Genomic DNA, 72089 nt, shown 5'->3' with positions numbered 1-72089 from the left:
CTTCTCCAAATATTTATTAATGCTAAACAATAGCTTGATGTTTTTTGTTTTATTTGATGATTTTTACAGAATGGATCTCCTAATGCACCTTGCTCTTTATCAACTTTTAAAATGATAATTTTCTTCTTCAAAGCACATTTGAATTTTTTTCACTCCCTGGCAAGTCCATCAAACTCAAGTCTTTTAAAGTCTCTTGAAAGCTAGTAGGTTGAATAATGAAAATGCCAAAACTAGCAGAAAATTCCAAATTATAAGACAGGTTCAACTCAGATGAACCAGAACTAAAATCAATGCTTTCTTTGATCAATGGTGCCTGCCAATATGAGGTAGGACTATCATGACGACATTATGTCATTGACGTAGGAGTATCTCTGGGGAAGGCGCAGACCAAAGCTGAAAATGCTCTGTTCTTGGAGGTTCTGGGAGAACTCACCTTTTGATGGAATCAGAAAAGTGCAGTTTAACCATTAAGTAATAGAACATTAGGACAAAAATTTTATATAGATTTTCCTGAAGCTTGAAATTAGAATAAAAAGGATCCTTTTATTGGCAGTCAGCAAATAGTCAGCCATCATAAAAAAACTCTGTTGATTAGAGTACCATTAGAAAACCTCTATTACTGCTTCCTGAACCAATTATGAGCATCACAGAGCTGAACCTAAATTTTCACTTTAAGCACTTGTCATAAGTTACGCTTATAATTTACCCACAAAGGGAATCTATGATTATACTTCAGCCAAAACACATGGAGGTGTAGGAGCAATTTGTGCAACTCATAACCCAGATTAATGAACCCGAATTGAATGAATAAAACACATTGCTAATCCTGTGATTATAGAAATAAATTTGCAAAACTTGCTGAACATGTTCACTATGTAAATAATCCATGAGGCTTCTGCATTGTACCTTGAAATGTTGCGATCCACTCCTGCTGATGATGTCTTGGGTCACGTTCCTCCACAACTTCTTGGTGACCCAACTGACTTACTACTCCACTTGCTGGAGAACAAATATCCAACGGGCAGCCTTCATTAAAGTAGAATGGAGGTTTTGACCTTCCACCTTTTATCATAAGACTTGTTTCTCTCTCCTTCCCATCTCCACTGCTTTAACTTGCATATTTGATGTCACTTTAAACAGTGGAGTCCAAATGACGTCATGTGGATTGACATCATTCCCACTAATGTTAATCAGTCAAGATGCAAATCATCACATGGTAATGCGATAGCTGATTAAAATGGCAGATATCTTAAACTTCTTCTGAAAATTCCTGTATGCTCCTGGACACACATTCCAAATGCATTGTTGAATGAAAGTCTAGTCAATGTTTTTGTCACAGTAAGGATTCGTCAGTCACATTGACTGAAGCATTTTGCTCTTCTGTGCTCCTCACATATTATACATGCTTTTAGCAGGCACAACACTGGATTAGAATAAATCCCTCATCGATCATCTTCATCACCTCCTCAAAAAACTCAATCAAGTTTGTAAGACATTACCTCCTCCACACAAAGCCGTGCTGACTATTCCTCATAAGCCCATGATTTTCCAGATGTGAGCTAATCCTATCCCTAAGAATCTTCTCCAATAATTTCCCCACCACTGATGTAAGGATCACCTGCTTATAATTTCCTGTTTTGACCCGATTGCCCATCTTAAACAGAGGAACAACTTTGGCTATTCCCCAGTCCTCTGGGACCTCGCCTGGGACTAAAGAGGATACAAAGATCTCTGCCAAAGCCCCAGCAATCTCCTCTCTTGCCTCTCTCAGATCCCATCTGGCCCTTGGGACATCCACCTTAATGTTCTTCAGAAGATCCAGCACCTCCTCCTTCTTCATATCAACATGTCTTGGAATATCAGCATACCACTCCCTGATCTCATTATCCTCCATGTCCTTTCCCCTTGGTGAATGTAGAGTACTTATTTAGTACCTCACCCAGTTCCTCTGGTTTCAGACATAAATTCCCTCTTTTGTCCTTGAGTGGTCCTACCCTCTCCCTAGCTACCCCTCTTGTTTTTAATGTCTGTGTAAAATGCCTTGAGATTCTCTTTAACCTTACTGACCAAGGACATTTCATGGCCCCTTTTAGTCCTCCTGATTCATTGTTTAAGTTCTCTCCTGCTTCCTTTATCCTCCTCAAGGGCCCTGTCTGATTTCAGTTGCCTAAGCCTTGTATATGCTTCCTTTTCCTTTTTGAATAAATTTCCAAGATTCCCAAACCTTGCCATCCTTGTCCTTTCTCCTCACAGAATCATGTTGGTCCTGAACTCTGACCTGCTGACCTTTAAGCGACTCCCACATGTCAGATGTGGATTTGCCTGGTAATAGCCACGCCCAATCTACTCTCCCCAGCTCCTGCTTAATAATGTTATAATTAGCCTTCCTCCAATTTAGCATTTTCTCCTGAGATCCAGTCTTATCCTTATCCATAGCCATCTGACAACTTACAGACCTATGATCACTGTTCCCAAAATGCTGTCCCACTGAAACTCCAATCACATGGCCAGGCTCAATTCCTAATACAAGGTCTGGTATGGCCACTTCCCTGGTTGGATTACCTATGTTCTGTGTCAAGAAATCCTCCTGGATGCACCTAACAAGTTCTGCCCCATCTAAGCCTCTGGCACTAAGGAAGTTTCAGTCAATATTGGGGAAGTTAAAGTCACTACAGCAACTATGTTGCTTTTACATCTTTCCATAATTTGCCTACATATCTGTTCCTCTATCTGCTGCGGTCTATAGGGAGGCCTATCGCATAAGCCCGTCATAGTGATTGTACCTTCCTTATTCCTGAGCGCTGCACACATTGCCTCATGGATGAGCCCTCCAGTCTGTCCTCTCAAGGTGCAGCTGTGACATTCTCTCTGATCTTTGCATTTAAATAAATTCATTTCAGCCCATCAATCCCAGTGTGTTGATTAATCTGGGTTTGCCTGTCCTTCTGTTCATACTGTTCATATTTACTTGATGTAACATCTATCTTCCCCTCAATTCTTCCACTTTATGCTCTACTTCTCACCACCAGCTCCCCACCCACCCTATAGCCATGCTAGTTTAAACCTGCCACCTGTGCTGTAAGTAGAGCTCACTTGAGGAAGTTAATCCAGATTGTAAAATCACTTATTTTGTTGCATCTTGTATTTCCATTTTATTTTTTGTGTTTTTCACTCTGCTGCAACAAATTCAGCAATTATTAGGTCAGTGTATTCAGTGCTAATTTATTTAGTCTTCCTGGATTCACAGTTGCTAGGATCTTATGTAAAGCTTTTTTCTCAACAATGTTTTCTTTTAAGTAATGACCTAATATCACTCAGAGGACAAGCTTTTCAGAGGAACAATGAATACACAGCAATGCCATTTGTCCTTACTTTGTAGAAAAAAATGTACTCTGACAACTCCTGACACCTGAATAATTGAACACAGCACTGGTTTGACTGGATGATAAGAAGCACAGTGGAGGGAATGGATAATAAGTCAGTAGCACAGTAACATGCTATTTATATTTTCAGTCCTACTTGTATGAAATGCATACTGCAAATTTACCATTTGAGAAGTCTGTGGTCTGATAAAAGTAAATTCCCACCTAATTTTCACAAGGTAAGAAATTGAAATTTTGGCAGAAAATTGATTTTTTTAAAATGCATTTTTGCCATTCTGAATCACCCATCTCTACTCAATTGAAAAAAAAACACAAATCAATTTTTGGGCAAAAATCCAATTTAATCAGCACTTGATTGGATCATAAATCATGACCAAGCCATAAAAAATTCAAGCCTTGATTTATAAAGGAAACATTTATATTTTAGAATGTCAATATCTCCTTAGGTACCAGAAAAAAAACACATCCTTAAATACATTTTTGTGTCTCTGGTGGCACTTCATTTACCTGAACTCGTGGTTGTTGAATTGGGATTACTGTCAGTAGCAGTGTTGCAGAGAGGCCATCAAATTCTAACTGTGGAGTAATCTCAAACCTGCAGAATGGAGCTGAGTCAAACTACAGGAAAGCACAGTGCATCAGATCTGCTAAGGAACAGGCAATTAGAGCACTGAATCTTGGATCTGTATGGATCAGGTAAAACTGTAGCATCCACTGAAAGTACGTAAAGTCTTTTCAGGTATGTCATTTTGTTATCATAATAGGTGTTCAGCTTCAAGTAAACCAAGACATAATGTTTCAGAATATGATCAAATTAAACATCTCATAGCCTGCCCAGTTCATTAGACTTGTTACTACCCCTTCAACACAAAAAGGTTGCTGGAAATGAGAGCTGATAATAACATAATCAGCATGCCATTGTACCTGGGGCATTGAGTAACAATGGGACAAACTCCTTAATAAATAGAATGCGTGAACTATAGAAGATAAAGTTGAAAGATGGTGAAGATTGATAATCAAAAAAAAAGAGCAAGGAAAATTGAACAATTTTGATATTTTTAACATCTCTAATAATAATTCACCATCTGAAGGAATAAAACCCCTTACTTATAATTTTTCCCTTTCTGAGCAAGTAAATTTTATTGGCAGTTACCAATAACTTCAAATGATTCAAAGGGTACTTAAGCTGTTAGTTACTAGATTTAATTTTCTTTGGCAATGGAAAATTAATATCCATTATACAATGACTTCATTGTTGAAGGAGAGATGCCACTTTAAGAAAGTTAACCACAAAATGGTACACAATCAGCAATTATGGTGTTGAGATTTGCAATTCATGGAGCATTTCTTCCTTACTACATACTGTTTCATCAATAACGCCATGTGTCATTCAGATGCCAAACTTTAGTCAGCAAATTCTCAGCAAAATATCCTGATATTAATTTTACAACTGATTACTGGTCCTGCAAAGAAGCTTGTGCAAACAAGTGATTGGAAATTACTTCATATGAACAAAAGGAATATGTTAAAAGTGATAAATTGCCTTTATTGTGTTTTTACTAATTATATCTAATTAATGTGACATGCAATTTGTTGCACTTCAATTATAAGAAATATGCACATTATATTCCAATCAGTTAAACATGAACACATTCATAATGACCGATATACAACAATAACATATTATTATGAAGTTTATTAGCCACACATGTGTCACAATATAATTAGTGACCTTTCCATTAATCAAAGCAAATATGAGAATTACAATGCCCAATTATTATTTATGTACATTTTTAAAATATGTGTGTGATGCATTTTTCATGTCATATTATTATTTCTTTGCAACTTCTGAAGTTTTCATCAAGGTCTTTTCATAAAAGGTTATTAACTTATATTGAATCCTACTTGAACAGTACTAGTTACAAAAACAGTTCATCAAAAGTCAGGTGCCCAATGTGTGATGTTAAAAATGACTGTAGAAATAGTTGTAATTGATGTCTGTATATCAGATAATAGGTATCTGAAACCATTTAGGTATTTAATGAATTTTTCCTACTGAGCACCATCATCTTGTTCCAGATATTTAAAGCTTTATTGAGGTGTAGGTTTCATCTGTTTCTTCCAGCATCATCTGAATGAATCGAGTCAGCAGGAAATGCCCAAACTTCACAAAACAAGCCAAGTAAGCAGCCTATATTTCTTCACTAAAGCTTTCAAGAATCATTACTTCCACTGTTTCTACTCTTTCATAATTTGAGGAAAGTGTGTTGACATAAAACAGACAAATGTCTGTTTTTCTATCACTGCCGGTGAGCTGAAGCAAATTGTCAATACCGTTCTGTCTCTGAATTAAGTCCTTAACATAACTGCTGTAGCTGTAATTCTGCACATGGAAATTAATCAGTTAATTTCAATACCTATTAGGTGCTATTTCTGAAGCAGCTGTTCATTTGCTTCAGATCCACTAAACTTATTTGTCACTTATCTCAGTTTGCAATTGCTTTTAAGTGATGGTTTTATTTCAAGCTGTCTTGAAAGTTCCACAGGGATTGACTGATGCCGAGCAGAGGCTGTTAGTCTGTAGATTTTTGGCTGACCACAATGTATGTCTGTTCTATCATTTGTCTTTATATTGTCATTGTGGATATTAGTGTATCAACGTATATCTGCAAAAATTACTTTTGGCTGGATCGTGGACTTCCAAGTGAGAGCAATGCCACCGTGCTTGTACTTTTTCTGTTACTTTAAATAAAATAAATGTAAATTAGTAAATTAAGTAACCCTTTGAAGTTGGAATACATTTACTGTTATGTTTTACCTTAACTTTCACTGTGTGTCAGACAAAAAACTGAGTACTGTGAAGGAAACTCATGGTATTATGATGTTAAAAAAAAACTGCATGGCATGGAAATGATAAACTGGAATTGTATTTAGTGGCAAACTGAGAGGACAAGAACAAAAGGTCTCAACCTGATATCAAGAAGTTCTTTACAGAGGGGGTCATTAATATGTGGTAAAGTCCTCTGGGTAACATATTTGAGGGAGATTCCTTGGAATTGCTCAAGAAAACTCTGATGGGATTTCTTTCAGTTTAGGCCTGTGTTTTAATATTCTAACGTAAAATTAATTTGGAATTTAAAATACTACATTGAATTTATGTAAATATCTTATAGCGGTGTTCTGACTTTCCTTGCATCTTATCATTGAACTATCTATATGGGCTACTAAAATAAAAAATTATTTTGAGGGTAAGGAACAATAGTTGGCATCATCTAAACAATTCAAAGTCATTCTGACATCCCTGGTCAGCACATCCACTGATGGACTAGCCTGGGCTTTAGAGAGCATATATTTGTATACCATAAATCACAAATCTGAAGGATGATCCCAACAGGCAAACTCCAGAGAATAAATGAAAATCAATAAACTGCAGATGCTTTATTCCAGAGTGTAAGTATTAGTGCACTTGGAAAACAACAGACATTTCTGGCTGGATTTGACCCAATTTTTCTTTTCCCTTTTGATCACAAAGGATCAGATATATTTTCATCACTAAACTGTTAAAGGTTTGATGGACAAATTCCTCTAGATGTTGGGGTAACAAGAATGCCCAGCCTTCACGACAAGCTTGTCATGTCCAGTCACATCATATCCTCCACTAAATCAATAGCACTCTCTCGGTTTCTCCAGCCAGCAGTAATTACTCATACCGCGAGGTCACTATGGATATATTGCCTGAGGACCCACCAGGAATCTGAATCATGTGAATTCCCTTTGGATTGCCACTAATTAAAGGATAACCCCATAACCACCTGTTCAGGGATCAAACTTATCCCCATATTTCCACTCACAAGGATTATATTTGTCATTGCCATTAAGCTACAATAAAACAGATGTGGAGACATTCTATTTGATCCCCTGTGCAATCACAAATCTCTTGTTCCACTGAGTGTACAGCGCACTGAAGAATCCTGTGCACTCACACATGTAAACAAGCCTTGAATTGATGAGAGGCACACAGGATCAAAAAATAAACAATCAGTAGAATCTATTATAAATTACACTCATTTGATTAAATGGATACTGTTCTGATGTAGATTTTCCACCAACATTTTGCAGAACTGTAACATTAAATAAATCCCATCAGTGTGCCCCATTGTCATTAGTGCATGATTTTTGAATGCAGGCATCATGCACTCAAAACTCATAGAGCTACCAAGCTAATGTTTTCCCCGTTTGTGCATGTTAACCAGAAGTCTTTTCCTGATTCTGACAGGCTAGTTGAAATGAACGTGACTAATTCACATCATGCTTGTATCTCGGAAAAGAAAGGGAAGGGGAGAGAATTATCCAAACACTACACTTGGGGATTACTGATAACAATGGCAGCTCAGGTGCAGGAGTGAGCAACCTCATTTCACTAATGTGGACCTTGACATCCTAAACAAACTAGAGGGGTGGGGAGATAGTGAGAAGTCTGCATGCTCAGGATGCCACTAAAAATTGGAAGGAAGCAATAATGGGCAGAGGTGGCAAGAGATCTCAAGTCTAACTGTACTGCAAAGAAGTTTAATGACCTCAGATAACGTATCTGGTGAAAAGCATCGACCTGAAACGTTAACGCCATTTCTCTGTCCAGACTGACCTGCTGAATGCTTCCAGTATCCTATGTTTTTATGTCAGATTTCCAACACCTGCATTTTTTTTGGTTTTTATGATGATCAAGATTAGTAGAACAGCACCAAAAGCCTTTTGCTGAAAGTTGCGCTCTTTCATCTACATACCTACAACTTCTGCAACACACCCCATTGTATCACACATCTTACACACACTTCTGTCTGCTCAGCCACTGGATGCAAATCATGCTAATTAGGAGAGGTGATAGCCAAGACCTGGTCCCTCAAAGTAAATGCCATTTCAGGAGGAAAGGGAAGGGGACTAACCTGGTGCTACAAACCCAACTCCCTCGAGCAACAGCATGCCCCTGATGGCAATGAACATGTGCATCTAGAATTGGGTTTCTCATTCATTTGGCCTGACAGATGTCATGCTTGATTCTGAGGGAATACTGCTATCATTGTTGATGACATATCATAAAACAAACATTGAGACACACTCAGTAACACAGCTAACCCTCTGTTGCAGGAGACATTTGCACAAACTTTTAGTGTGCATCAACATGGCTGCGATCTTGTCCATGCCTACAGATTCAGCTGTCTGAAGAACATGGGATCTGGTGACAATGGGCTCATTCAGCATAGAAACAGTGACTAGTGGACAATTGAAAATCATTGGTGATAATGGTATGTTTATTATCTAATCCTCCTCTTTAGATCTCATTTTCCCCTCATTCCACTGTCTTCTCTGTCTCATAAGAGATGGATGCTTTAAATGTGTCCCTCTTCTCTGCTTTCTACTCTCCGTGACCACACTGTTGTGCCTTTTTTATGCCAATGCCTGCAGACCCTGCCATGGGAAAGGTCATTGTCCCAGCGCAGCACAGGCAGAACCTACTCAATGTATGAATTCTGAATTCCCTCATGCAATATCAGGCTGCTACCATCAAAGCTCTGGATACTAATGTTCAAACAGGCTTTGAGATAGCGCTCCAGTGGTTCGTCTTCCAGAAGACTGTCTGGCCAGCTGATGACTTGTACCATGAGGAGCAGAAGTGGCTTTGTAGAGTAGAAGTATCATGATGGCAGTATTCAGCCTCAGGAAAGATTCAGTGGCCTGAAGGGTTTATGATGTTTATGAGTGTGCGATGGAGTTCTGCCTGAAGAAGGTGTTAGATAAAGGTCTTCACTGCCTTTGAAAATTAACCTCCGGATGCTTTGATCCTTGGACATGTGAAGCCTGACGGATGTCATCCTTGATTCATCCCCAGAAAGCTTTCCTGACCAGCGTCCTTCTCATCTTCATCAATGGGTCAGAGTGGCCTTGCCTTGGGCTTCTGTATCCCTGCACTAAGTTGTGCTGGAGGCTCAGCATGGTCATGACAACTTTTCCCATTTTTGGGGGGATAAAAAACAGCTTCTCTTCTACAGTATTCAAGGTTCACCCACATTTCTACTGCTCCAAGGTTCTGTGTGGCTGACTCAATGAGCTCACCCCCCACTGACTCCCCAAGATGATTCCCTGTAATTAGTATACCTTTGAATAGTACTGATGTAGGTCTTGTTTCTTTCTGATCAGAGCTGATTTCCTGTGCTTGGCCACAGTGTGACAATTACATATACATAAATCAATTTCACACGGGGGAAAATGATTGTGGATTGTTTGAGGAATGACGTCACCCCACTGCATTCTGCAAGCTTTGTGTATGTGTACAATGGACACTGTTAGATCTTCAACACATCTAATGATAAATTTTATGATACAATTCAATTGCATGGAAATAAATCAGGACCACTATCTCACAGGTTTGCTTTTAAAACATTTTCTTATTTCTTATTGTGACTAAGAAATACTACTGAACTTTTTTTTGGGCTCCTCATGATTCCTTAAATTTCATTGCTAGATCAATTATTAGAATTTAATAACCAGCTGTAGCTCTCACGGGCTAACCCATGGAGCCTACCCACACTCTTCTCCTTGTTTTCACTTATTTTGTTTAATATTTTCACTTAATTTGAACAACTAATCAAACCATCACATCTATTGTCTTCCACAGAAGCAGAAGAACCAAGGGAATCAAGAGGTAATAACTGAGAGTGCACACAGTACCAACACTATGTCAATAATATATTTTAGGCATTCTTCTCTTCACAATTTATTGGATTTCCATTATCTGAAGGTGATAAATTAATAACCTGAAGTCCCCCCATCTGGTCCATCTTTTCCCATATCCCTTGCAGAATAAAGGAATCTTCAGTGAGATTTCAGTGAGAAAACTCTTCACAAACTGAATATTTTAACTTGCTTTTGACAATACTGATTTTATATTCAAATAAAATGTTTTCTCATCTAAATTCCTAATTATTTGCAGCATCTAAGTATAAGCTTGGAATTCCTTCTGCACCACTATACTAAAATTGTTAATCTCCATCAAGCAAATTCATTGATTGTTCTGTTAGAATAGCAGAGAGATGATTTGATGCCAAAATACAATGTTAGCTTATACCTGTTTCCAAATTATAGATTTTATGCATGTGTTGATAAAAAATGTTAATCTAGGCAAATTATTAGTTTCCAGTAGATGTCCAACCATTTAAGAGTGTTTGTTATATTGGAGAATCTTTTCTAATTTGAACACAGGAAAGACAGATTAGTCTTTCTCTTAGTTAGTCCCTTGGGGTCGAGGATGACTGGTTTCCACTCTAGGTCTGTGGGTTCTGAGGTGGTAGGTAGTCTTTGTCTAAGAAACATACAGGACAGTTGAGATCACTGTTGCCCGGTGGACAGAGGGCTTTGGGGTAGATCTGAGATTTTGAACTTTGAACATTGTTTTGTTCAGTGCTGGGGCTCTGGAGGTAGTGGTGAATTTCATCTTCAATATCTGCCTTCATTGAAAGGTAACTCCTGAGGTATGGAGAGTGAATTTAACCTCAAATTACCTTTGAGTGTAATACCAAAACTCAGAATTATCAGAAAGAGATCAACGAAAATTGTAACATAGAATTCCATGGGATTTATAGTATATTTCAGATTTGTATTAGGTGAAGCAATTATATTATTCTGGTAATGACACTTTAAAATTGAATATTCTTTGTAATATATAGCTTTTAATTTCTTAAAACTTTCCTTTTTATTTTCTGATTTATTTATCATTTTATTCTGTAATTCTGTTCCATTCTAATTCTGATCTCTGATTTTACTTCCACAAAACGTTCCCTTTGTTTTATGATTTATTTCCTGTTTGTACTGTAACTATACGGCACAGTCTTGATCACTGAATCACTTTGACACCTATTTCAATTCTGTAGCTAATAACCTGCAGGAGCAATGTTTGATCTGTACACTGAGGTGTTTTAGTGTTTTTACCTGTGATACAAGAGTTTCATTGTCAATTAATTTGGATAATGCCAGTGCACAAAAGTGTCACTACTCAAATTCATCCAAAGATACAAACTGGAAATTTAATATTACAAATCCATAATCATTCTTTTCATCTTTGCTCAAAGCCAATGTGATCTTATTATTCTATCACCCTATTGTTGTCTGTCAGGTTATTTCATTAGCCTTTTCTTGTCTTGAGATTTTAATGCATTGAATGTTGCCATTGTTTTCCTGGCAGAGCACGATCAATGCTGTTCGGCAACATGTGATGAAGAAGACCACAAGAAAGTTGTCATCTTCCACCATTGTCCACTATGTGTTTTACAGGAAATATCAACAATATGCCCCTAGAAATGGGTTGTCAAATTCCGTACGCAGCTATAGCATTTTGTCTGTTGTTCTTTAAATGCCACACAAAATAAATAAATACAGCAGTGAACAGGTTCTCTTTTCTTTATTCATTTACCAGTTGTTTTCAACCCTATGTTACTGATTATAAAATTTGAACTTCCTAGAATCCATATGGAAAATGTTATGATTTTGTATAGATTTCTAATATTATCACAAATGAAATAAAATAAAATTGTACAAATAACACCATAAACATTATTTTGTAGCATTTTATATTGTAAAATATTATCTGTTGTGTATCTACTGCCAGATTTCCTGTTATTATTATAAACAGAAGGAAAGATCTTCAATAGCCAAGGCACTATCAATTTATGTGCAAAGATTTTTTTTAATATATAATTGAAATAAAATGTACAGGGTCAAGCATGAATTGAATGATTTCAAAAGGAACAAAGCAAAGTTCATCAAAGGCACTAAACCAAATTCTTCAGGCATTGTCAAGACAAGTCATGCTTAGGAAGAATTGCATCTCTACTGTAAATGTGAAAATTTAGAGACATATAGTCATAGAGCACAGAAACAGGCCCATTGCCCACTGAGCCCATGCTGAACATCAAACCCTCATTTCCACTTGTCCGTCACTAATCCCATTTTATTCTCCATACATTTTACCAGCTCTTCCCACCAGAGGTAATTAGCCTATCAACCTGCACATCTTTAGGATATGGGAGGAAACCAGACCACCCAGAGGAAACACATACAGTCAGAGAAAGCGTGTAAACGCCACACAGACAGCACCCAGATTGCTGGAGTGGTGAGGCAGCAGCTTTAGTAGCACTGCCACTATGCTGCCCCAATGATGTTACACATGAGTGGACCAAAATATGTTGCTGGAAGTATCCAGAGGTTCCACAGATTATCATGCACTTAACACATAAAGAGGTAGAAAAAGATTGCATTGCATTTGTTATTTTTTGGTATAAATCTCTGACTGGTCATTCAGGGGAGAATACTTCCTGGTAGCAGGCCTCGTCCATTTTGAAGACCCTACAATAATTGCTGATGGAACTGTACATCCTGAACCAATCTACTGGTTCTGTGCTAAAAGAAAGTAGGATCCTGGGTGGGAGAGAAGAAGATTTGATCTGTCGGTGGGAGAGCTTTCCTACCGGTTCCAGGCCCAGACAACTGAGGAGAATCTCATAGACATTTCAACTGATCCTTCATCCCATGCTGACAGGTATTCAGGGGACATGCTAGGGCAATTACAATCCTGCTAATACCATCCTGATTCATATTTTCAGTAGGTCACCTGATTCTTTCCAGGGTCACTTCTTGCATTCAACCCCAGTAAATGTTACTGCGGCTCTAAAGCAGCAAATCTTAGGAGTCTTAACATGCAGTCTTGACATGTACAGCAACCAGCCACATCTTTCAAGACTTCACAGAACCAAGATGGCTTGCAATTTCCACCCACTGGTACTTGCATTTAGCTGCTCACTTTCTATAGGACACCACAATCTTCATTCTGCCATACAAAAGGGACATGAAGTCAGTCCAATTAGAAGAAAGTGATTAATAATGACTTCATAATTGATTGCATTTTGGCTGTTCTCTCTGTGAAGCTGGCATTGACCATCTTACGTCATTCCTACTGTTCTGATTGCCCTTTGGATACCGCCATGCACTTCCAAATGATGCCACTTTCTTCTGTCTGATTTCAATAAGAGGGAAATTTCATTGCCTCTTCAGTGAACTAGAGGACTCTCATTCAATCTGACAACCTTTCAAATAATTTAATGCTGAAGATGCTTGATCACTGTTGTAATATCATTCTTTGAAATGTTGGCCCTTAAAGTTACTGCAGCATGAATTATACTCTGCTTATAAATTACAGGTAAATGTTATCTCAAGTGTGTTTGATAATATAACAAAAGCTCAAGCTTATTGATATTCAGTTCTGATACACTGATATCTCTGCTATATACACATTTTCCCCTGTACTGACTCCTTTATTTTGGGCTCAATGCAAATTTGTCCGTTTGCAATGTAACAAACAAATTTGTATTTGTCTGTTATATTGCACATGTATTGTACATATCTCACAAGTTGGGAAACAGTTTCTTCGATTTGATCATGTCTGTAAGTCTTGACAAATCATGTTTCTTAATTTTCAGTTATTAAGCTGCACTGGTCAGGTTGTATTTACAGCCAAGTTTACAATATAAATTGCATTTGTGCGAGTCCTTAGGGCATTGAAGTGTTGGGGATGGGGGGAAGCTGGGGTTGTACCTCTGTCTTCAGTAAGTCCTAACCCATGGCTAACATATTGAAGAGGCGGCTAACATATTGAAGAGGCAGGTTGGGATGTTCTTAGTCTACAACCTTAATTTCTTGTTGCTATATCCACGGACAGGAAACATCAAGATCATGGCAGAGAGTCTGAGAAGGTCCCAGCAGCAAACTAAAGACCCCGTCCCGCCAAAAAAGTAAGTGAGTCAAAGAGACCCAACAGGTTATGAGGCTTGCTGGGAGGACAGGTCTCTATAGATTGAAGGCAGTGACTATGCCTGAACTTTTGTTTCTTTGTTTCTAACACCAAACATCCCAAGCAGTGGGCCAGTGTGAGGAGTGGTCTAGGGCATATTAATGACTTGGAGCACTAAAGCTAGCCACAGTTTTACCAGAGCAAGTGATAGATACCTAGTGTGCTATATTTGTCTAATGTTAGTGAGAGAAGGTGTTTCTGCATGTTTATCAGTCACCTTTTAGTTTGTTTATTGACATTGTCCTGAAGTGCCAAATCTTAAAAGAATACTGTTAAAGGAATGCTTGCGTCAACAGCACACCCTTCCAACAGCAGTTCTGTAATGCAAGTAATGTGGAAGAACTTCCTCCAAAGGTACTGAGGTGTTCTTTTTTTGTCAATATCTGCACCAGAGCCCTAGCAACATAGATAAATCCTGCTGCTGGAAGGAGAGGCTCCTGTCTTTTCTGAATGCCTAAGGGGCATAGCCTTAGCTTCTGTACTTCCATGACTTGTTTTTATCCATTTGTGACAGCTGCCAAAAAATAGTTGCAAGTGTTAACTTCCATGCAATTGTACTTCTCTGAAATACACCTGCACATAAGATGAAGGGTTTCCACAGCAACGGTAGCCTTAGCCTACATTAAAGGTGACAACCGTCACCTTAATCATCATCCATGTGGCTATTAATTGTGAACAATGATCAATCTGTAGATGTACCTTGAGGATAGATCTTCTCTGCACTTTGGATGTGCTGAAATAATAAATCTTTTCATAGAGAGCATTTTCTTCCAGTTTTCCAATCAACGTCCCTGAATAGAACATTCTTGTATACATATTACCAAAGCAATCTACTTCATCTTAAGCTTGCTGCAGTGTTAAATAATATTCTGTTCTACTCATGAGGTAATTACAAAAAAAATCCAATTTGTCTGTATCACTGCCATAGTACATGAAAAATTCACAGTAAATAAAATGTGCACCTCTAAATAAGACAGGCTATTTTAAATGATAAAAAATAACATCATGAGCTTAAGAGCCTTTATTCTCTACACCTTGAATTATGGCCATCAAATGAAATGGTGATGTGCTGGGAAATGTCAGCTCATAATGTGCTTTCCCTGTCCTCAAATGCTGCCTGACCTGCTGAGTATTTCCAGCATTCCATTTTATTTCAGATTTGCCAACTTTTATGTGTAATATCTCGCTGCTCCAGTATTGTTTTCCTCTACTTCTTTCTAGTTGTCTGTTTTCACTCATCTCCTTCTGTTTGTATCTCCTTCAGCAGATCAGTTGTGGTTAATGGGCCCTCATCACCCTTCCTCTGCCACCTGTGTTACATGGACTCTCTTGTTCCCTCTGTTCTTCCATCCCTCTCCCTTCTTTGCAACTTAAAACATGTTTAGTTCTAAATGAGTTCTCAAGGAAAGTCATTCACCTGAAACAATAACTCTGCTCCTCCCTCCACACAGACTGTCTGGCCAAAAGAGTACTTCCAGAATTCTCTGCTTTTACCCTCAAACCTTCATTTCTCTGCCTTCCGTGCAGTGTTTGGTCACAGGGACCTGGCTCTACAAAAACCTTCCTTAATTTGCCACTTCCCCCATTTTCTTTATGACCCTCCTTTAAATGCATGTCTTGGACACTTTTCTAAATTAAGAGTGCTATGTAAAGCCATTCTGTGTTTAGAATCCACTGTAACTGTGCATCCTAAAGATCCAGAAATGACTAATGCTAGAAAAGTGTGTTGTCCCATATTAGAAACTATTTAGCATCTGACTTGCCTGCTTTTCCATTGTTATAGAGTGTTCATGTCGTAGAATCATACAGCAAGGAAACAGGCCTTTTGGCCCAACTCATCCATGCCCTCCAATGTGCCCATCCAAGCTAGTCCCATTTGCCTGCATTTTGCTCATATCCCTCCAAACCTTTCCTATACATGTACCTGTCCTATGAATGAATAATATGAGAGAGTCTAACCAACTGACTTTGATGTTACCACCCCTTAATTTCTCACCAACAACAACCTGAGGTCACCATTGATCAGAAATGCAAGAAGCTGGCACATAAATAATGTGGCTGCAGAGTCATAGAGCAATATAGCACGGATACAGGCCCTTTGGCCCAAGGAGTCCATGCTGACCATGGTGCCCACCCAGCTAGTACCAATTTCCTGCATTCAACCCATATCCCTCTAAGCCCTGCCCCTCCATGTACCTAACCAAGTGCTTCTTAAATGATACTATTGTACCTGCCTCAACCACTTCCTCTGGCAGCTCTTTCCATATACTCACCACCCTCTGCATGAAAAAGTTGGCCCTCAGATCCCTTTTAAATTTTTCCCCTCTGTCCCCAAACTACCACAACATAATACTATTCGAATCATGTCCTTGGTCTCCTCATACCTTAATACAAATTTGGTCAGACATCAAGCATTGAGTGATTTTAGGATTGTTTGTGTCAAAAAATAATAACCTTCCTTGTTGAAACATGAGGAATGACTATAAAAAGCTCTGAGCCTTGCAAGAAAGAGAACAGGACTTTTTTCCCCATATTGTGTAACATTTATTTGCTTTTCCCATACGGTTTGAGAAAGTTTGTGAAAATGGCTAGCACTCTATATCCATCCCCTTAGCTCTCCATCTTCACATTACCTTTCTTTCTTTGTAGAGAATCTGTAATTGGTTTTCATTGGGAGTTAAGTTTCCAATGAAGTATGGGAAATGGAACCATTTCATGACTTGTGGAAACTGCACCCTGTCCAAATACTTATTTAGAACAGAAAGCAATTCAAAACCTAGAGGGCTTTTGAATGAGAAACCAAAGAGTAAGGGGCCCCATAATGAACAGTTAACCTGCAAAAAGGGAATTCTTTTGAATATTCTCAAAAATCTATCAATATTAGTAGTGCTCTCAACGATTGGAATATTAAAAAGTTGATTTTTCTACAAAAGAATCTACAAAATATATTACTGGCCAGTAGGTGGAGCCATAGTTTTATAGATAATTTTAATAAAACATTGAAATATATTGAAAAATGCATGGGCTATTTATAACCATTGACAAAGGTTAACGTGCTGACTAAATTCTACACAAAATTTTGCATTAAGACTGTTTAAAAATACATCTAATTTACACTTTGTTCTTTTTTTTCTTTTAGTACAATGAAGGAAAACCTCATAAAGGTTTAATAAAAACAGCTTTTATTTTACTGGGGGAATCTTAAATAAAGAGGCTTTGGGGCAGGATATAACTGAACTTGGTCTTGTATCCTACTTAAGCTGAGAAATGACATTGAAATCCAGCTGCAGTGTGCAGATATTGGTAATACTGTTCATTGTCAATGATGGTTATTTGTTTTTTTCCCCCCATGTACATCCTCCACACATTGTATGTCTGCACATGAAAAATCATTTTCAAAAATAATCATATTTATTTTGCTTTGGAAGGAAACCTATTGGAATGTTCAACTGGCTGAAGATGAAATATACAGTTATTCCTGGAAATCTGATTGCTCTGAGGAGCATTAATCCAGCACTGGGTGGTTAAACCTATTTACCCAACTGCAGTCTGGACATGGTTTTAGATCACAATCTTTGTGAAAATCTGAAGCAGCTGCTGCAATGCCCAAATCTTTCTTATCTGTCAATCTGCAGAGGTCCTGATAATTACTGATTGAATTTTGTGCACCTGTTCTTTCGGCACTTAATTGGTTGCTTGCAAGAATTCTTAATGAATCCACCTGATTGAAATCGGTGAGGTTCCTTACTTAGTGCACACAGTTGGAGAAGTCCTCATAGTGTGCTGTATAATGTTTGTATTAACACTGAGAGCAGAACATCAGCTCTTACTTCAGTCAGTGTGAATTTTTGGCACAAATTAGCTGCTTGAGTCAGATGATACTTTGCAAGGTAATGAAGTTTTACATTCATTCCCTTTTATTTATTATTATATAAGATGCTCTGACCTTCAGCAGAAATGACTTCCAGTCACAGTAAAGCCTTGTGTGAATTTATCACACCTTCTGCAGCTGAGGATGGTTAAGGATTTCAAATGTGTTTGAATGCAGGGTCTATTTTGGATAAAGAGGAAAATGGTAGTGTAGCAGTCATCTCTCATCATGAATCCTTGGCATGTGAATTATGAAAACTATTGCTATGGTGCACCCCTCACTTCAGCATTTAATCTCCCCACTGAGTGCAGAGCCTTTGGGTCTTGAGCCTACTGAATAATTAGGTTGCCTTAGATAGTACATCCCAGAGAAGACCTCCCTTTTGCACCTGTGCCTCCTCTCTCATCCGCTGTGTTTAATCCTCCAGAATTGCCTACTTTGAAATCTTGCTATGATGTGGATTTCTTCAGATTAGACAAGGAAACTGTCACGTGTACCAGGAAGTAATGCAATTTAGCTGATCGGATTGATAAAGGCACACCATGACAGGTTTCTGGAGGCAAACAAAAGACAGAGCTCACTGAAGTGACAAAGACTTGCGTCTGCTGAAGCTGATGTGATCTTGAATGATAGGGCCAGCAGATCAGTGCCCCCCTTCATCTCCTCACTCTGGGTCCCTGAACACATCCTGCAACTGCAACTGCAACTCCAACTTGTGCAACAAATCTTGAGAGGCCACTATAGAACGATCAGTTGCAAGGAGGTTTTCGGTAAAGAAATGACAGGGGGTCTTGCCTTGTATTATGGTGGGCAGGGGGAGAAAGCCGCAAAATTAGGAAGTAGACTTGCATGAATATCCCTTTACGTTGTTCAACAGAATAGAAAGCAGAAGAAAAAAAATGTTGTTCTTTGTGAGTGACCAGTGACTTGTCTAAAGTGGAAAGATGTCAATGTCTCTTGATACTGCTCTAAACAAGTGTTGAGAATTTAATACAGCCTTTTGCATATAATATGTTTAATGCATAGACCACGCAGTTGCACATAATGCAACCTAGGTTCCTGCTTGAACTTCCTATCCACCTTAACTGTCTTAGCAGGTTGAACTTTCAACTGTGCAGAAGCTAGTGTCTGTAGGTGATTTAGTTTTGCTGTTTACCAAGGTAAGTGACAGAAATAGAACCACCAACAAAACCTCCTCTCAACTAACTGGACTGTCTGATATAATGTCTCAAAAGTCTTACCACATGGTACACTCCATTCTTAAATGTTCACTCACACTTACATATGCTACTTAGTCCAATTTCTCGGGGTACACAGAACAAACGAAACAGCAGCTGGAGTGGGCTATGCAGTCCCTTGTGTGCAGTCTTGCATTCAATAAGATCATGGCTGATCCATTTTTGGGCCTCGAGCACTTTCTTGCTTTCTGCCCATACCTTTTGAATTTCCTTATAGTTTAAATGCATGACTTTAGGTTACACTGCTTAGAAGAGGATGGTAATCCATTTGAACATTAAAAGTTGGAGTAGGCCATTGGCCTGATATTCAATGAGATCATGGCTGATCTTTTACTTCAGTGTTACTTTCCTACATTACCTTCTGCCTTTGATTGTCTCAATAGTCAAAAAAAATATTTTGATCTCCCTCTTGAACATGCTCAGCAACTGAACTAAAAATTTACGACTCTTGAAGAAATCTACACTTGTCAGCCCTCACCAGCCAACCACTAAATTGGAGACTGTAATCCGAGTTCAAGGAGCACCAGCCAGAGGAAACATTTTCTCCACATTTACCTTATCCAGCCCCATAATAATTTTGTATGTTTTAATGAGACCACCTCTCATTCTTCTACACCCAGGAGCGTAGACTCAATATGCTTAATCTCTTCTCTTGGGACAGTTCCACCAACCTCCCCTCTGCAAATCCCCCTCCGACAATCCTAAGAATTCTAGAGTTATACAGCACAGGAAAAGGCCTTTTGGCCTGATTGGTCCATGCCAAATAATGTGCCCATCTAAACTAGTCCCATCTGCCTTCATATCCTTTTAAGCCTTTCCTATCCATGTACCTGTCCAACTGTCTTTTAAAAGTTGTTATTGTACCTGCCTTAACCACTTCCTCTGGTAGCTCATTCCATTGTATGCACCACCCTCCGTGTAAATCAAGAGAGCAACAAGTCATTTGATTTGATAAAGCAACTAATTAGATAAAACTTTGTTGCACTCCCCAGCCCCCCAACTTCAAGTATACCATCCCCATGATGGGAGTGGGAGACCAGACTATATGACATTTGGGTACATTTTCACTATATCAGTTAAATAAGATGTCTAGTCTAGCATTCGAGTCCTTTTGCAATAAAGACCAAACTTATTAATTCTAAGCCTTTCTAATTCTTTGCTACCTGCATGTTAACTTGCAGTGACTTGTGTGCGATGATACCAGGCCCCTCTGAATACCAGTGTTTTTTTTAAAATCTCCTATCAGTTTAAAACTTACAAATTATATAATACTTGCTCCAGAAAATAATGCAGAAAAAGGTGCAGAGGAACTACGTTCAGTACTGTTAGCAGAGGAATGTCAGATGTGATAGAATTAACATAATGCATTTCTTTCATGGTGAAGATGGTCAGTGATGTGAAATAAGTGTGCCTTAATATTGTCGTGTTTGAATAAACGAGTTAGATTTGAAATAGACCCATTATACAGCTGGATTTACAATTGCTGCTAATTTTGGTAAGCAGCACTGTATAATTCAGATCATATTAAACAACTTAGTTTGATAAGCAAAATATTCTGATAACAACGACAACAATTTGCATAACATAACCCCCAAGACACTTCACCAAGTCAGCTAAAAATGGAGACCAAGCAAAGAAGAAGATAATTAGGTGGATCATTCTGGCTGTGGCCTCCAGCTTGGGCTGGCTGTCCATATATACTGGTTCTGCACGCAGAGGACTGAATGAGCTGCCCCTCTGTACTTTCCAAGCAAGACACACAGATGCAAACAAATATTGTAATTAGAAACAATTAAAAGTACATTGAAGTACTAACGGATAATTGAAAACATTTTAAATTAAGTGGAACACTTGGTCTTGTTATTTTTGGATCCAAATACATGGTGGTCACTGTTCCTATCTCATTCCTCTTTGATGTAAAGCTAAGGGCCAGATAGCAGTATATCTGAACCCCTCTGCAATGAACCACTCTTCACTGGGATCAATAGCGAGCACAATGATGGAGCAGACACTCCAAATGTGCCGGCATTTGACCTTAGAGACATCAGGGACATCTCGGACATCCACATTTGACCATGCATGGGTGGGAATCTGAGACTGCCCGAGGTGCGAGCGACTGTTAGCCAGTGTTTCAACTATTGGTCAGTAGGAGTTACCATGGTAATGGGGTGACCAAACATTTGGTTAGAAAGAAAGGGATTAGAGCACCAGAAGAAGGTGAAAAGGTGTAGAAAATTCCAGAGCTTTGAGCTCGGATAGCAAAAGGCAGAGCTGCCAAATACAATTAAAAAAAAAACAGAGTAATGAAAAAGCCTTAAGAGAATTGACGTGGTTACATTAATTGGGAATTTGGTGGAGAGGGAGAAGCAGAGCCATGAGCATTTTAAACTTAGAAGTTTTGAGAGGCAAGGAGCCAACTCGAAAAGAATGAATAAAACCTGTTGAAGGTAGAACATGGGAAGTGAACTTCAGATATGATGAAGTCAGGAGAGTTGAAAATGTATATCCAGGAAGAAGAATAGTCAGATATGGAAATAAGAAAGACATATAGGGCATCCTGGTGTCAGATGGCATGAAGCAGGGGAGGAGAGAGCAACATTATGGAAGTTGGCAGTCTTCAACAGAGACGAGATTGGAAATTCAGGTTGAAGTTGAATCAATGCTGAAGATGAGAGCAGGGCGGTACAGTAGTGTAGCGGTTAGCGTAACGCTATTACAGTGCCAGCGACCCGGGTTCAATTCCACCACTGTCTGTAAGGAGTTTGTATGTTTTCCCCATGTCTGTGTGGGCTTCCTCCAGGTGCTCTAGTTTCCTTCCACATTCCAAAGATGTACAGGTTAGGAGTTGTGGGCATGCTATGTTGGTGCCAGAAGTGTGGCGACACTTGTGGGCTGCCCCCAACACATTCTCAGTAGTGCAAAAAGATGCATTTCACTGTATGTTTCGATGTACATGTGATTAATAAATATCTTAATATCCTCTGAGTAGGTCATCTGGCTTCTCAAGCCTGCCTCACCATTCAAAATGATCAGGGGCTTTTGGGAGTTGATCATTTGTGACTAGATTGTTACATTTACCTTTTGAGGTCAATGAAATTTTTTCATGGTCATTTTTCATAAAGGAATTGAGTTCCAGGCATGGGATTCCCATTAAGCAGTTTTGATGGAGAAATGTAGAATGTAGGAAAGGAGAGTGGGAGTGCGGACCAGTGTACAGGCCATTCAAATATTACTCAGTCCTTTTAAGCAATGGAGCTTTGTAATGAAAATGTGCTTCATCGATGAAATAATAGGAAAGATGTGCAGCCAGCTACTTGTAGGTTTTCAACCACGATCCTCCATCCTCTCTCAGCTGGCATCACCATCACTTGTCCTCTCCAGTTCCTTTTGGTTTCCGCGCTGTCAAAGACATTCTCCTCGTTCTCTCCACCACTCCCCCTTCTTAGTAACTTAAAACATTTGATCCCTAACTTTGCTCAGTTTTGGCGAACGGTCACTGTTATTTCTCTTTCCACAAATTCTGCTGACTTGCTGAATAACTTGGTTCATGTTAATCTCGCTAAACCGCCATTTGCTTACCTCCAGAATATCCTTGCAGGTCTTGTTCAGAAAGGTTATCCTTCCTTAATTATAGAGTTGGCATGGGTTTAAAGGAATCTGCCAATCAAGAGGACTTTATAATACTCCCACTGAGGCATTTTGCAGAAACGGTGTGCATTGCACTTGGATTCACCATGTTGTTGCCACACAAGAGGTTTTAATTATGAGTGGGAGCTGGAAAGAATGAAGGAAGTGGGACTTCCATCATTAAAACAAAAAGAAAAGAAAAAGATGAAATCTTAGAGGTTATCAAAATCATAAGTGTCCACTGGTTGGTGAATTGATAACCAAAAGCTTAAGTTGGAGGTCATCACAAAAAATGAGTACAAAATGAACAGTGAGGTCAGAGGGTTTGTTCACTGCACTTTTTCATTCACATTCACAACCACTTATGTTGTATCTTTTAAAATTATTGATGGCGTCTGTAGTCTTTTGATCTTTTTAGGCTGCGTAGGCCTTCAAAGAACAATGCTGCTTCCATATTCTGATTTATCTGGAAGGTGGAATACTGGCACAGCTGCACTACACTGCCATGACTTATGGTGTGATTTTTGTCAAACACTTTGGGTACTGAGACGAGGTCTTAAGCTGAATTGTTGGGTCAACTCCCATTTTGAGTAAAATACCATCTTGGTAAAGAGGTTGAAGTTCTCACTCAAAATCTCTGCCCTTGTGATTGTTAAACACTTAGCAATTAAAATACCAGGCATTAAAGAGGCAACACAACATTTTGATTCTGAGCCCTTTAATTAAAGCACTACTCCAGTAGTGATCAGTTTTGGACTAAACACAGCCTTTATAGGAACATTGAACTGTAGAAATAAAACCTCCAGAATCATGGCTGATATGTGATCTATAGACCTGCCTTTTTGCCGTGTCCTTAAGTTTTCGTAACAAAATTAACAATTCACTGAATCTAAGTTTATTTGCAGAAGGATGTTTAAAATTTTAGCATTTTCTTCATGTACAATATTTCTGAAAGATCTGATTCTAAAACACTGGATGATCCACTGCCTTGTGGTCCTAGGCTCCCTGCTGGCAGAAATTTTCTCTGTCCATCTACTTTATAAGTTCTTCTTAATAGGCAGGCACAGTAGTGTAGCGGTTAACGTAATGCTATTACAGTTCCAGCAACCCGGGTTCAATTCTGGCCACTGTCTATAAGGAGCTTGTACATGTCTGCATGGGTTTCCGCTGGGTGCTCCAGTTTCCTCCCACATTGCAAAGACATACAGGTTAGGAAATTGAAGGCATGCTATGTTGGCACCAGAAGCATGGGGACACTTGTGGGCTGCCTCCAGAACACTCTATGCAAGAGATGCATTTCACTGTGTTTCGATGTACACGTGACTGATAAAGATATCTTAATATCTTGAAAACTGCAATCAAATTTTCACCATTCTAAATCCCTGCAAATATAATCTCTAGTAATTTAGAACTTTAAGAATCCAAGCATTCAGGTAAATCTGTCCTGCTGCTTCTAATATATTTTTCCCAATGAGTGCTATTTACAGTATTCCTGTTGTAACCAGGACTTTGCTAATTTCAATTGCCAAATTAAAGGGATATTCACCACTAAAGGTGAAACTTATAATTTTATGGTTTAGTATGTTTATTTTGTATTGGCTTTTATATTTGAAATCTTAAAAAAAAAAATCAGTACCACAAGTGTGCTGTGGCTGGTAAATGGGGAATTGGGATTGGGTTTAATGAGCTGAGTTCTCCACAAACTAACTGTCTGTGCTATCAGCACTTCAGTTGCTCAGCATTTAGATAGCGGCAAGGGTTGTACTCTCATGACAATGGGATTACACAGCATGAAGTTTATCATGCATGTCTTCTTCAGAAAGTCTAAGCACTAGAAGCAGTGATTCAACACTCCAGTAATCTGCTCAATTGCATTTTGCATGGCCATGTGGCTTTCTTTTTGAGCATGCTGCCTACATTGTATGCAAGTGGTACACTCAACCAATGGCTGAGAAAGCCAATCAGCAATTGGAATTTCCAAACTATCTAGTTTTATTAACATTGTACCAATTCTATTGCAATTTTCACTATTTGTCCAAAATAATCTCCAGTACATTTTGCTTTTATCTACATGCAGTACTTTCTCTTATTTTGGCCTCCTGTAACCTTGGTGCCCAAAGAAAAATGGAGCTGCAAGGAGATGAATATTAAGCTTAAGTGTACTGTTGGAACTGTCATCAAGTACATTTGCTGCATATTTAAGGTGTACACAACTAGACTTCATAATTACTTCACTGTTTCAAAGAAATTTAGTTATGTACATTGTTATACCCATCACTCCTTGATCTCAGTGTATCTAATTCCATTTATGAACAGCCAGTCTGGGACCTCAATCTAAGCATCAATTTCAAAGTGCGCGCACAAACATTCTTAACTGGCAAAAACTAATAGTACGACCTTGTACTATTATGCAAAAATATGGACATTGTTAGTTTCTTTTAACTACTTATTAATTTTCTGATTTCTTCTTGCTCCAAAGATTAGACATACTAGCAGCTTTGATTAAATGTCAAGCCTCAGAGACTAAAGATTTATTAAACAGTTTTGAACTGCATTATTTTCCATGTGAATGTACACATGCTAATGATGCTCTGAGCAAGATGAACTGGAATGATTTATTTACGCCCACATTTTTATCACTGCAGATGCAGTTTGATGGGGTGTTTTTGGCTACATATAGAAACATAAAAAATTGTCTTTTCATGAGGTGAAACTCTTGCTTGGATATTTTGGTACTAGATAAATTATCTAGGCAAATTGAGTAACATCTTAATAAATATATTAATTTTCCACCACTATCTGTTGTCCTGGAATATATCCTGCTAGTAGCGATGAAAGATTTTGTTTCTCATTGGAGAATGTCAGAGTGCCAGAAGAAAAGTATGTCAGAATATTTAGGGTTGGGTATGGCTTAACATTAAAAGGAATAAATATATCATCGCCACATCCAAGCATTATGTAAATGACCAGCTGGAGCACTTTTCCTCTGAGAAAACTCTCTTGCCATGTGTATGGAGGTGAGACATTTTGTTAGTTTTTTAATCTTCTTCTCCTTTTCTTGAAGTTCCTGCCATTTGCTGTTGTATGAACTTGCAGATGCCAGCAATAATATTAAATTACTTCCATTTGTATATCAACTTTCACAAGTGCAGGATGTCCCAAAGAGAATTACAGCCAATAATATATTTATAATGTGAAATCATGATTGTAATGTAGTAGTAACTCATTTAAGTTCAATAAGCCTTTAGAGCAATTATGCATTGATTCAGACCAGATTTCTTTGAGGCATTGTCTGATCTTTTCTTTTTATCATTGGGTACTGATTCTAACTATATCAAATCCAGCTAATGCCCAAATGAAATTAGCAATCTCAGCACACACAAGGGGGTTAATTCAAGCTGAAATAAATTTATACTTTTTCATAAAATATTTACAATCACTTTCTAAATATCTCACCAATATTTGAGTGAATGAAGATGTACGTTAAGTAATCAAAATGGAAGCATTGATTAACAAATACCTCCACTTTTTAATTAATATTATAGCATGATGATTGGGAAGGAGTTTATACATGGTAAAATAACCATGACAGGGAAGGTGTAAAGTAGGAAACTTTCTGTCAGGAGATCACAACAATAGAAGCAAGCATTAATTCCAACCCAAATTCCTGTCAGGGTTCTTATTTACTGTAAATCTTGTAGGCTGTTGAAGGGTTCTGGGCTGAGCTAAGCATTTCTTCCATTACACCCTTGTTAGACTGAAAGCCTAGAAAAATTCCATTGAGGCTTTAGTAAATGCCCATGACTGGCCAAGGCACAGATTATCATTGGTAGATTTTTTTTTAAAAAACTACTCCTTTAGGAACATTTTAAAAGCCTATGGCATTTTATTTATGAGTGTCTTGGGCTCCACTATTTGAACACCAAATATGCTGTTATTTTTTCTTCCATTTATCAAGGCAGGGGTCTTGATGTAAGCTTTCAGTCATGGGCCGCTCACCCTGATTCTGATAATGGCCAGACCTCATCATCCCAATGCAATGTTTGCCCTTCCAACTATGAGTGTTCAGGTGTCTTAGGTCACTGCATCTCCAGCAGCAGACTGCAAAACCTGAAAATTCAGAATGTACAGATTCAGGCACCTGCTACTTTTCAGGCACCACTCAGAGATGGAGTTCACTCGGTCCTCGCCTTTCACCCTACCGACCTTTGCATCCAGCACATCATCCTTTGACATTTCCACCAGCTGCAATAGATCCCACCACCAGTCACATCTTCCCCTCCCCACCGATATCTGCTTTCCTCAGGGACCACTCCCTCTGTGACTCTCTGGTTCACTCATCCCTATCTACCCAACCACCTCTCCTGGTCCCCTGGCACTTTCCCTTGCAACTGTAGGAGGGGCAGCACTTGTTCCTACACCTCCCTTACCACCATCCAGGGACTTAAACAGCCCTTCCAGGTCAGACAAAGATTCACATGTACTACCTCCAACCTTGTCTACTGCAGTTGGTGCTCTCAATGTGGCCTCTTCTGCATTGGTGAGACCAAGTGTAGACCAGGCGGTCATTTTGCAGAACACCTGCACTATTTCCTCAGTGGCCAATTTGAGCTCCCTGTTGCATGCCACTTAAACTCCCCTTCCCAGTCCCACACAGGCCTGGCTGCCTTTGGCCTTTTCCACTACCAGGGTGAGGTCAAACGCAATCTTGAAGAACGGCACCTCATACCAGGCCTGGTTAGTCTCCAACCCAATAGCATGAACATTGAATTTTCCAATTTCAGGTTAACTACACTCCCTGTGCTCCTTTGTCTTGCCTCCTGCCAACTCCCTTCCCCATTTCCCTCCCCCATTTCCCTCCCCCACCTGGTTCCATCTGCCTATCATCCCTCCCTTATCTGCTTCCATATTACCTTCCAACCTTTGTCTCCGCCTTCAACCTCTTTTCTCCCCTACCAGTCACTATTTGCCCCTTTTTCTTATCTGTCTCTACCTATCGCCCACCAACCACTGTCTCCCAACTCTGCCCCTTTTCTTCCCAACCTGGTTCCATCTGTCCATCGCCTCCCTCCTCAGCTGGTCCACCTATCACCTGACTGCCCCTGACTCACCCCTTCCTCTCACCTCTTTATTCTGGCTATCACCCCTCCACTCTCTCAGTCCCAGTGCAGGATCTTGACCCAAAACATTGTCTCCACAGATGCTGCTTGACCCATTGAGTTCCTCTAGCAGTTTGTTTTTTTTACACCACCCATTTTTAGATGCTCAAGAGACAGGGAACTTGAAAGTAAGATGTACAGCAACTTAAACTTGATATGCGTCCAGCCGATCAAAACCTCCCTTGTTTCCCTTCATTCAGTAACCCACACGGGCTCCGAAAATTAGACCATGCAACAGAAGAAAACCTTTTTTAGTCCAGCTCTCTTCAAGCTATGTTTGTTCCCATCTTAACATATCCTTACGCTCAGCCAGAGTAGCATAAAGGCAACCAACTCGTTGCCTTCTCCAAATACTGTGCATCTGGCCTGGAGCTGAAAAAATAACAAGATCAGTGAAGCAATGGAACAATCCTGTTGCAGATTGAATCAGCTATTGCAGTGCTTCATAAAATAATAGGAAGATGGTAATTCATATTGGCTATGCCCAATTGTTTTAATGCAGCAATTTTGCCAAGTTTTTTAGGTCTTTTATTCATTCTGCAAGTGATAAACTGGATACATTCTCTTTTCAATACTAGTGAATCTGTGTGTCCCCACAGCCTATTTAGAAATATTCATGAAGGAAAAAAGCTTAAATTGGTTTGTTTTTCAAATATCATTGCTTTCATTTTCTTTTTGTTTGATATGTCTTTGATTTTGACCAGTTATTACCCAAGAATACCACTGCACATGGCTGGGCTCATGTGAGTGCTGATCTTCTGTCAACTTTAACTGATGTACTAATGCTTCTGATTATCTCAAGAGGATGTGATTCTTCCTCTCCTCCTCCCTCTCCTCTGGGTTGATTGTGTCCATTGTGGTTTTGCCTGTTCTTTTTTCTTTTTACATTGATTGAACTCATTAGTCAGAACATTTGATTGTTAATTGAAAAGCAAAGGAATGCAGATGATGGAAGTCTAAGATTAAAAACAGAAAGAAATATTTCTCAAATAGAAATACGGAAATAGAAACAGAAACATTAAATGTTTTAGATGTTGAGCTGAAACCTGAAATATTAACTCTGTTTAGCTTTTCATGGATTCTGCTTGAGCGGTTGAGTGCATCCATTATTTTCTATTTAGGTTATTATTAGCTGCCTTTTCAGTTTTTCTAAATATATTATCTAAACTTCATTATGTAACTTGAAATGTTGGGTAAGATTCTCCTTTTAATGTTGGTATTAATAGGGAGTTATTTTACTATAGCATTTAAAGCTTCTTCCCTCTTAACAGACCTCCAAAAGGGCCGATTTCTAATGGATAACAGATAATTACTGAAGCACTTACAAGGATTAAATGGACTTGCAATTCTCTGATGCAAACACCAAGTTCACATTGCAATCAGTTTCAAGAAAACAGCTGCCAGGGCACAGGCTAGCAACATCTCACCCCAAAGCTGCATCAGTAATGAGGTTCTGGACAATGTGGTTCACTTCTATCATGTCTCAACTTTTCCAAGCTCATTTAGAAATGATAGTCAACTTCATCCAAAAATCAGCAAAGAATCTTCACCTTTGGCTAGATTGCCTTGTGCCTGGAACATCAAGCTGCTACACAAAGCTGTCTGCTTGTCAGGCTTGTGCCCTCAGTCCTTTTCTTTACGGCGATGAAAGCTGACTCTGCTATTCCATGTAGGAACAGATATTGAGTAAAACCTACTAAGAACTGGCATTTGCACCATTACAAGAATTAAAATGGAACATTGGAATTATTGAACCACAACCTATTTAATAGCACCAGAGCTCTAATTCTGCAGGAATGAGACAAAAAATGTCAAAAACTGCCTCTCTCCCCAAAACATTTATTTGTCTGGTTGACAATACTGTCAGATTAGTGTTTATGTCTGGTTCCAGCATAAACCACTGCTACACTCTTCCCAGTACAGATATAATTGGCATTTTTTTTACACTTAAAAACCTCAGTTTTTACTTGAAATGAGAATTGGGGTTGTGAAGGCTGAAGGGGGGAGTATGCAATTTGTCTACCTCTTATCCACCCCGCAACTCCCACCCGTTCCCACTTTGGTGTGGGTGTCGAAGTAATTTAGTTCCCTGAGATTAAGTTTTCCAGCAGCTCACAGTTGCTGTGAGTGACAGGATGAAGTTAGGATCCTATGGTTTCTCATCTTCTCTTCTTGGGTGTGAAGGAAGCTGCCGTCTCCCCCTCTTTGTTTGGTTATACAGCTCTCCCCAACCTGGAGACTTCTCTGCAGACACAACCTCCATTGTGGTTGCTGGCTGTTGACCTTGTTACACAGGGATATCTCCAGGTTAGGGAGAACCGTGCAGTCAGGTGAAAAGAGAGAGAGGGAACAGCTTGCATCACATCCAGCAGATGGTAATGAAAGAGACTGCAGGTTCCAGATGGTCTGTCAATACATGGAGCAGGTGCTACCAGTCCCTGGCAATGGCTGCACTCACAGTACCAGCCACAGTGCAGCTTAAGCCCCATATCTCAGTGCTGACTGGCTGCACCACTCACCACAGCCTTTCCAACACCAGTCCTCAAAGGCAGCCTCTCCACACAGAGACATGGCTGACTCATTGTTGCAACAGCTCCTGCAGGGTGCCAGCACAACAGCATGTAGACCGAGTGGATGTTTTATAAAAACACAGGAAGGTATGGATCTGTGAGTGTTTAGGCTGGAGGACCAAAAGCGCTGTAATGAATCAGTGTTCTGTGGGATAATGGTAGACAGGGTGCCAGCATAGTGCCTGCATACTTATGGAAAACATCACCACCACTTGAACTCCCTCTTTGAATGAAAGGAGTAACGGAAATTTGCTGGTTTGTGACCTTTGACGTGGGGCATGAACAGAATTGATTTTTGAACAAAATGATATTTTTAAATTAACATTTTATAGAAGTTGAATTGACACTTCCCTAAATTCCCTAATCTCTGTTACGTTGTTTCAGCTTTCATCACTTGGATTACACTGGCAAAGCTGAAGTGAGCAAGGTAGCTGAACTTCTGTTTTCTTTTCAGGTAAGTGGTAAGGAATGTAGGATCATAGTAAGAAACAACAAACTAGAGTAAAAGACCTGTTTTTTTTTAAATGTAGAACATTTTGGTGTATCAATGACATCTTGATAATTAGCAGTACTCCTGTTTTATTAAAATAAATCTTGTGAAATGATTAAGTGACGTGTTCTTTAAACTTTTTAGCTTTTGCCAAGTGCAATTACCCAGAGGTACATTAAGTTATAATAATCATAATGGGAAATATATCAGCACATACTATATTGGTAAAATATAAATGATCTACTCAAGTTCTATTTCATCTAGGTTTGTGTAAATGAAATAGACCTTACCATAGTTAAGCCTGAGTTTCCTCTCTTTGACATTCTGTAATACATGTCAATGTAAAAGCTTTCAATTTTCTTCACTACTGCTTTTGTACAGTTGGTGTCAGCCTTTCCTCAGTGGTAGTATGTTCACCTTCAAGTCAAGTAGTCATAGATTCAAGGACCACGCCACTGCCCTGAGTTGGATCACTGGAGTGTCAGAGGTTGAATCGTGTTAAGATGTTAATTGCGAGTCTATTTGTTCTAATCAGGTAGATGTAGAAACATTTTGTGGTACTATTTTTAAGAAAAGTTGAGGATCATTTCTGGTGTGGAATTTAACTTGTTGGGTCAAAAGTAGAGCTCCTTCAGAATTTATAAAAACTTTTTGATGCCAGTGTGTGTGTGCAACTTCCTGGTTCTTCCTCCTGCCAGTCAGTAACACTGAACTCAGAATGAACTCTACCTGCTCAGCAGTAATCAGCTATCATTTATTTAACCATTAATAATTGCTGGAAAACCTATAGCTAACATTCATTGCACCTGATGAACACAGGGATTGTTGACTGCACTCAACAAATACCATGTAACCAATATTTTATTGCAGTCCTTTGTGTGTATTACTTTTCACTGTGATGACTCTTGGTGACTTTTGACAGTCCTCTACTCATTTGAGCTCACTGATTACCAATCCTAAATTCATTCTGGAGCATCAGCTTAAAGAAAAGGGTCTCTAAGACCAGGGTAATTCTCTTTATCCATCAGCGATCCTGAGATGGGTCTGTGTTAAAATGCACTTCTGGTGCCATCACATGGAGACTTGACCCTGTCTACTTCCTATCATATCTAAAAGAGTTAGAAATGCATTTACCTCCATCCTACGATACCACACCCCCACCCCTACAACTGATCTCGCTATTCCTGGCACAGGATAGACTTAATCAACTAATATCATGTAATTAGTAAATAGGCAATGCACAATCCAGTAACACAAAAGAGAAACAGCTCAAATGATGAAGAGGTTGGTGGTCTTGTGTAAGAAGGTGGCACAGTGGTGCACAGCAGGAGACCTGCCTTCATCCTGACTTCAGGTATTGTCTATGTGGATTTTGCATGTTCTCCCTGTGAATTTGCATCAACCTACTAACCTACATGTCCTCTGGGTACTCCAGTTCCTTCTCACATCCCAAAGACATGCAGGTTGGTAGGTTAATTGCCCCTGTTATGTGGGTGAGTAGTAAAATTTGAGGAGAGTTTATGAAAATGTAGGAAGGAAAAAAATGAGATTAAACTAGGATTAGTGTAATTGGGTAGTTCATTGTTGGCATGGAATCGGTGGGCTGAAGAGTCCATTTCTGTGCTATAACTCTCCATGACTCTGATTTCCTATTTAATCTATGAAAACTTTGTCAATCTTGTGCTCTGCCAGAATTAAGAGGGTTTCCATCTCAGGAGAGAGTGAGATGGGGATGTGGCCAGAGGAAGGCAGTCACCTGGTCCATCACCTGTGGCATTACACATCCTTTCATCTTCAAAGAAAAGGCAAAGAGTTAAAATTACCATTGGGTACCGTAAGAGACAAATAAAAGCAAGTGCCAGCAAACAGTTCACAGTGGGTGTGATGACAGGTAAATGCAGTGTTCAATTAGAGCCTTTGTGAGCTTTTAGTGGACTGATTCTGTCCAAAACTGGGAGGGAAGGAACATTTCTAAATGAAGCCACGGAGGGTAAACTGTTCCTTTTATTGGCACTGATGACAAGAAATGTTCTCATTAACACAATGTCATTGTTTACGACTGATGTGTTTTGTGAAGTTGCTGGTAACTCCTCTCACTTTGCCTGCTGCAGTGTTTCAGGGCATCCACACAGCAACAAAAGGCTCCCTTCCACCCACGGCATGCTCTGGCGTTCATACAGACCATGTTTCTCCTGATGTTAAATTCACATCTACACCACCCCTCAATTGCAAATAACTATTTCTGAGCAAGCAAATTCAAAGCAGAGCTTGACAGATGTGGTGGGTTGGCGGAGGGGTAGGTGGGTGGTGGCAGTGCTGTCAAAAGCAGAAGGGATTGTAATACGCTTTTTTTTTGTTTCCTTCCTCACTGTCTGTACACCTTTGTGACCAGCATATTATTTTATTTAGTCATTTTGTTTATCTCTTGTATGAGTAAATGGACAGGATTGACAGAATGGCTGTGTAATTAAAGAAAAACCAACATCCAAAAGCAAATGACAGAAAATGCTGGAAATAAAATAAAAATGGAGAATGAAGTAGTTGAAATAGTTAGCAGGTCAGGCAGCATCTGTAGAGAGAAACAAAGGTAATATTTGAGGTTGATGACCTTTGAAAACTGGGAAAAGTTAGAAGTAAAACAGGTGAAAATGTGAAGAAGGAAGTGGGGAAGGGTGGAGGAAAAGTAAAGGCAGATTTGTCATAGGGTGGAGGCCTGGAGAGGGTTGAATGGCACATGATGCCGGTTGATAAAGGTGCATCTCTGGGAGGTGTTAATAAGATAAGATCTTTATCAGTCACATGTACATCGAAACACACAGTGAAATGCATCTTTTTGTGTAGTGTTCTTGGGGGGGGGGGCAACCCACAAGTGTCACCACGCTTCCAGCGTCAACATAGCATGCCCACAATTTCCTAACCCCTACGTTTTTGGAATGTGGGAGGAAATTGGAGTACCGGAAGGAAACCCACGCAGACACGGGGAGAACGTACAAACTCCTTACAGACAGCGGCGGGAATTGAACCTGGGTCGCTGGCACTGTAAAGCGTTACGCTAACTGCTACACTACCGTGCCTGCCCTATGCATTTCCTCCCACATTCCAAAAACGTGCAGGTTAGGAAGTTGTGGGCATGCTATGTTGGCGCCGGAAGCGTGGCGACACTTGCAGGCTGCACCCCCCAGAGCACTACGCAAAAAGATGCATTTCACTGTGTGTTTCAATGTACATGTGACTAATAAAGATCTTATCTTATTAACACATCTCAAGAGGGAATGAATGAAATCTAAGAAGAAAGTACAGCAATATCTGAAGAAAGAGTGGATAATTGTACCTACATTAATGGGTTGAGTGGCTGTGTGGGCAACTGTATAGAAAAGACAGTTGGTGGCCACAGTTCTAGAAGTTAACCAAAGGAGTTGTACCCTAGCATGTCCTGAGTGAACAAAAGCTCTGTCAAATGTGCAAGCTGTGGAACAAGGTGTGTGTGCTTGTGTGCGAACAGTTTTGCAAACAAACAGCTTCATCATGGCAACTTTGTGTGTATAAACAGAGCATTTGCTAGGAAAGTTGTGCAGATCTTACATCCCTGCTTGGACTATCCCCCATTATAAAATTTCATTGAAGCTGTTTTCTCACCTGAAATTCTATTGAGGTATAACATACTTTAACGATTGAAATTGTACTTGATCACCTGGAATGAAATTCAGAATTATGACTTAGTGACATTAAAAAAAAGTGTGTCATACCAGCCAGGAAAAGAGAAGAGAGCTAAACTCTGCTCAGGCCAGCAGGAGAGGGGCAAATCAAAACCTAGCCTTAGATCAAACAGAGAAGCTGCAATTAAAACTCTTCCTGGCAGTGGGGTCAGTCATTGAAAGTCATACCTCAGCAGATGGATCCTTGAAATGGTCCTGAGAGATGCAAGTTTCAGCTCAAGCTATAGAGGGGTAAAGGAGAAAGGGAAGGATATCCTTGTGTCCATTGTTAGGGTAAGATTTGTATTTTCTCAGCCACAAAAAAAAGACGTTTCACCAGAAAATAAGAAATACTGTTTTTCACCAAAATTCCTCAGGTAGGAATTCGGCATCACTGCCAGTAACCTCTGTCTCATTGTGAATGTGGGTAGGCAAGAAACAGGGGAAAAAAAAACTGGATGATAGAAATGTGAAATACCAGTCTGGAATGGATGAATATCTGAATATCTCTTGTTATTCACTAGTCCGTATCACACTCCTTAACTGACTCCTTGTATACCTCAATCTCCTCTCCTGGGATGTGATCCCTATCCCAGACTTTACCTTTCATTCTCTGACCTCCCCCAATCCCATCTGCACCAAAACCATTTCCTGTAAGTTGAAACTTGTTTAATGTCTATTCCCCCACTTCCTCCCCCCACCTCTGTTTTGATAGGAAGTCATCATCCTGAAATGTTAACTGTGTTTCTCTCTCCCCATGGACACCACCTGGCCTGCAGAGTACTTCCAGCATTTTCTGTTTCTATATAACGCATTCATGGTGACAGAACAACTGGATGTATATTTGCTCTCACACCTTCATCCCAAGCCACTTGTTCAGAGTTCATTCCAGTGATTGATGGCACCTTCTCATCATGGTGCCTTAATGAGCCGACATCAGCTATTTCTCCCTAGTGGCCTGGCATTAAGAGCTGCCTGAATCTGCAGGAGGAATCCATAGTGTTAATTAGCTGTGAGTCTCCAGATTCTGCAGGCATAATCTGTCAAGATTCATGGGATGTATGGTTAATAATAGTAGGTGGAAAGGAACAAGGACTAGAATGTGAGACTTCAGTGAGCTAGCCTGTAGTGCAGGATGTGAGAGATCTGACATGAGTGAAGGCAGGTTACAGAAACACTGCCTTAAACAAAAAACAAAAGATTGCAGAGGGTGGAAATCTAAAATTAAACTCTGGAAACCCTATAAAGATCAATTCATCCATTCTCTCCATATATTCTGGCATACCTGCTGGGTATTTGCATCAGTTTTCATTTTTGCTGTAAAGTTTCTGGAGCAAGAAAAGGAAAAGTGAAATTGGATATTACCAGCCTGGGAGGGTGAACTGGGCACTGGGAATGGATAGCACAGAAGTGCATACGACAATGAGCAATGGGACTCCCTCAAATGCAATGCTCCCGGGGGCTGGCAACAAAATGAATCGGAGTGAGGTGAGGGATGGTCAGGGGTAAGGGTGGAGATGGGTAGTGATTGGGAAAGGGGAGTCTTGGGAAGGAAAAGTGGCCCATTCCATGATATCCATCCCCTTCACGTTATTTTGCTGCTACATTTGGTAGCCCCTTCCCAGCTACTCCAATAATTGTTTCCCTTTTCCTGCTGTTTGACAGCAGCTCTTCAAAAACATCTCTGTAAAATTTGATGCTCGTCTTCGTGCCTCCAGCTCTTACCAAGGTTTCCTTCCCACTTTTAAATTGAGTGAGTGGGGCAGCACACTTGCCACACTCCATTCTGAGTTTTCTGACTTGCAGCATTGTCCCTCCCAGCCAGCAATTGGAGCACCTGATTCTGAAGCACAACAAGGTCAGTATCCTGGCACATCAAGGGTTATACATCCTAGCCTGCTGTATGTTTGCATTATATATTCTGTTCAGTTAAAAAGTAATTTTCCTCTCTATCTTCTCTCAGACTCTGCTGTGTATTTTTGATTTACCACCTACTGTATAACCCAAGTCAGGATACATTATGAGCTGCATTGCCCTGGGTGTCAGGTGACTTAATTACATGTGATGTGCTTAGAACAATGTTATGAGTTTGATTTTTACAACCTGAGAAACTGCCTTGTCCGGGAAAGCTGAAATTCATAGTGCCTTGTCTTATAATTTATGCCAGACATCGACTCAACCTTTATCAGCTCTGTGCTGCCTCTCTTCTTGCAGTTCATCCATTTGTTTTACAGGAGCAAAAAGGCTCTGTGCAAAGGCATTTGAAGGTGGAATGCTGAGAGCTGGTATAACTAGACTTCTGCAATGCTTGTAGCTCTGTATATCTGGTGACGAATTTCCTTTCAATTGCCACTGCAAATATGTGGGACTGGTGGGAGTTTAATCACCCCATTGTTCAGAAGGATAGGGTGGTAGTGAGACCAACATTTTAATGAAAATTATACCACTATGTTCAAAGCAATTCCAATTTTGCACAAGGCCTTAAAATAGATGGCATTTTGACACTTGACTTTCCATCTGGAAATTTAACTTGACCAGCCAAACACATACTGCAGTATAAGAGCATAATGGGTATCCTACATTTAGTGACTCACTCCTGATTTTCTATAGATTTTTAATCACCTATAAGATATAAATCAGATGGAATACTCTCCATTTGCCTGAATGTGTACAATTCTTATATCCAAGAAGCTTGACACACAACGGGTGAAAACAGATCACTTGATTAGCAACTCATCCTGAAACCCAGATGGTCATTTCCTACACCACAAACTCTCAATGGCTGCAATATGTACCATCCACAAAATTCACTGCAGTTACTTGGTTAGGCTACTCCCACAGCATCTACTGAAGTTGCTATCTTTATAACCAAGGACAAGGGCAGTAGGCAGTAAACACCACCATCTCTTTCTACCTGATAAATATTCAGTGTATTTGTCCTCAGGATCTAATATCTCCTCTGTCATAGGTTCTGTCATTACTCCAATACTTTCAGAAGCAGACTGATTAGCTTCTTCCTTTTTGGTTTCCCTCTCCACAGGTGCTGTTGGCCTGCTGAGTACTTCTAGCTTTTCCTGCTTTTATTTCAGATTTCCAGCATCTGCAATTTTTTTTTATTCTAAAACTGGTAATCTCTTCTACACTCTCGACTCAGATTATTGTTTATTTTCCCTTTCTCTATAAACATTTGAAATCCATCAATATTACGCAAATTTTCTTCTATGAATCTCTTAAGTCTGTGTATGTATTTTTTCTAATATAACTTAGCTGTCTGTAATAAATTTCAAATATACTGCATACATTTTTGCAAAAGTATGCCTTGCTGTGGGTGCCTATTTTTGTTTACAGTGTATAGATCTGAACTAAGCACCACACTCCTCAGGAACATTAACACACAGTATAAGACATAATCCCCTATAGAGTGACATGACATCTTCCAACTCAGGATTGCACTTTGGTTATTTTAATGTTCAACCTGGGAGAGCTTTTAGGTTTTATTTTATTAAAGTCAATGGGCTTGCCTACAATCTGCCATTTCCTCTGCAAACAAAAATCGTGCTGGTATATGGACAATCATTTTCTCTAGACACTTTGGGGAAAATTGAGGCTATAATCCTGAATGAGTTTTGTGTGCCACGATCATCTAAAAGTGACCAACTTGGTGATATTAACTGAGAAGTTGTATGGTCTTTGTTTGCCTCGACTCCTTCCATAGTGTGATGAGCAATACTGAATCTGCCAATAAGACCTGCTATTTCTTTTTGTGTTTGACACCTCATTTATGAAGAAATATTCCTTAAGTGTTAATGCTTCATTTACAATGTTTTCATTAAAATAATTTCAAAGTTGAACTCATTCTCTAAACTCAATAATTGTCAAGTCGCTTGCCACAACCCGTAATTGTTCTGCACAGCTGAGATAATGACGCCAATTGCCATCCTCTTGGGATCAAAAAACCTGCAGTGGGAATGTTGCCAAATGGCATTGTTAATAATGAATGAATATTGGCATGACAAACCATTAAGCTCCTAATGAAACCTCTCATACTCAACCTATCCTTGTGGAAAAAAAAAAGGAAAAGCAGAAGGATAGATATTGCCAAGGGGAGAAAAACGATACTGTGTTAATTGAGTGACTGTTTTCTTGCACCTAGGTAGAAAAATAAAAAAGAAAAATAGGTGGATTGGTATTTCTTTTTGAACTCCTCGGATAGAAAATCAACCCTGGATTCTCGGATTTATAGTAATTTTTTTTCTTTGAAAGCTAAGAAAGAAAATTGAACATATTAAGTTTGTGCTGGGCTAATATGCTTTGAATGAGGAGGCTACAACTTTGATATGGAATGAAAAGGAATGGGTAGAAACCGTTCCAGTACTTTATGTAAAAATACGGTTGCTTTGGAATTCTAGTCTTGGTAGTATTTTCAGTTATTATGCAACATGTGACTAAATATGGACCCGAAGATTCACTGAGAAAGAGGGCAGGTACAGGAAAAGTTAACATCAACTGAAGGGTCCAGCAAATCAAAAAAAACTGCACATGCTGGAAATCCTAAATAAAAGCAGAAAATGCTGGAAATACTCAGCAGGTCAGGCAACATCTGTGGAAAAAGCAACTGAACTAATGTCTTGGGTTCGAGACCCTACCTCTGACATTAATAGCCAGATATCACCTTGATAGAATAAGGATGTACTTTTCCTTGTGGCTAATAAGGAGGGCATAATGCCACACTTGGTTAGCGGAATCAATTTCTATCTCCCTTTCATGGTGGGTTTCCTGACCCTGGAAAACGCATAGAGTAGCAGTTACTATGAAGTAGGTTCCTAACTGCTGTATGAGTGCCCAATTTAAATATTGATGATGTTCACTTTCCCATGTGACAGTACCCAAGGTCAAACCCAGGTCCCTAGAGCTGTTAGACAGGGCCTTTAACTTCTGTGGCACCATGTCGTTGTCAGTGGTTGGGGACATAGTTATTATCAGCAGCTGGGTGATGATAAGGGAAGGGATTGCAACTGGGGGTTGATGAAAGTTAGAATAACATTTGTGACTTGGGCATGCAATCAGATTGACAGTGAGTGGAGTGGGTTGGAGAGCAGTCATGCTACCAAGGGAGAGCCTTTGCAAGAAATAAATGTTATCCTTGAAGAGAACGAACTTGACATGTTCTTAGTACTATTGGTTGGGCATATAGTCACGGTCCAAAATCATGCAAGTAACATCCAGACCTACATTTCATGTCTGGCTGTTTTTATGTGTCAGTGTGTCAATCACATAGAAGGCTGAGAAGGAAAATTGCAAATTCCATGGCTGCCACGATAAGTCTTCAATTTTTCCTTTACAATCATTTTAAAATGAAATTATATCACATAAGTAGTGCAATGTATCATAGAATTTCTAAACCTGTATGTTTTTAATGAAAATTGGATAAAGAATTGATAGAGATAAAACTAAAGGCTATGGGGGAAAAAGAAGGTTAGTGGAATGAATTTTGCATTAGTCCTTTAAAGATCATGCACAGACCAACTGGGTAAATGGCTTCATTCTGTACTAGTTGCCTCCATGAATTCAGTTTGAATCTTAATATTTCTGGTATAGTGGATTCAGGATTACAGGGAATTTTTGGCATTGAAATACAGCACATCAATACTTTGATATATCTTCATTGTTTCCTGTAGTATATGGACAAGTAATTGAATTAATAATTTGTTTGGGGAAAATCCAAATCTTAGTGAATTGGCTGCACGCTTGTGAGTTTCACAATATTTCACAAACCACACCATCCCAGTTTAAACCACTTTGTGCAACCATCACTTCTTGTTGCATTTCATGGAAAAATGACTTACTTCAGGCCATAATGATTTATGGAAAGGATAATTACCCACTTTTGTTCTAGAGAAGCAGGCTATCATCCATAAATAATGTGGTAATATATACTAACAATAAATACTACTTTAGATTGATCAGTGTAATAGTCTCTGATAAAGTTGATCAGACTTTTCAAACTTAAACATGCAGCTTTTTAAACCAAGGCATTCATTTAGATTGTTAGAGTCACACAGTACTGAGCAGAGAGTATACTTTTCTCCAATTTAGTGTTAATATGAACTTGATTATTGCATTAAATTCTATTAATGACAAATTATAATTCATAAAACATTATAATTACATTTTCTCCTTGGAGACCAGCTGTACACTGCATATCCTTCTCCTGGAATCATATTTAACATTTCAAATTTATTCACAGAACATCAGCAATAATAGGATATTAAAACACACCTGCTACATGCTTTCCCACAATAGCGCTTGGGAGCTCAGCAGGGAATTATTTTTTCTTCTATCCATTTTGCATATAACGCCAAACAAACCACTTTACCTTTCGCTTATGAAATAAGCACTTGCATCAACAATTACATGTGGGGAATTCATAATATCCAGTCACTGGGCAAGAAGCCAATGGAATGCTATGATCAAGACTCTGGCTTATCTCGAAGTGCATGACAAGAGGAATGACAAAAACAACACAACTCAGCACAGCTGTAACCTTGCTGTGGACATCTCAATCCATTCAACTTAATGCTGCTAATTTTTATTGGTACAATTAAGTTATCAAGGTTGTGGGATAATATGCAACAGTGCATTTTTAAATAATGAAGTGTCTATCTTGACATATCTTCAATGAACAGACTTTTACCATTTAAACATAAGGGAGTATTTTGCCAACTTGTGAAAAAGGTGGCCAACATGGATTCTAAAGTTGCAGCTTCAGTATTGTCCATATTATGCACTGAAAGACATTTTGTAAAAGGAATTGAACCCTGTGCTAGAGGGCCTGTCTGGAGGATTGTTAAGGGGATCATTGACAATTAAATCTCAGTAACATTCATTAAAGAACCTGCACACTGTTTTGATGGATGATGCTTAATTTAACAAATCCTCCTAACTAACCAGCTATATAGGAATAGACAAGGGCTGGGTTGAGTGTTTAAACCCAACTTAAAGCCATGTTCACTGTTCACTTGCTGATTAAGATTGGCTGATTGGGATTAATTGATTGTGTTGTGTTTGGAAAGGACTTCTGAAGTGCATTGGAAGACTGTCTAGGATGTTTTGTCAAGACTTTCTCAACTCTTTCTATGTTCTATGATGGTATTCACAAAAAAGTTCATGAAAAAACAATGAATGCTGTGCTATTTCACCTGGTTGGATATCTTCTTGGGAATCATCAGAAGAATCAGTGAGGAATCTGCATATAATATGTGGAGTGGGAGGAGGGAATAAGGCAGGCTGAGCACCACCAATTGTTGAAGGAGGATGGAGCAGTTAGAACATGAGTACTGGCAGGTTCTGGACAGGAGGTTCTATTAGTCCAGGTCTATTTCAATGCAGTACTCCAACATTCACGTGACCCAAGGTCATTGCACAAGGAGGCTGTGCTTTACTGAAGAGATCATTCTAGTGATGTGCATCCTTGTACAATGAGAACTTAGATGTAACAGCAGAGCCAAGACTACATTGTCTGTGATAACTAAGGTCCACTTGAACCTTAAAGAGTCCAGCGTTGGTAAGAACATGTCTCCAATTTGGCGATGTATGTCAGCATAGGGGAGATGGGGTTTTGAATGAGTATGACCACAAAATTAAGCTCCATAGCAGATGTTTTTTGGACAAGAGGCCTGCTAAATTGATTCCAATATTTTATCCAAATATGCATGCACTTTTTGTTGTGGATATTATTTGGTGACACATGCAGCTTTAACACATTGAAAAGTACAGGGAAGGAAGATCGTGATGCCAGTCAGCATGCTGCAATGACAACAACACTGTTATTTTGGCACTTGGTGCTCCAACACCCTCTTTTTAATCCCACATGGCTGAACGTAGGTCAGCAGGAAGAAGATCAAGTAACCAATACTTTTTAAGGAGCCCATCAACTGCAGTCAGGTTAGTTCTGGTTGCAGACAAGTAACTGCATTTCCAACATTAAATAGTACTCTCACTTAAAGTTTAAAACCAGTTTGGATTTTACTGTGGCCAAGGCTTCTCCACAATCCAATGGCTCACAGGGATTAACAGGTGTTCCCTGTAGAATATGTGTGACCAGAAGAAAAGAGAACTGGCATGCCATACAAGTTGCTGGAGGAGGAGGAAGCAGAAGAAAATCTTTCATCAGGAAGCCAAAGAATAATGCTGCATTTAATGCAGATGGAACAGCCTGGATGATGGATTTTATACAAAATCTGTCCCTGTTCTCATGTAATTTCTGCTGATGTTCTGCCTTATCATCAACAAATACTGAACATCATTTTAAAAATGAAGACATTTCTCCCAATACTCAGGAATGTTAACATTAACAAAATTAGTATTCAGAAGGGGAGCACCTTTGGGGAAAGTAGAAAAATATGGGAAACATCATAAATCAAATATTAAGAATGAGGCACAAATCATTGCTTATTTATTGAATGATTAAATGCTGAATTATCAAAAGTCTGGACATCAAGACATCAAAAGGCATATTTAGCTTTGCCTTGAATTTAATTTTTGGTCAGCATCATAAATGTACTACGTAATAATGGCTGTATATTCTACTTCTCTGAAAATCAATTCTACTTAATCAATGAAACTTAATTTTGAAAGAATAGAACACACACTTATTGTTGAACATGTTTAACGCTACCAACCTAGAATTAATTTCTAGGCAACGGTCTATAAGCAGTATTTATCAGAAATTGGTCAACCATTCCAGTTTTAACATTTTAGACCACTTTATTCCTTGTCCTCATGCAAATAAGATAAGATATCTTTATTAGTCACATGTACATCAAAACACACAGTGAAATCCATCTTTACATAGAATGTTCTGGGGGCAGTGTGCCAGTGTTGCCATGCTTCTGGCACCAACGTAGCATGCCCACGTCTTCCTCACCTGTACATCTTTAGAATGTGGGAGGAAACTAGAGCACCCGGAGGAAACCCATGCAGACATGAGGAGAACGTACAAACTCCTCTTAGACAGCTGCCAGAATTGAACCCGGGTCACTGACGCTGTAATAGCGTTACACTAACTGCTACACTACTGTGCCTGCCCTCTGCTGTTGGAGACCAAATATAGTGGCCAATATAGTATTGCAGGAGTTTTTAAGAGTACTATTCTCAGTCTTAATCGCATTCCAGTTCATCAGAAACGATGTTTCCTCCATTAGTAAATCAGGAAATAAGGCTGTCAGTTTCTGTATGATTGAGCTCTATTTTTAATTATTTTTTTAAATAAGATAACAATGATCATTAGAGAGGATATTCTTGGGGAATCATCCAGTGAGGCCATGTGGGTAGAAGTGAGAAACAAGAAGGGGATGTTCACTCTGGTGGGATTGTATTATAGACTCTCCAATTGTAAACATAGGATAGTATTAGTGGGAATTTTAACTTCCCTAATATTGACTGGGCCAACCATAGTGTAAAAGGCTAGGACAGAGCATAATTTGTAAAATGTGTCCAAGACAGCTTCCTTTATCAATATGTAGAGGGAACTAGAGAGGGTGCAACACTGGACCTCCTCTTGGGAAATGAAGCAGGACAAGTAGCAGAAGTGTCAGCGAGCACTTTGGGTCGAGTGACCATAAATCTATTAATTTTAAAATAGTTATGGAGAAGGATATGACTGGTTCACAGGTTAAGGTCCTGAACTGGGACAGAGCAAGTTTTGGAGCCATTAGGCAGGATCTTGCAGTGGTTGATTGGGTGAAATTGTTTGAAGGGAAAGGAGCATCTGCCAAGTGGGAGGCCTTTAAAAGTGTGACGTTAAGAGTTCAAGGCCTGCATGTTCCTATTAGGGTGAAGTGCAAGGCTGGTAGCTTTCAGGAACCCTGGTTGATGAGAGATATTGAGGCTCTGGTTAAGAAAAAGAGGGAGGCATACACTGCACACAAGCAATTGGGCACTAGTGAATCTCTTGATGACTACAAGTGTAGGAATTCACTTAAGAGAGGAGTTAGCAGGGCAAAAAGAGGATATGATAAAGATCTGGCAAGCAAGGTGAGGCAAAATCCTAAGAGATTCTATAGGTATATTAAGAGTTAAAGGATGGCTAGGGAGAGAATAGGTCCCCTTAAAGATCACCATGGCCATCTGTATGTGGAAACAAAGGAAATGGGTGAGATATTTTATTATTTCTCTTCAGTTTTTTACTGTGAAGAAAAACGATGGAAGCTAAGGAAATAGGGGAAATGAGTGGTGTTGTCTTGAACCACATACAAATTAGCAGGGAGGAGGTACTGGAGGCCTTAAAGTGAATTTGGCTGGATAAATCCTCAGGGCCTAACCTAATGCATACTCAGACCATGTGGGAAGGTAGAGAAGAAATTGTGGAGGCCATTGCAGAGATTTTTGCTTCATCTCTGGCCACAGGTGAGGTTCCAGAGGACAGGAGAGTGGCTAATGTATTACAAGCCAGTTTGGAGTGGATTCTAAGGAACAAGGTCTACCAACATTTGGAGAGGCAGGGTCTGATTCAGGACAGTCAGCATGCTTTGTGCATGGGAAGTTGCGTCTGAGATATCTCTTGGAGTTCTTCGAAGAGGTAACCAACTGGGTAGATGAGTGTAGGGCAGTGGATATTGTCTGTATGGACTTTAGCAAGGCCTTTGACAAGGTCCCTCATGCCAGGCTAGTCTGGAAGGTTAGATTGCATGGGGTCCAGGGGGAGATACAGGATCTCAGGGGCATCAGGGGCAGCTGCTTCATGCAAAGGGTGGTGTGTATTTGGAATTAGCTGCCAGAAATAGTGGTTGAGGTGGGCACATTAGCAAAATTCAAAAGCTATCTAGATAAGTACATGGATAGGAGAGATTTGGAGGGCTATGGGCCAAACATAGGCAGATGGGACTAGCTCGCTGGGCAACATAGTCAACATGGACTAGTTGGGCCGAAGGTCCTGTTTCCATGCTGTATGACTCTATGACTCTATTAAAGCCTATGCTTGCCTACAACAGGACCTGGACAATAATAAGACTTGCAGCAAGTAATACTTGCGCCATGTGAATGCCAGTCAGGGAGCATATCAAATTATGGCATGGAACTAGAGAATGGTGGCAAAATAGTGTCACACTGCTGACCTAGAGGATAGGACACAAAGCTTCAGCCACGTGTGTGGGGTGAATTTCACCTTTCCCAATTATAATTTGCGGTCAGCATCCATTCCGAAAGGTCTCTATCCACTAGCAACAGTGCAGACTGAGCATCAAGTAGTATTAAAGAAGTCTTACACAGCAGACTGAGAAGTAAAAAGCCCAAGATTTTTAACACTTTAAAAAACACTTTAAAAAGGAAAATAAATGGGCACACACGCAAGGTTATTGTGAAAGCTGAAATACAGCAAACTTTGTAAAAAAAAATCTAAGTTAAATTTAATTACTTCAGAGAAAAACAGAATTTTGAACTAATTTACTGTAGGAATGATAATCATCACATGTAAAATCAGTTTTTCAGGGATAGAGATTTTAAGTTATAAAAACAGTTGAGCATATTAACTCAATTACATCTTGTGCAACAAAACACATCAGGTTTTTGTTAACTATGAGAATAATTTGTAACTACTTGAAGTTCCATGCTATAGCACTTTACACACAAGGAGCATGGAATGGTTGTCAACAACTTCTGAATTTCTGTGTTCAAATGTAAGTCACTGAAGTATCTGTCATATTTTCTCTATCATAGTGGTTTGCTCTAGTTTCAGCATGTGTCTTTCTACAAATTTGGAGCCAAAAGAATAATTTAACCACCTCTTTGACCCTTGATGCGAGCAGCATGACAAAGTGAGCCGTGATTCACATTTTTGAGTTACCACTCACTATCTTTACTGAACCAGTCACATCAACAATATAACTAATTGGCCACTCAAGCCTGCCCCACCATTCAATGTAATCATGGCTGATTAGCCTCAAATCTCCTTCTGTCTGCCAGTGTGACCCTTTTATAGTATAAAAAGACTGCTATTCAGCATCTCAGCAATGCATTTTAAAATTCCACTGCCATCCATAGAAGGTCAATCACAAATCCACAATGTTGTTTGCTCAGATTAACCTTTTAAATGTGTTACTCATGGTCTATAATTCCAACTATTCCTAACTAATTCAGATTTTTCTTAATCTGTATCAATTTCATTCCATATGACCTCAAGAAATTTCAACTCCTCAGTTATTTCAGTTGATAGAATAACATGTCCAAAATTCACTGGTTTATCCTTCATTTTTATTTTAATCAGAGTAATTAAAGGCAACACACGGACATTTTAGACAGCACCATTGGTGTTACTGTAAAGTCCCTATTTTGTTTTGTTTTGTTTTGTTCTAAGACGTACTTCATTCTCTTAGTTAGCAAAAGGTCATGTTAAAGTTTGTATGCAGCATTTAATGAAAGCTGAAGAATTAGCCACATTAGTCATTAGAACTGGAAAGATTATTGTATGGACTAAGTACTAACAAACAGACCTGGACCCCAATGGTTTTGTTTCAGACACCGGTAAGCACAATATATGAAAAAAGAAGACAAATTTCCCAGAATTAAAACAAAATTTTGGAATTCCTGAAGTCCCTGCCTTTCTCATGCCTACATAATTCTAAAAACTTGTCATCTGTAAATTAATAATCATGAATAAAGTTAGTGGGCGCATAGCTATAGTCATAGAGCACTACAGCACAGAAACAGGCCCTTCAGCCCATATAGTCCATGCTGACCTGATCTTCTGCCTAGTCCCATCTATCAGCACTTGGACCATATCACACCAAATGCCTCCCATCCATATACCTATCCAAACTTCTCTTAAATATTACAATTGAACCTGCATCTACCACTTCTGCTGGTAGCTTGTTCCACACTCGTACCACCCTCTGAGTGAAGAAGTGTCCTCTCAGATTTCCCTTAAGTATTTCACCTTTCACCCTAAACCTATGTCCTCTAGTTCTAGTCTCACCCAACCTTAGGGGAAAAAGCCTGTATGCATTCACCCTATCTGTACCCCTCATAATTTTGTATACCTCTATAAGATCTCCCTTAGTTAGGAATTAAAGTTTGCTCTCCATTTTGGCATTTTATCATTAACCTTGCAGCTGATGATTATAAGTCTTTCAGTTCTGGCACAAGATTATGTTATTGTCAATTGTTTTTGTTATGGCTGCCAAATACTAAATAGTATTTATTTCCATTCAGGTATCTAAATTTTGCAGACACTTTATTATAATTATCTTAGAAGTTATTAGTGTTTTACATATGAATCTCATCTACTGTATTGTCAAAATGCTAAATGACTTCTCCTTCATGCAAAGACCAGCTTCTGCTTCGCCCTCCAAACTCCGCTCTGTTTTCAGAAATGTCACATAATAGGATAAAGTTTCCAATTATAACTGAAAGAACAGTGTGTAATCCTCAATGATAGAGCAGGATGTTTACCAGAATGCTTTAAGAAATAGAGAACTCTGCAATTAAAACACGTTTTCTGAATTTTAACACGGGTAGCAGTGTGATTAAATACTTTTTTGTTTCAGTATAAGACAAACAGGAGGTGAACACTGAGCACAGTTCAGAAAATAACATAACTAATTTTCATGTAATTATATTGAATGGATGGGTTAAGAGACTCATTATTTAAGTAGTGGCCAATATATCTATATCCGTTACAAACAGAGGGCATATGCTCCTTTATTGAGGAAATCCACTATAAGAAGATGGTCAATATAAAATATTATTAAAGCACGAAGCAATATAATGCCATGTAAGTATGTTGGCACAATCAGCTTCCAGCTGTGGTGGTTCTGAGCTCACAGTTATATTTCAATTGGCAATAAGGCCCATGCTTCTATGCTGTCTGATTTGTGGTCTCATCTATATCAGTAATTTAGTGGTAAATACTACAACACCATTAGACTTGGTGCCTGAGGTGTTTCAAAAGGACAAAAGGGTACAAACAGTTCATTAAAGAGCAATATTAATTATACAGGTTGTGTATAATCTTATTTTGGCACTGGATTTTGGACTTTGACATGAGGTTTGGTTGACCTTTGGCTGAGTTAACTTTTTTGATTTACCCATTAATTGTGAACTCACAGTTCATGGTAGTTTAAATATGAATCTTGCTCATGCATTGTAAAACCATATTTTATGTTGCAACTTCTGTAAGTCAGATGGAACCAGAACCAGATAGGGGGGAGGTGGGGGGGGGGGTCTGTGGGTGAACTATGTGTGTAGTGGGTGGATAGAACTGGGGGGGGGGAAGTTTGGGTAAAATGGGAGGACCAGAGGAGGATCAGGAGAGAGAGAAGGGGTAGGGGGAAAGGAAGAGAAATAGAAAGTTCAGTGTTCATGCCATTGGTTTGTAAACTATCCAAGTGGAATATGAGGTGGTGTTCCTTTAGTCTGTGCTGGCCTCACCCTGGCAGTGGGGAAAGCCGAGGATGGGCAAATCAAAGTGGGAATAGGAAGGGGAATTGAAATAGCATGCAACTGGGAGCTCGGGATGGCCATTGCAGATAGAGCATAGATGCTCTACAAAACAGTTGCCCAGTCTGTGCTTGGTTCCACTGATGTAAAGGAGAACACATTGGGAGCACTAGATGTAGTAGATGAGGTTGGAGGAGGTGCACGTGAATCTTTGCCTCAGCTGGAAGGGCTGTTCAGTTTCCTGGATGGTGGTGAGTGAAGAGGTGTAAGAACATATGTTACACCTCCTGCAATTGTTGGGGTAAGTGCCAGGGGTCAGGGAAGGAGGGATGGGCCGAGCAGGGTGCCACAGAGGAAGTGGTCCCTGTGGAAGGTGGAAAGGTGTAGAGAGGAGATATGGTTGGTGGTCAGGTCTCATTGCAACTGGTAGAAATTATGAACAATGATATGCTGAATGTTCATAGGGTAATAGGTGAGCATTAGATGAACTCTATTTTGGTATTGATTTACTATTGTCACTTGTACCGAGGTACAGTGAAAAACTTGTCTTGCGTACCGATTGTACAGGTCAATTCATTACACAGTGCAGTTGCACTGAGTTAGTACAGAATGCATTGAGGTAGTACAGAGTGTATTGAGATTGTTCAGGTAAAAACAATAACAGTACAGAGTAAAGTGTCACAGCTACAGAGGAAGTGCAGTGCAGGTAGACAATAAGGTGCAAGGTCACAACAAGATAGATTGTGAAGTCAGAGTCAACCTCATCGTATAAGGGAATCGTTCAATAGTCTTATCACAGTGGGATAGAAGTTGTCCTTGAGCCTGGTGGTATGTGCCCTCGGGCTCCTGTATCTTCTGCCTGATGGAGAGGAGACAAGGTAGAATGACCCAGATGGGTGGGTCTTTGAATATGCTGGCTGCTTCACCAAGGCAACAAGAGGTAAAGGAGCTTCCCCATGGAGGGGAAGCTGTTTTCCATGACGCGCTGGGCTGTGTCCACAACTCTCTGCAGTTTCTTGCCATCCTGGGCAGAACGGTTGCCATACCAGGCTGTGATGCATCCAGATAGGATGGTTTCTATGGCGCATTGATAAAAGTTGGTTAGTGTCAAAGGGGATACGCCGAATTTCTTTAGCCTCCTTGAGGAAGTAGAGGTGCTGATGAGCTTTCTTGGCCATGGCGTCCATGTGATTGGACCAGGACAGACTATCATAACTGTGTGGCCAGATTCTGCTCTAACTCCATCTACAAGTTTGCAGATGATACCACTGTAGTGGGCTGTATCTCAAATAATGACGAGTCGGAGTACAGGAAGGAGATAGAGAGCTTAGTGACATAGTGTCATGACAACAACCTTTCCCTTCATGTCAACAAAACAAAAGAGAACTCTATTTCTGTTCTGTTTGGAGGGAGTTGGGGTGAGAGCAGAAGTACGAGAAACAGAAGATGCGAGGAGTGGGCCCTCATCAACCACAGCAGACTTGAAATGTTGGTAGAAAGTCAATTGGGTCTGATTACCTCAACAGCTGCAAAAGTGGTCTTTCTCACAACCACACTGCAAGTTATTTCCAACCAGGAATAGCTTAAGAAACCTTGACCCTTTTACTTTTTATACCACAGGTGCTAGGGAGTCTTTTGAAGGAGAATCAGCATGAATGAAAGATTATTTGATAGAAGCACCAAGAATTCACACTAGAGTATGTAGGTATTTGACTAAGGCAGAAAAATATTAAACCTCTTTAAAAATGGATGTGCCTGTGTTCCCATAAGGATACATATCAATGTTGCTATATAGACGGCAATATTGGGCTCATTCCTAAATGTCAAACTGTGTTAAGTTAGTGAATTAATTCTCGCCTCGATTTTGGCACTGTTTCTGTCCTCTTTGTTCAAATAACCAGATTGGTAAGAGAATGAAGATCTGCCTTCACAAATGAAAGGTAAAGATCTTATGTCTCTGCAGTGAGATGAAAGGTGTCATGCCTACAAGGATTTATTGGTGTTTTTTTCCAAATGGCTGTGGCAAAGTTTCAGGATGGAACCTGTGCAAATTCTCACATGCCAGTTTATTACCCATCTCGTTGCCCTCTGTTAAAGGCAGTCTCAGCTCCTGAGATGTCTGAATTAATGTAACTTCTTTCCAAAAACTGAAATTGTATAAAGGAGATAAATTAGGGCTTTTCTGGTTCCTCTGCAGTCAACCAAATGTTTTCTTTTACCTTTCAGTTTTCCAGCTTGTTCCTTTTTGGATCCTTTGTAATTAAAAGGGCTTACATGCACAATAACGCTTCAACTGATGTAATAACTAAACAATGAAGCAGTATACATGCATGCTTTTTCCATAATATCTAAGCTTGGAGAACATTCTCAATATAGTATTTATTATTTTTGATTCAGCATGAGCAGAGAGTGTCAACTGTACCATTAAACCCTTTGGACTATTTTCTGATCCATAAATCTAATTTAGTATATCGTTTGATGCTTCCATCACCAACAGAAAATCCATAATCATGGTTCTTACTTGCCTCTTCAATTTATCGTATTATAATCTAATCAAAAAGTTGTGACATTTTAAACTAGCTTTTGTTTTATAAATCATACTCCACACTTTTGTTTTACCAAAACAACTTAAGAAAACTCTATTTGTCAATTATCTTTCTGGTACTGCTTCTTTAAGTCCCTGTGAGTTTAGAATTATGCCTTGGGAAAAATACTGTTTACGAACCATTAATTCAGATATCTCAGGAGCTGAGACTGCCTTTAACAGAGGGCAACGAGATGGGTAATAATTCACTGTATCAGAGAAGACAATTCATACCTTTTACAGGCTAATATTGTGTTCTGGCTTACAAATGGTTATTCAATAAATTCAACAAATCGGAGAATATTACTTGTATTTTAGTTCGATTTTATTTTAGATCAATGAGTATTTGTCATTGTGAGACAGAAAAGACCAATGAACAGCAAGTAAATGCTGTCATTATTTAAAGCCATTGAATAAGAAATTGGATCGTACCCTAGTTAGGATAGACCACAGATGTCGTACAAACTGTGCGTTCTGAAAGAGACCATGGTAAATTGGTACAGTGTTCTCATTTGCATATTAGTGGTGAGCCAGTCATAGTCCCAGATCAAGAACATTGATGCAGGGAGCAGTGGGACGATAGTAAGTTCATTCAGCTAGAACAGTCCACCAAGTATCTAAGCTATGTCAAAGAAAGGAGGCAATAGAGGAGAGGGTGGCTGGGTTTGATAATGGTGTATGAAATGGAATAGATGGAGAAAAAGTTACTGTGGGATTTTAAAACATGGAGCAGAAGTCTTGATGAAGAAAACATTGATTTGAAGGTATTAGCTCTATTTCTTCCTCCTGAGCCGTTAAGTATTTCTAGTATGTTTGTTTTTAGTTCAATTTTCAAGGAGCTGCTGTATTTTACATTTTGACAGAATAGATTGTGTGATGAAAGATATGAGACATAAGTAAACATGATGATGAGCTGTGGTGGGGGTCAAAAGATTGTAACACTGAGCGTTTGGCTACCAAACTCTTCACCCTTGGGTTTTCCTCATGACACTTCTGGATCTGTTTATTAGTTAACTAGCTGAAAGTTATTGGGCTGAACCACCAATACTTATCACTTCTCAAGCCAGTAAGATCCAGATTAACAGTGATCCTTCATAAATATCCAGGAAGAGCTGAGCAACAGTTTTGTCCCATCCAATGGAATCAATATGGAGTCCATTACAGGGCTTGGGCATATTAGGATTCCCTTTTAATTTGCTGGTAAACTGCTTCTACAATCCTTGGTTAGGACAGAAATGGTAAATTATGTTATTTATTGTTTACTTATGTTTTAATCTTTTTTGATGTTTTCATATCTTTCTATTTTTTGTTATTTATTGAATGTAATTTAACAGTTTTAAATATCTCTGAATATTAGTGCTGGGGGGTGGGGGGCAAGAGCATCTCATACAGCTTTCTGGCCAACAACCAGGTATGTGCAGGCAGACAGGAGCTGTGAGTGGTGAAACATGGGCATCAGGCTTAATCCAGCAAGAATCAGTCCTTACTGTGATTAATCAACAGCTCCATTACTGTTGTTTCAAGCAACTACCAAGATGGCAGATGGAGACTTGGAAGTATGTTCCTACAATAACATTAAATCTTTTGAGTTACAATTTCTCAAGATTGTATACAGATTAAGATCTTCCCTCAAAGATGTTGAACTGCAATACAACAAATCATGTGGACTGTGCATTGTTGACTGAGCTCCGATACAAATGGTAATGTTCTCTAAACAAATACATCTCAGCCTGGCAGTACAAGCTTCAGTAGGACTAATGAGTTTGAGGCAACTTTCTAATTCAGAGAGGAAAGGTGCATCACCCAGAAATTCATCCCAGTCATCAGTACAAAATTATATAGTTGAGTCAATGCATTGTAAACTGACTCATTCCAGGGATGAATTTCTAGGCACTGCTTTTAATGGAAGCTAATAACAGATATTGCAAGAAATACAATGTATGTTGAAATTAATACACATTCAAATAGAATTGACTAAATTAATGGCGAGATTGACATTCCACATAATCAATCACTGAAAACAAAGGTGTGTGTGACAGAGTGCACTTACCATGTCATGAAACCACTATATATAACTCCTAATAATCCAGCTCTTTTTTTATACCTCGAGCCATTATTTGAATTCAGGGATTGGTAGAATGGGCTGGATTACACCAACAGATATCTAGTGGTTCTGCTGCATGGATGTATGGAATGTTCTGAAGGTTAGATTGTGATGGATATTCACTATCCAGGGTCAGGAGGCTTTTTGCTAAATCCAGCTTTTAGCACAGTAGAAGAAACTGTCTAAGGTTCAAGATGTTTATTGTCAATCTTTAACTAGTACTCTTTACCCATCCTCTTGAGAAGCAATACTATCCAGGCTCAGGAAGCCTATTGTTGGCTTAATTAAAAGAAAACCTAATTAGAAGAAAACATTGTCTATGTTAACCTAGGGCTGCTGCCATCTGGCTCCTGATCAATGCAGTTGTGAAAACATCACATGTAGATGAGGTTGTCACTAGATGACTGGCAAAAAAAAAGATAAATATTAGAAGGCAGTAAGGGCGGGGAGGAGTTACAGAGATGAAGATATGGAGTCCACTCCTCGGTCTCTACCCAAGAAGGATCTCTTCCCAGAGCCTTCTTTCTCTGTCAGACAACTTGTTCATCTGCAACTCATTGGTATGTTCTTCTGGTTTGTAAGAATTGTACTTGTGTTTGGAAATCCTTTGTAAAACTATAATCTCTGTTAGAATTACTCCTCAAAATAAATGTCCTCTATTTAAGATAAAATAACTATGTTTAATCTGTTTTGTTGGCTGGAAGCACCTCCTCCTTGGTTGGGAGGAAGGACCCACCACTTGAAATAGTGATTATCGACAGCGAAACCCCTTCAGAAAAGGGACTAAAGTGGTTAAGTAAATTAGTCTTTGCATTATAGATTAATACAGTATAATCTTCCTAAAGTGGGGGTACTGATAAACACCTATAAGACTAAAGGTCTTGGCTAAAGCTTAGGACTCTAGAGCAGATACGCTCAATATCATCACAAGATGACTGCACATTTGACTTCTTGGACTCATCACTGAGACCATCAGTGGTTCTGAAAGGTACTGACATGGGCCAGAACCGCTTTGCACCTGGTCATTTAAGTTTATGTTAGCCAGAGCTTCAGCCACCAACCTTCAATAAAAAGGTCAGTGGTTTATTTTAGTGTTTAACTTTACTTAAAATAATAGTCTTCAGTAATCTGCTGTTGAATGTGGCTTCAAGTTTTTTTTAAATCATTTTAAATGTTGTATTATTTTGTAAAAAAAAATCCAAGTATTCTTAACTTTTCTAAAAGATTCTGGTGGAAGCAGTAGCAAAGGTCTTTGATAACATGAACTGTCAGAAGGTCATCAAGACAGGGGCCTCAGTTTGCACCACCTATAGGCAAGTTGCTGCTTGCAACCTGCTGTGCACAGAGCAATGAGGCCTGCAGGTCATTGGAAGCTGCATAGCTACAAGATGCAAATGCAATTGTAGGCATCACGTGAGAGATGAGCATAAGGCAAATACAGGCCACGGTCCGGGTTGAGCATGATCTGGCCCAATGCTTTATGGTAAACTTGAGGCATGAAATACAAATACATCTGAACATGTACAGTTGTTATGGATTGTGTTTCTCTTGCCTATTTGCATAAAAAAAGAAGCACATCATTTAAATGGTGTGAGAATGCAGAGGGATCTGGGAATCCAAGTGTAACGGGAAATAAGCAGGTTTCGAGGTTTTGGATCAATGAGGGAGAAAGAACTCTTCAAGGTTGCTACAGGGTATTTACTTAAAGTATAACAAGAGATAAGAAAAATACATATACGATGTACAAAACAGTAAGTCTAAAACACGGTGTAAAATAATTGATGAAAGAACAAGTTGCACACCCTTCTACTCGTTGGGGACTCCGAGTTACGATGACTGGTCTGGAGAATCTCAGAAGCCCTTGGCACTGATCGCGATTCCGTCTGAGGAGAAGTCCAATGAGCTTGTTCACTACTCACATCTATAGAATCAAGAAAGCCTGTGCTTCTTTTCTAATCTGCGCATTTCAGTCAGAAACAATTCTAAAACTAATTATTTCTTAATGAATTTTACATTGTCAACTGAACCAATTTCGCTCATCTCCAAGAAAAAACAAGTTATCTTGTGATTTCCCATTCCTTAATGTCTCAAGTCTGCACGCTTCAAGGCCTCGAGGACCCTATGAATCAAGACCTTCTGTTTTACTTATCTTCCTGATTAACATACCTGCTCATTGCAGAGACAGTGGGCTGACAACTCCATTTCGAGTAAAAAGATCTGCTTTTAATCTCTCTTTATAGTCCACCCCTTAGAGTTTCTCAGTCACCACACTCGTCTGAACATGAAACGTGGAACAATATGGTAGCATTGCTCAAGGGGGAGAGCTTTTGTGAACACCCGTCTCGGACGACTGTACAGGTATCACCACATTTCTCTGCCACAGGTTCATTGGTTCTACTTTGTGGCATTACAAACGTTAGCTGGGGATCCTCCACCACCCCCCTCCCTGATGGGGTGGGCCCCCATTGGCCTTACAGTTCTCAAATGTCCACTTGGTTTCTTCCGCATCAGATCCTTCCCCGAGTCGAAAATTTAGTCCCTTTGTTCATTCTGCAGGCGGCCTTTCCTCAGTCGCCTCACACAAGATCAACCTGCTCACCCCCAGTGGATGTTTTCCAAAATATTACCAGAAAGTGTCCACCAAAGCCATCTCTGTCTTCATCTTAACAACAACCAAAGAAAAGGTGAGCTGTACTTTGCATTATATATGCCTGGAGTAAAACAGTCAAACCACCCCATGAGGGTGTGTGTAGATATAAGGAGTTAATCTGTTGTTCCAGCAGGCCATTCATCCTCTCAATTAGACCTGATGCTGGGGGATAGTAGGGGAATATGCAATAGCCAAATGCACACCGTTGGTCAGATGCCCTTCTTGTACTTAGGTCATGAAATGTGAGTCCCATTATCCGATTGTATTTCAGTGGGATCACCTTAATAAGCTATTTGCTGTTGAAAGACAACGGAGGGTGTTGCCCTGGTCTGTCTTCTTGGAAGGGACGGCCATCAAAGAGACCTGAATAGCTGTCAAGATATAGATAAGATATTTATTATTAGTCACATGTACATCGAAACACAGTGAAATACACCTTTTGCGTAGAGTGTTCTGGGGGCAGACCCACAAGTGTCGCCACGCTTCCGCGCCAACATAGTATGCCCACAGACTTCCTACCCGTACATCTTTGGAATGTGGGGTGGAAACCAGAGCACCCGGAGGAAACCCACGCAGACACGGGGAGAATGTACAAACTCCTTACAGGCAGCAGTGGGACCATGGTTACAAGTACTCTTAACCATGTTAACCATGGTTAAGAGGTACTTGTATCTCTGTTTGTAGAGTGAAGTAGACCAAATGTAGTCTATCTGCCATATATGTGCAGGGCCACTCCCACATTTAATATGTGCCATAGGCTGTTTTATTAACGGTCTATTTATTTTTACTCATTGGCATATCTCACATTGGGACACATACTTGAGCTTTGTCAAAGGGGAGTGCCAAGCCTCTTTGTTTAGCCTACTCCACAGTACCCTGGATCCCCAAGTGCCCTGAGGTGTTACGTGTCCATGCACACAGGGGGCGTTGTTCTTCCTCGATGGTGGTCACCGTCTTTATCCGTGTGATTTGATCCACCGTATTGTTGCACGCTGTCATCTCAGTATTATCCATCATGTGTGCGTCCACATGAGAAACCGTAATATTAATACTGTGGGCTTTTTTCCCCATATGTCTTGCCGAATGGACTTGCCTCAGAGTGGCTTTCCCGCAATATTGAAATTGTTTGCTTTCCATTTTGGTAGCCAGACAGCTATACCATTGGCATCAGCCCTGGAGTCAGTGTAGATGTGTGCTTCCACGTCGTCGTCTTCTTCCAGTACCAGTGTACTGCAGCCAATTCCACATATTGGCTGGAGCCTTGTCTCTGTAGAGTAGTCTGTGTGTCAGGGTTATAAGTAGCTGCTTTCCAGCATCGCTGTCCATTCTTCCACACAGCAGAGCCATCGGTAAACAATACGTGTCATCACTGGGAAACAGGCAGTTCATCTAACGGTGCCCCCCCCCCCCCCCCACCCCCAATTTAATAGGCAAGTCTGGCAAGGCAGGGGCTATAGTTAGATCAGAATCTGCAGACCGAGAGGATTGAGCCACTTGTTCATGTAACTTGCTGGCTCCATCAGACCCCTTAGCAGCCCTCTCAGTGATGTACCATTTCCACTTGATGAATGAACTCTGCTGTGCCCTTCCTACTTGATGAGTGAGGGTGTCTGAAAGAATCCAGGTCATAACGGGAAGGTCGAGTAGTAGTAGGACCTTATCGTCCCCCGTCTATCCCTCTGTTTCTACTGGTGCCCAGTAGCAGGACAACAGTTGTTTTTCAAAAGGGGTATAGCGAGTGGCTGCATCAGGCAAGTTACGGGACCAGAAGCCCAAAGGCACTGTATGGCCATCTAGCCATTGCCATAGACTCCAAACAGCGACATCTATGTTTACTGAGACTTGCAGTTCAAATTCTCTTGCGCACCGGGAATGCATGAGGCAAGTGGCAAAGCCTGAGTGACAGCTTCCTTGGCGGTCTCAAAGGCCTTGTTATTGCCTTGGACCACATTCAAATTGGGCTGTCTTTCGAGTGACAGCACAAAGGGGCTACAATAATGTTGTTTAATGAGGTATGTGACACCTCCAATAGCCGAGCAGCCCAACAAAATGCTGAGCTTCTTGCTTGCTCGTAGGAGTTGCCTTGCACAGGATCTTGTTTTTAACCTTATCTGGTATGATGTGGTTTCCTGTGGTTCACTGAATACCCCAAAATTGAACAGCTTGGCTGGGAACCTGTATCTTGGCTGGATTAATCGCCCATCCCCGGTATCACATATGCTCCACTAAAGTGGCTACAGCTTCTGCAGCATCTTTCTCAGTTGGTCCTCGGAGCAATATGTCATCGATGTAATGAGCCACTTAATGTCAGGAGGCAGGAAGCATTTATCCAGGATCCCTGGCCATGAATGTGGGACTTTGGACATACCCCTGTGGCAAGCAACAGAAAGTGTATTGTCTCCCTTCCCAAGTAAAGGCAAACTGATCTTGGGATTGTTCATCAACAGGAATGGAGAAACAGGAATTTGCCAGGTTAATTACGGTGTATCAGGGATCAGTCCCGATGAGAAGTCCTTAAGTAAAGGTCACAACATCAGGCACTGCAGTGGTTAAAGAGGGTCTATATTTGTTTAACTGGTGATAGTTGATGGTTGTTCGCCGACTGCCATCAGCTTTTTTAACTGGCCAGACTGGGCTGTTGTAACTTGAAACAGCAGGCCGGATGACTCCCTGCTTGTAGCAGTCCATCTATAGTTTTGCCGATTTCTTTGTGGCCACCCGGGATGCGGTTATTGCCTTTTGGACACCACGCGAGAGGCCTAGGGATCAAGACAGGTTCCCTCTTAGCGTTTCCCACCACCACTGTCACCTTCCGTATCCCAAAAGAAAAGTTACCCAAACAGTAACTCTGTATGGTGGATCCCTTTAATACATCCACGCCCAATATGTTCTCAGGTACTTTTGAGATTAAGACAGGGACAGTCTGTGGCAAACCGCTACCAATAGACAATCGAACAGTAACTTCACACTGCATTAGCAAACCGCGCCTCCTTATTCCTGAATCGACACCTGCTTGTCCGTAAAGCAACAAGGGTCGCCATGGATTACAGTAACCTCCGCTCCAGTAGCTATCAATGCCATTCCCTTCTGTTTATTCCTCCCTTTCCACCATAAGGTCATTGGAACATGTGGCCTCAGTATCCAGGTGACACTCCAGGGACTGGGTTGCCGCAGCCCAAAATCTACAGAGTGGCTGAGACGTCGCAACTGACTGAGTTCCTTTAGGTCCAGATAGAGCCGCGAAGTTGTTAGAGCAGTGACTGACAAAAGGTGGTGCTGAGGGTTCGACTGCTTCTTCCTCTTTCTTGGGTCTTCCGATTGGGTCTGCTTCACTCCCGATGCTCCCTCCACAGGACATATAAGACCCCAGTCGGAACACATTAATCTTATCCTTTTCTATACCTGCTTTTAACAGGGACAAGAACATTTCTTTCCTAGTAAGTTTCTACTTATCCTGATTGGTCCCTGTCTTTGCTTTATAGTCCTTTCTGTTTTGTTTTAAACTTTAATCCGCTCTCCTTCCACTTCTTCCAGCTGTGCAATTACATTGACAACTCCTGCTACAGTCCTTCCTATTGTTGGCCCTCATATGGCCAATGGGATACCTCATAAACGTGCTGGCCCAGTTCTCATCAGGCGGTTATGCAGGCCACTGGTGAAACTCTCAGTCTCAGGACCCGCAAATTGCTACCCATACATCCCCGTTTGCGAAGCCACGTCCCGTAACCTAGAAATGGCTTCACGCACAGTACGCCAGGGCTGTGGTTCAGACTCCCAATCCATGGGCATGGGATAGCGACTTCTGAAGGCAGGGCAAACCCAAAGGCTGTGTTCCTCATGGCTCACGGCACATTGCTGCTACCGCAAGCAGATCAGTACTTAAGGCACCCATGTGTCTTTTTCATTCTCATTTAGAGTCAGCTGACCAGCACCCTGATCCCACAGACGGGTGAGCCAGATACCAGGTGGTTCACCAAGTTGTTGTTTCATCCAAGTCCCCAATTCTTGTAATTTTGTTGTGCTATAATTCCAGAGAGTAGTTCCTGTGGTCTCAACTGGAGGATCAAGCTGAACAAGTCGGTCATTGCCTGTCAGGTCAATTTTAAGTTTAGTTTGGATCAGGGTCTAGCTTCTACTGCCTGTCTGTCCTTCACTTTCTTACCCATCCGTCCATTCCTGTCTGACTCATCTGAGCACCAAACTATCTCCATCCCAGTGGTCGGGTCCCAGTCATCTTGTGAAACAATTGCACGCACTTTTGCTGAGTCCACCCGCCACTCCTTTCCTTCTTAATTTCTTCTGCTGCTGAAGAGTAGCTGGACTTACAGGTGGCATCACTATGTTTCAGCTCTGCCTTTTCTGCCCATTCCTGTGCGGCCTTCGCCGCTTCAGCTAAGGTTATATTTTGCTTTTCTAGGGCAGCTAATTCCTTTCTCAGTCTGTCCGTTTCAAGTTCGAGTTTTGTCATTCTGGGCAGACTGCTGTGGTAGTGCAGTGGCAATTATCCATCCCACTCTTTCTTTTTGGGGAAGCCCGCTCCCTCCAAACATTTAATAATTCAGTATGGCAGCTTTTCTGGTTTATCTTTCAACTCTCTCTTCTGACGCTGAGGTGATCCCCATTTATTTAATACATTAGCCAAGCTACCAAACCCTGCAGAATTGTCTGTCCACCCTGGGACCAGGAAGGTCTCAGGTTTATGGCTCTTTGGTCTTCTTCCTCAGCATTTTCACCAAGTCCTGCCAACCACGCCAACAATGTAACGGGAAATAAGCAGGTTTTGAGGATTCAAATCGATGAGGGAGAAAGAACACTTCAAGGTTGCTACAGGGTATTTACTTAAAGTATAACAAGAGATAAGAAAAATATATATACGATGTACAAAACAGTAAGTCTAAAACACGGTGTAAAATAATTGATGAAAGAACAAGTTGCACACCCTTCTACTCGTTGGGGACTCCGAGTTACGATGACTGGTCTGGAGAATCTCAGAAGCCCTTGGCACCGATCACGATTCCGTCCAAGGAGCAGTCCAATGAACTTGTTCACTACTCACACTTGTATAATCAAAAAAGCCTGTGCTTCTTTTCTAATCTGCGCATTTCAGCCAGAAACAATTCTAAAACTAATTATTTCTTAATGAATTTTACGTTGTCAACTGAACCAGTTTCGCTCATCTCCAAGAAAAAACAAGTTACCTTATCATTTAATGTCTCAAGTCTGCATGCTACAAGGCCTCAAGGACCCTGTGAATCAAGACCTTTTGTTTTACTTATCTTCCTGATTAACATACCTGCTCATTGCAGAGACAGTGGGCTGACAACTCCATTTTGAGTAAAAAGATCTGCTTTTAACCCTCTCATTACACCAAGTACATGATTTACAAAGGCTTCATTGGCAAGCACATTGAGCAGTTAGGAAGACAAAAAAAATGATACATATTGTCATGGAAACTGAATACAAAAGTAGGTAGATTATGCTTCAGTTATGTAGGGCATTGGTGAGACATCGGGCATAATGTGTACAGTATTGGTCTCTTTCTTTGAGGAGACATGTTCATGCATTGGAAGCAATTCAGAGACTGTTTACAAGAACACAAGAAATTGGAGCCATCTGGCCCATCAAGCCTGTTCCAGCATTCAATAAGATCATGACTGATCCGACCGTGGACTCAGATCCAACTACCTGCCTTTCCTCCATAACCCTTAATTCCCCGACTATGCAAAAATCTATCTATCTGTGTCTTAAATATATTTAATGAGGTAGCCTCTACTGCTTCCCTGGGCAGAGAATTCCACAGATTCACTACTCTCTGGGGGAAAAGCAGTTTCTCCTCATCTCCATCCTAAATTTATTCCCCCAAGCTATGTCCCCTAATTCTAGTCTCACCTACTAGTGGAAACAACCTTCCTGCCTCTATCTTATCTATTCTTCTCATAATTTTATATGTTTCCATAAGATCCCCTCTCATTCTTCTGAATTCCCACGAGTATAATCCCAGGAGACTCAATCTCTCCTCATAGGCTAACCCATTCCTCTCTGGAATCAACCTGATGAACCTCCTCTGCACTGCCTCCAAAGCCAGTATATCTATCCTCAAGTAAGGAGACTAGAACTGCAAGCAGTACTCCAGGTCCGGCCTCACCAGTACCCTGTACAGTTGCAGCATAACCTCCCTGCTCTTAAATCCAATCCCTCTAGCAATGAAGGTCAACATTCCATTTGCCTTCTTGGTAACCTGTTTAATATTTACAAAGGGTAGGTTGTCCATCCAGAAAGTCATGAGGCATGGGATCCATTGGAAACTTGGCTGTGTGGATTTGGAATTGGCTTGCCCACAGAAGGCAGAGGGTGATAGTAGATGGAGTGTATTCTGCCTGGAGGACGGTAACTAGTGGTGTTCTGTGGGGATCCGTTCTGGGACCCCTGCTGTTTGTGATTTTATAAATGACTTGATTGAGGAAGTGGAGGGGTGGATTAGTAATTTTGCAGATGACACGAAGGTTGGAGGTATCGTGGATAGTGCAGAAGGTTGTTGTAGTTTACAACAGGATAAAGACAGGATGCTGAGTTGGGCGGACAAATGGCAGATGGAGTTCAATCAGAAAAGTGTGAGGTGATACACTTTGGAAAATCAAACTTAAAGGTGGAGTACAAGGCCAATGGAAAGATTCTTAACAGTGTGGAGGAACAGAGGGATCTTAGGGTTCAAGTCCATAGATCCCTCAAAGTTGCCGCACAAGTTGATAGGGTGGTTAAGAAGGCGTATGGTGTGCTGGACTTCATTATTCGGGGGATTGAGTTCAGGAGCCACAAGATAATGTTGCAGCTCTATAAAACTCTGGTTGGACCACACTTAGAGTATTGTGTTCAGATCTGGTCACCTCATTATAGGAAGCATGTGGAAGTTTTAGAGAGGATGCAGAGCAGGTTTACCAGGATGCTGCCTGGATTGGAGACCATGTCTTATGAGCAAAGATTGAGCAAGCTAGGATGAGAGGTGACTTGATAGAGGTGTATAAGATTATGAGAGGCATAGACAGAGTGGACAGCCAGCACCTTTTTCCCAGGGTAGCAATGGTCAATACCAGAGGATATTTATTTAAGGTGAGTGGAGGAAAGTTTAGGGGAGAAATCAGAGGTAGGTTTTTTTTACACAGGAAAACTGGAACACACTGCCAGGTATGGTGGTAGAGGCTGATCCAATAGGGACATTTAAAAGACTCTTAGATAGGCACATGGATGTAAGAAAAATGGAGGGTTGTAGGCTGTGTAGGAGGAAAGGGTTAGATTGATCGTGGAGTAGGTTTATAAAGGTTGGACAACATCATGGGCTGAAAGGCCTGTACTGTGCTGTACTGTTCTATGTTGTCTTATGAAGAAAGGTCGACCAGGTGAGGCTTGTAGAAGAGTGAGAGGGGATGATTGAAAAATATATAAGATCCTTGAGGGGTCTTGACAAGGTGGATGATGAGAGGATATTTCCTCTACTGGGAGAATCTGGAACTAAAGGTCACTTTAAAAATAAGGAGTTGCCCATTTAACACAGAGATGAGGTGAAATCTCTTCTCTCAAAGCATTGAGTCTTTGGGACTCTCTTCTGCAAAGGGGAGTGGAAGCAGAGTCTTGGAGTATTTTAAAGCAGAAATAGATATCTTTATTAGCCACATGTACATTGAAACACACAGTGAAATGCATCTTTTGCATAGAGTGTTCTGGGGGCAGCCCGCAAGTTCCGGTACCAACATAGCATACCCACAGCTTCCTAACCCGTACGTCTTTGGAATGTGGGAGGAAACCAGAGCACCCGGAGGAAACCCAAGCAGTCATGGGGAGAACATCTTTACAGACAGTGGCAGGAATTGAACCCGGGTCGCTGGAGCTGTAATAGCATTACCATAACTGCTACCCTACCATGCCTGCCCTGTAAGTAGGTATTTACTTGATAATCAGAGGGTGAAAGGACACTGTGAGTATGTGGGAAGTACAGAGTTAAGGTTACAACAAGGTTAGCCCTGATTTTGTTAATAGGCAGAGCAGGCTGGAGGGGCAGAGTGGCCTACTCCTGTTCCTAATTCATATGCTAGTATGTCTGCTGTGAAATGGCTGCAGCAAAAATACATCTATAGCATTGTCATAATAAGCAGGGATAACAAATGTTATTACTTTAGCAATGCTGTTTTGCAAAATAGTTCAACTTTACATCAGTCACGCAGTTTTCCCCCATTTCAGTTGTTTGTGACTGATCATAGTTAGTCAGTATATAAAAGAAAGAAGTTGATTTATTTTGCATTGTATCAAGAGTTTCCTAGATGTTCCAAGCACATCATCTACAGTGAATGAACTGGAAGTTTAATCATTGTTCCTTCCCTTTCATTTCCATCTCCATCCAACCCGCTGTAGAGAGGTTTTATTTCTACATGATATTTTATTTACACATAAATTACGAAAAGAGACAGCTCTAAGTAGAATAATTTTGGCTGTGCTTTTAATAAAGAGGGAAAAGAGGGAATAAAGGCAAACTAGGAGATGATTGAAAAAAAGAATGAATGATTTCACAAGGAAGTACCATTGTTTAAATGAAAATACTAAGCAAGTTATTCTCTGAACTTTTTAATCGTTCATTATGCTGAAAAGGGGATGGTAGTGAAATGAAAATCTCCCCCAGTGTATCTACAAGAACAGTGTCGTGAATCTTCGCTTTCTGAGCCTACTAATACCAAAATTTATTCTGATAGCAATGATTCATGGATGCAGCGTGCAGTTTCTATGAATAGTATTTGTTCTGTATCTGCTGCATTCTCATTGCTCTCAGTGGTACCTGCAACATGCTGTTTGACTAATATTAACTTGTTCTCCTCAAAACAAAAATGGATTTTTTCGAAAGCTTGTTTGATTGATACTGGGTTGCTTGGTGTATGGTGGATATTAGTTTTTGTAATGTTTTGATGCTTGAAATTGAACTTCTGCTCTTCAATAAATAAGCAAACTTGTGACATCCACCAAACCAATAGAACTTGATTTAAATGGCTAAGAGGAAAACCACCCTTAATAGTAATGGTTTAGATTTTCCTAAATGTCATTTCAATGAAACTATGATGGTTCTGTCATTTTCATTTTTGTTCCTTAAAATTTTTGTCCATATGGGAGCCATTTACAATAACACTGCTAACTAATCAAAACACCATTAAAAACAGCTTCTGAGTTTGGCCAGTACGTTGCATGCTGAAGGATGCCTGTGAAGCATTATCTTGCCATGAGCCTTTCCATAGTGAGAAACTGAGTCACACATTCCTAGACTGCAATGAAACTATTTTACTCTCTGGGCAACAAGATGAGAAATATCTTTTGCATTGAAGTGTCTTCAGAATAAAACAACTCCCCATCTAATGAATTTAAACTGATACAGTACTACTTCTGTTACATCAATTTCATCTTAATTCATTTTCCCCTCTGTTCAGAGCTCTGATAAGTAAGTCACTGCAACATTTCGTCTTCTAGATTTTAGCAATTGAAACAGTGAAAACATGAAATGCCAAAGGTGCTTTGACATTTTTCAGAGGTTTGTTTTTAGTACATTCTCTTCTTTGATATGGGAAGATATTCATTTTTCACCCAGCAAGAAGGCTTTTATTTCAATTTCAACCTCAAATTATTCTTCCTCTGTTGCAATAGAATTTTGCATCATGTACATTTATTTTCCTTTAATTGACAGACTGATCAATAGCTTCAGAAATTTACTGGGCATTGTAAAGAGGGGTTATGTTAAATTAAGCACCAATTATAATTGTCATTGTGATTCTGGTGCCAAGAAGGAACACTCGCATTACCTAATTGGCTTTATATTAGCCTGTGAATCTGTCTGTTGCTTCACCTTATTCTTCAAGGAAAGATTTAAAGATATAAATACTATAGCTATGATAGCTGCCAGTTCAATCTAGATTTCAGCATCTGCAGTCCTTTGTTTTCTCATAGCTGTCAGTTCAGCTGGCTCGAACGCATAAATAGGATGATAAATTTGTGCCAGGAAAACAGACTTTAGCTAATAATCACTGGAATTTCAAGTAAATTGGAAGCTTATTGCTTTGGCACAAAATTGGATAGTTGAGGAGTTAAGCTAAACTTGTATTAAGCCCTGGATTAGTCATTTTGGAGTACTGTGTACAGTCCTGGTTGCCATATGGAGACATTGAAAAGGTGCAAAAAAGATTTGCAAAGATTGTACAAAAGTGCAAGGTTATACCCAGCAGATCAGGCTGGAACACTCTCCACTTAGTAGTGAACAGATGCTTATTTTTGACCGGAACAAAATATACCAAGGTGTTCCCACCACTCCTTTTATTAAGAATAATTCAGCATCTGCACTTGGATAGAGAGAGCATAATTTCAAGGAGTTTACTGATGACATGACAACCGAGAATGCAGTAAGCGTTGGCTCAGCAGAAGATGGACAGACTGACAGAGCATCTCCAACAAAAGGGAGTCCAGCCACCCACCCTTGATACTCAATGGCATTTTCATTACTGAATCTCCTACCGTCAACAGCCTAGACCACTGATGACCAGAAATCCAGTTGGATCACTCACATTAGGGCAGGCATGGTAATGTAGCAGTTAGTGTAACGTTATTACAGCGGCAGCGACCCAGGTTCAATTCCGGCTGCTGTCTGTGAGGAGTTTGTACATTCTCCCCATGTCTGCGTGGGTTTCCTCCGGGTGCTCCAGTTTCCTCCCACATTCCAAAGACGTACAGGTTAGGAATCTGAGAAACTCTCAGTTCTTGACAACATCCAGGACAAAGCCGCCTCCTAGATTAGTACACCAACCGCCACTACGGGTACATCATGCCGCAACTTGATCTACAAAATGCACTGCAGTTACATGCAATTGCTGCCCTGAAACATCTCCAAAGCCTGCAACCTCAGCCACCAATAAGGGCAAGGGAACCAGGTGAATAGGAACACCAGCCCTGCAGTTTCCTCTCCAAGTTGCCAAAGTCCTTCATCATTGCTGGGACCAAATCCTGGAATTCCGTGCACAAACGTTACAGGAATACCTTCACCAGAAGGACAGCAGTAATTTAAAGTGGCAGCTCACCTCCAACTTTTCAAGGGCAATTGAGAATAACAACAAGTACTGGCCTTGCCAGGAATATCAAAGAAATGAATATTTATAAAAAACAGGTCAAACATATGAAATGAAATTTAATAATGATATTATGTATTTTGGTGGAAAGAATAGGAGTACTATGCAATTTGAATGATACGGGTTTAAATGAGCTGCAAGAACAGAGAAACCTGGGGGTGCACATACAAAATCTTTGAAGGCACCAGGACCAGTTGAGAAAAACATTAAAAAGTCTGTTGGATCTTTAAAAGTTGTGCTAAACTTTTGTTCAATACAAGTTAGGGCAAAACTGTTGCATTTTGTTAAGCTCTGAGTACCTCACACTAGGAAAAATGTTAAGGCTTATAGAAGGTGAAGAAGAGATTTAGTAGAATGGTACCAAGAATGAAGGATTTGCTGCTATAAGGGGAGAGTGGAGAAGCTGGGGACACAAGGGATTGCAGATGCTGGAATCTGGAGCAAATAACGAGTTGCTGGAGGAACTCAGCTGGTCAGCAGCATCTGTGGAGGGAAATGGACAGTTGACATTTCAGGTCGAGACCCTTCATCTCGACTGAAAAAGTAGTGGGGAGATAGGCAGTATAAAGAGGTAAGAGGGAGGGGTTGGCCAAAGCTGGCAAGCGATAGGTGGATGCAGGTGAGGAAAGGTTGATTGGCAGATGGAGACAGGTGGAGGAAGGAAGGGAGGAAATAACAACTGGGAGGTGATATGTGGAGGCAGTAAAGGGCTGCAGATTGTGGACCCTGATAAGAAAAGAAGGTGAAGAGGAACTGATAGGAGTGTGGAGAGATGGGCAGATGAAACAGGTGGGGGAGTGGAAAGAAACTGTGGTAGGTGGCTGGGGGGGGGTGGGAGGATTTGGCAAGAAGGGTGTGTGTGTGAGAGGGTCTGGGTAGATCAGAAGGAGAGAGAAAGGGACAGAGGAAGCAGGTTACCTGAAGCTGGAGAATTCAATGTTCATGCCATCGGGTTGCAGACTACGCAGGCAGAACATGAGAATGGAGAAGCTGGATGGTATTCCCCGGAGCAGAAGAGGTTAAAGGATGTCCTATTGAAGGTATTCAAAGTCATCAACGATTTTGATTGAGAATACAAGGAGAAGGTACTTTGGCACAATAGTTGGTGACCGGAGGATGGCACATAAAATGATCAATGGAAGTAGAGGCAAGAAGCAGGACATTTTTTTATAGGTTGTTGTGATCTTGAGTGCACTGTCTGGAAGGTTGATGGAAGTGGTTTCAGTTCTACAATTCAGAAGGGAATTGAATAAATACTTCAGGAGAAGCAATGAAGGCTTGTGGAGGAAAAAACGGGAGCTTGGGATGAGTTGGATAGAAGTAACAGAGATAGCACTGTCATGATTGGTTGAATGGTCTTCTCCTGAAATGTATCATTCTATATCCTCATGAGCATTGTTTAATAGAAACAATTAAATAATTATTTATCAGGCACTCGATAGCTTATTCCAGCACAGTATATGGATTCCATAACATTATAAACTTTAAAACATTGTTACTTATGTTTATATGCACTTTGATTGCCTGAAGGTTCCTGTATCTTCTTGACAGTTCGGAACAAGGATGGATCTTCAGTTCCTTTGTCATTATTCTTTTTTTAGAGCTACTCTCAAGATATTAATAATTCAGTGAAAAGTCATAAAGTTCACTTCTTGTGAATAAGTTTTTTGTACATTCATTTCAGCGTTTTAGCTAAAACCCTGTGACAGCTCTGTCTAATATTTATAGTGCAATGCACAGTCAGCAGACCTAAATAATACTGCTGACTGCAATTTGTACTGAGATCAGTGGCAATAGTGCTTTATATACCTTCAGCCCTAGGACTGTAATTATTAATATTGCTGAGTGTAGATGGCAGCAGTGATTCTGTGTTAATAATGTAATAGGTTAGTAATTAGGTTATTAACTTACCCAGAGTTTTATCACATCACCAAAGTAATTATTTGGTCCATCTAAAGCTCTGCTTCTCAAATCCTAACCTGCAGAAATTCACTTAAGCCATCACTTCCTGACCTAAATTAGCTCCCAGCCTAACACTGCCTCAGATTGAAAATTTGTAACCTTTCAACAAAATCCACCTATGACCAAATCCCTATCTTATCCCTGAGCTCTACAATCCACTAATTCGGAGAGCTGTGTATCCATCATTGCTTTTGTTGGTACTTGTAGATTCCGATTCCAATATTTATACTCTACAACTCCCTCTCTCAATTTCTTCATCTCTATTTCTCTCCTCCTTCTAAGTTACTCCTGAAGTCTTGAATCTTTGACTAAGCTTCAGATCATGTACCATTATATCTCTTGTTGCAACCTGAGTGTCACATTTTGTCTGATTAAACATTAATGGTATTACCTTGTTACATCTTGCTACTTTAAAATAACTATATCACTTGTTGTTTTAATACATGATCTTGATCTAGCCTGTAATTATGCTAAAGCTGGTATGAACTCTGAGAGAATGCCAATTACCTATAGGAGCTTTTGACACTCCTCTTAATTTAGCATGCTGGGGAGTCAAGACTACTAACCCAACTTTTGATAAAGATGAGTTGAAACATCATTCCATCCAAGTCTTGCTTTTCGAAGAAGAGGATAGTCTAGATATTTTTAAAATGAACAGTTCACGGTCAAATTGGTGCATGTACAGTTTGTGCAATGAAAGAACATTTGTTAAAACTGTTTAGCAGTATCTTATCTAATTATTATGAACAGCCCGTACTCCAAGCTTAAATTACATTTATTTATGGAACAGAGACAAAAATGAATGTTTCGCTCACCTGCTCCATTGTACAATGCCTGGGCAAGCAACAAAGACTCTGACAACTGTCTGGAGGCCAAGTAAGTTGTAGGGCTGGCACCCATGTTGACAACAACAAGTTTAAGATGATGGACGAGGAAGACACCATCTGGCTAATAGGCCAAATAATGTGCAATGAATGCTGACGGGAAGTAAAATGGCAGGAAAGCCTGCATAGAAAATGTAATGTAGGAACTTGGACACAAGGCTACACATATGCTTAGCTCCTACAAACTAGTTATGATGAACATTTGTACATGTTGTATAAATGGATTGCTACCTAATGCTTAAAGTGCTATATAACATATATCACTGACCAAACCATAATGAATTTGTTATGGAAGTTGAGTCATGCATTGTCTTGTCATCAGATTGTGCTATAACTGCATGAGACGTTGCAAAGTCATCAAATTATAAATGTGAAGATAAGAAAATATTAAGACAAAACTGTACACATGTGGCAAAATGTGACCACAGTAAGTTAAATAATGAAAAGTTGATGTTGCACAAATATTGCAAATTTAATTAATTATGAATAAATTGAAATAATATTTGCGATAGGTATTAAAATATTTACAATTTGTCAACTATATTATGTTTCTGTCATGAATTTTTATAGCAGGTGAACAGGAGCACTAGTGAAACATTTTGTTTTAAAAAATACCAGTGTCACAAATTAAATTATGTTCTTAGAATATCATGCCCAATGTGATGAATTAAATCAAACTGGGAGATATTGTAGCTGTCTTCTATATTAACTACATAGCTCAATTTCATGTCATTACAAATTTTGAGGATGTTTCTGATTCCAAAATTGATTACGTAAATCAAGAACCAATACTGACCCTTGGGGAGCTCAACTTCGTTCCTTGTGCCAGTTTGCATAGCTGCTCTTAGACTGTCCCAGCAGTGTCATATCTGTAGCCAGCTGGTAAACCCTCTGTTACCTGAGTCCAGATTCTGGATGTTTGCCATTTATCACTTGTCTACTTTTATTGAAAAATCTATTGCAATTCACTTAGTTTTCAGGAGTTTGAAACTTTTAAATATGGAGATGCTTTTTCATTTAAATCAAACTAGGGAACTGCATGATTAATGCAACATTGGCCTTTTAGAAAAAATGTAATATACTAAAAATAAAATTGTCCATCTCTGAAGTTGGGAATCATTCATAATTAACAGTTTTAAAACGTGTGATCAAAAGGAAAGAAAACTAATTCCACACCTGGTTATGTAACAGTAAAGTTTCCTTGAAATAAATTTAAGCAACTAACACTTTGTCACAATTACACATTCTTTTTAAATAACTTTTGAGAAAAACTAACATCCACTGCAAGCTCCACAAGTGAGAATCATCATAAGAGATGAAAGTTTCTGGTTCTTACTGTTCCCTTTTCAAGGTCTACATCAATGTTGTATCTTTGTTCTGTCTGCAGGTTTCTGGGTT

The 72089-nt window shown here is 39.9% G+C and overlaps 1 long non-coding RNA gene across 1 annotated transcript; it reads left to right on the top strand.

Annotated features, from left to right (window-relative positions):
• Positions 1-18081: 18081 nt before the first annotated feature.
• Positions 18082-70845, top strand: LOC127567866 (uncharacterized). Its single transcript, XR_007955954.1, has 3 exons — positions 18082-18170; positions 31130-31199; positions 70598-70845. It is a non-coding gene; the product is annotated as an uncharacterized LOC127567866 (long non-coding RNA).
• Positions 70846-72089: the final 1244 nt, after the last annotated feature.

Source organism: Pristis pectinata, chromosome 3 (genome assembly GCF_009764475.1).
Source record: "Pristis pectinata isolate sPriPec2 chromosome 3, sPriPec2.1.pri, whole genome shotgun sequence".
NCBI lineage: Eukaryota > Metazoa > Chordata > Chondrichthyes > Rhinopristiformes > Pristidae > Pristis > Pristis pectinata.
The sequence above is the reverse complement of the archived record's forward strand: the minus strand, read 5'-3'. Positions and strand labels throughout refer to the sequence as shown.